General features: G+C 37.9%; 1 protein-coding gene across 1 annotated transcript; it reads right to left on the reverse strand.

The window, feature by feature from the left end:
• Positions 1 to 16847: 16847 nt before the first annotated feature.
• On the reverse strand, positions 16848 to 41432 carry LOC116529901 (guanylate-binding protein 6-like). Its single transcript, XM_032247811.1, has 11 exons — positions 41276 to 41432; positions 37219 to 37434; positions 29805 to 29932; positions 25105 to 25214; positions 24708 to 24904; positions 22158 to 22403; positions 21094 to 21374; positions 20179 to 20391; positions 19018 to 19120; positions 18481 to 18674; positions 16848 to 17547 (listed from the first exon to the last, which is right to left on the reverse strand). The coding sequence occupies exons 2-11, from the start codon at positions 37406 to 37408 to the stop codon at positions 17311 to 17313; spliced, it is 1899 nt and encodes a 632-aa protein (XP_032103702.1). The 5' UTR covers positions 37409 to 37434; positions 41276 to 41432; the 3' UTR covers positions 16848 to 17310.
• Between the last annotated feature and the right edge of the window lie 30657 nt (positions 41433 to 72089).

The following is a 72089-nucleotide window of genomic DNA, read 5'->3' on the forward strand; positions in this document are numbered from 1 at the left end:
ATTTGTACTCCTAACTCTATACAAATAGCATTTAATAAATAAAAACAAACAAAAAAACCAACTAAAATTCTAACTATTGTAAAAATTAATTAGTATTAAAACTAAAAATAAAGATATTTTCAGACAAAAAAATAGGAAAGCCCAAACACTGAAATTAGAACAGTCAGATAATTTTATGCCCGGTGTTAGGTTCTCAGGTGTATTGAAAACCACTTGTAAAAATTTGAAAATTCCATTGGCCTCATATCTTCTTACATCCTCTGTTGATATCATCATTTCAGCAGCTTTGCACAGGCATCACTGGCTTTATATTTTTGATGCTTCTGCAATTAGCATGCCAGCAAGAACTCGTGCAACACCTTTTCATATACAACACAGAATTGTGAGAAAGTTATTATGCATAACAGGAGCCAATGAGGAAATGCTTTTCCTTTTTGTTTTCTGTGTGTTCCATTCTGATGTGCCTCTCATAACATGTTTTAGAAATCTGTGGTGAAATGGAATAGCAGTCACCCCCAGTGGTGACCAAATCAATAACATTATTTTGTTGGTCTATCCTCCTTCCTTGTTTTACTTCCGTGATCCTCTATCCTGTTCCTTTATATTTTCTTTTAGGATCATTTTTCTAATGAAAACTCTTTTTAGTCAGGCCTTTCTCTCAGGTTCTGAATTTGGGAGAACACAGAAAAAGAAAGGTGGTAATGGAGATACTGGCAAACAACTTCACACCCCTTTTTTCCTGCTCTAGAAAGTAGACTATCTGAATACAAAATGTGAACTAACAGAAAGGGGGATTTTAAAAAATTCTCTGTAGGAAACCGAAGCCGAAAATGAAATTGACTAGGATAGATAACAATGGGACTTTCCCAGCTGTTGCCTAGTGTGGATAGGCTGGTTGTATTTGATCTGACTTCCTAGAAACTGCATGTTGGTATTTTAGAGTGGATCACTAATTGGCCAAAGACCCATAAAGTCTATACCGGCAACAATAAGTGGAAATGTGATAACTTCCTACATGCCGGTGAACTGGAATGAGATGAAGTGGAAAATGAAGCATGGGTTATGCTGTGGGACTTAAACAGCATGGGTCTTTGATAATTATAAGGATGTTAGAGTCAGCTGACATTTGTTAATTGCCTGAAAAGCCATGGAAAAAGATAATAATAAGCTAAGAATGTTCCTTGGGGTCCCTAATCTGCCATGTAAGAAGTCCAATTACCCTAAGACTATCATGCTGAAGAGACAAGACCAAAGGTATGCACTTTAGTTGACATTCACAAATGGGCTCAAGCCCCTAACCATTGTCAACAAGGCCACAGACATGTAAGTGAGGCAATCCTGGCCCCTCCACATCAGTGCATCTGTTAACTAAACACCACAGTGTCTGCAGCTGGAACCATTTGGAGCTAAAGCATCACCCAGTCAAGCCTAACCCAAGTTTCTGACTGACACAGTAATGAAATCACTGTATGTATAACACTATATTATATAACTACAATAAAATAATTTTTATTTCAAGTCACTAAATTTTGATGTATTTATAAGTAGCAATATGTAACTAGAGCACAGGCAAGTATAATTTACCTTGACCACGATACAAAACTAGAGCTGATTTTAACCTTTTCGAGCACAGGGCATCGCTTGCTTTTTCAAGTGATGAAACCGCAGTAGCAGCAACCACCAGGCAACCTAACCTCTTCTGCACCTCACCTCCCGCTGCATGTTGCTGCCTTCTTGCTATTCCTTCACAGGACAAAGATGCTCCCAGTCCAAGATGTTGTACATGCTATTTGTAGTACTTACAAAGCTCTTCCTTCAGATATACACTGTCACTCACTCTCTTCTTTCAAACTTTTCTCCAAACATCAATGGTGTGTAGTATTGTGTATGAACACTCAAATTCATAAACTTCTGTCTTCCTCGGACCCAAATTTTTATTTCTTCCTTCTTCTTTCCATAGCACTTATCATCAGCTGATGTATTTTACTGATTTATTTATTCATTTATTTCCTCTGTAACTCCTTTAGAAAGTTTCACGTGATGGGTCTTTGTACCTGCCCGGTTCATCACTATTATCTCTAGCACTTCAAATGCTACACAGCATAAAACAGATACTTAATAAATACTGTTTAAATGAATTAACAACCTGTGGGCTATTCAATATTTGTAAAATACAACACAAAGTCAAGATGGAGACTTAATTCAGTTACTAACTCTAACAGATCATCTCCCTACTGACCACAGTTCACTGGTACAATGGCATGCACCTAAACCAAGCTGCTCAAAACTGATTAACGTTAAGAAAATGAGATCAAGAAATTCTCCTCAAAAGCATAGCAAATGAATATAGACACACCACGAAAGAAAACACACAGAGAATAAATCCAGCAGGTGCATTATCTGCCTTATAGGAGTTCCAGATGGAGGAATAGAAGCAAATGGATTCTAAAAAATAATTAAAGAATACTATAAGAACATTATCTTAAAAGATTAATATTTATATCTATCTTGGTACAGCTTCAAAGTCCAAAAATAATTAATAGTTTTTCAGTGGACTACTATTTACTTATAGTGTAAGGAGTATCAAACTTCTCATCCCTAACACTATAGAAAACAATGTTATAGAAATGATCTGGTGATGTAGAAAGTTATTGTATTTTATTATTATTATTTTGAGATGGAGCCTTGCTCTGTCACCCAGGCTGGTGTGCAGTGGTGCTATCTCGGCTCACCGCAGCCGCTGCCTCCCAGGTTCAAGCAATTCTCCTGCCTCAGCCTCCCTAGTAGCTGGGATTACAGGTGCACAGCACCATGCCTGGATAATTTTTGTATTTTTGGTAGAGACAGGGTTTTGCCATGTTGACCACGTTGGTCTCAAACTCCCGAGTTCAGGTGATCTGCCCACTTGACCTCCCAAAGTGCTGTGATTACAAGCATGAGCCACCACACCTGGCTGAATTTTACATAAAGAAAAATTGCCATTTGTAGATACATGCAAAATAAAGACTTTTCCTAATAATGAAGAACTCACAAAGCTTATGATATATGACACTCTTGACAGAGAAATACAAAAACATATGATCACTATTGATGGCAGTAAAAGTATGATAAAACCTAAGTAAATCCTGATAATGTGTTTGGAAATATGTTACAAATGCTAAAAATATTTTTTTTCTTAGAAAATGTCTATTTAGTGTTTAAGTTTCCTTGTCTGCAAAAAGGGATATTGAAGAAGGTGGTCTCACTGAGAAGCCCTGCTCTGCTGATTCACTGTGTTCCCTTCCACAACTGAACTTTCTCTAGCTGGATCAGTTGGCCCCAATCTCCTTCTCAGGCCACCATCTGTTCTCAAAGTACACTGTGACTTGTAGACAACACTTCAGCCTCTGAAGGCCAACACACTATAGTTCTGAAAGATCGACAAGTTGACTCCTACCTCATTCCTGAACTCCTATAACCCAGTGAGTAGCCACATCTTATGACTTGGCTTCCATGTTCCCCATTTCTGAGTCCATATACTGGTAATGGCATCTCGGCTTCTCACCACATATTTGTACTTGGCCCTAGTTTGGTTAGTTTCATGCTAGCCCATCTCTGAAGGACTGGAGCCCTGACCATGAATTCTTCTCTGAACACAATGCTATGATTGCTGTACCAAGTTTGGAACTTCATAGCAACTTGTTGAATGGCTTTGCTCAAAATGCTGATGGCAATATGGACGATGAAATCCATGCTGAGGTGGTCTCAGATGGCGATGAGGATCTTGTTGGGAACTGGAGCAAAGGTGATTCTGGTTATGTTTTAGCAAAGAGATGGGTGGCATTTTGCTCCTGCCCTAGAGATTTGTGGAACTTTGGACTTGAGAGAGAAGATTTAGGGTACCTGGTGGAAGAAATTTCTAAGTAGCAAAGTATTCAAGAGGTGACTTGGGTGCTACTAAAGACATTCAATTTTACAGGGGATGAAGAGCATAAAAGTTCAGAAAAAGTTTGCAGCCTGACAATATGATAGAAAAGAAAATCCCATATTCTGAGGAGAAATTTAAGCCAGCTGCATAAATTTGCATAAATAATGTGGAGCTGAATGTTAATCCCTAAGACAGTGGGGAAAATGTCTCCAGGGCATGCCAGAGGTCTTCACGGAAGCCCCTCCCATCACAGACCCTGAGGTCTAGGAGGAAAAAGTGGGTTCCTGGGCCAGGCCTGGGGTGCCCATGCTGTGTGTAGCCTAGGGACTTGGTGCCCTGCCTCCCAGCTGCTCCAGCTATAGCTGAAAGGGGCCAATGTGGAGCTTGGGCTGTGGCTTCAGAGGATGCAAGCCTTAAGCCTTGGCTGCTTCTGTGTACTGTTGAGCCTGTCAGTGCACAGAGGTCAAGAATTGGGTTTTGGGAACCTTTGCCTAGATTTCAGAGGATATAAAGAAATGCCTGGATGTCCAGGCAGAAGTTTGCTGCAAGGGTGGGGCTTTCATGGAGAACCCCTGCTAGGGCAATGTGGAATGGAAATCTGGGGTCGGAGCCCCCACACAGAGTCCCTACTAGGGCACTACCTAGTGGAGCTGTAAGAAGAGGGCCACCATCCTCCAGCCCCCAGAATGGTAGATACACTGACAGCTTGCATCATATGCCTGGAAAAGCTTCAGATACTCAATGCCAGCCCATGAAGGCAGCTGGCAGGGAGGCTGTACTCTGCAAAGCCACAGGGGTAGAGTTGCCCAAGACCATGGAAACCCACTTCTTTCATCAGCATGACCTGGATGTGAGTCAAAGGTTATCATTTTGGAAATTTAAGATTTGATTGCCCTGCTGGATTTTGGACTTGTATGGGGCCTGTAGCCCCTTTGTTTTGGCCAATTTCTCCCACTTGTTATGGTTGTATTTACCCAATGCCTGCACCCCCATGTTATCTAGGAAGTAACTAATTTGCTTTGGATTTTACAGGGTCATAGGTAGAAGGGACTTGCTTTGTCTTAGATGAGACTTTGGACTATGGATTTTGAGTTAATGCTGGAATGAGTTAAGACTTTGTGGGGATTACTGGGGAGGCGTAACTGGTGTTGAATGTGAGGACATGAGATTTGGGAGGGGCCAGAGGTGGAATTATATGGTTTGGCTGTGTCCCCCACCCAAATCTCATCTTGAATTCCCACATGTTGTGGGAGGGACCCTGGTGGAAGATAACTGAATCGTAGGGGTAGGTCTTTCCCGTGCTATTCTCATGATAGTTGAATGGGTCTCACAAGATCTGAGGGGTTTAAAAACGGGAGTTTCTCTGCACAAGCTCTCTCTTTGCCTGCTACCATCCACATAAGATGTGGCTTGCTCCTCCTTGCCTTCTGCCATGACTGTGAGGCTTTCGCAGCCTTAGTGACTAAGATGTAGCCACTGTCTTAGTCTGTTTGTGTTGCTGTAGCAAAATACCTGTTTTATTAACAAACAATAGAGAGATGTTTATTTGGCTAAGGATTCTGGTGTCTGGAAAGGCCAGGATTGGAAAGATGTATCTAGTGAGAGCCTCATGTTAATTCCATTCATGGAAGAAAGAAGAAGGAGGGGTGAGTATGTGCAAAGAGATCACAGAGGGAGGGAGAAAGCAAGAGAGAAGCATCAAGGAAGCCAGACTCTTATTAACAACCTGTGTCCTTGGGAACTAATCCACTCCTTCAAGAATGAAAATCTACTGGCCCCAATGGGAGGTCACTAATCTATTTATGAAGGATCCGCCCCCATGACCTAAATACCTCCCCCTAGCCTCACTTCCAAACACTACCAAAATGGGGATCAAATTTTAACATGCGTTTTGATGGAGAGAAACCACATCCAAACCATAGCAGTCACCTACTGAAACAAAACATATTTTCTACCTCAAGAATACCATCTCAAATTACATACCCTCCCAAAGGAAATAAAGCAAACTGAGGACTGTTTCTCTTTATTTTCCTGTAATATTTGGGTGCTCTCAAGGGCGGGCTGAGAACATGCTGGGCCATTGCTGATCCTTGCTGTATGACTTCTGCAGTAATGATGAAGGTGACCTCATCTTATGATGGTTGGAGTAATTATTTAATCTGAGAAAGCAGGATATAGCACCTTTTGTAGCCACACTCCCAAGCAGAAGACAATCAAAAAAGCACATATGGGTGTAATAGATTTTACTGAAGATATGGATATGGGAAGCCATGTTTTTCCTATGATTTCTTTGCCCATCTCTTCTATTCCTCATTCTATCTTCTTTCCTCCTACTCACTACTTTGCTTTTAGGAGGAAGTAAACATTCTCTGACAAAGCAATCTGGTATAATTTGTTATTATGTTTATTCTAGTACTTTCATCCTTATATTCTCTCTGTCTGCTCCAATAGATGTGTCATGAGGTTTTACAAAGATGAGCATTTCCCGCTCTAAGAATGTTGGGGTCAAATGCTCCAATAATAAAACTCAGCTTTGCCTTTTATAGAATGTTATCTCAGTAGCTACTTTGCTACAGGACAGGAGAAGACTGCATGCCAGAACAATGACAGTTGCAAACAGTGCAGACACTGGGCTTTGGAAACTCTGTGGAAAACTGTACCACATGAGGACGGAAGCATAGGGTTTAAATTGAATAGACATTTTGAAGACTCTAGGAAAGTTCCCATCTAAGCAGCAGCTATACATGCCATAAAATTTTCTGGACCTTGAAACACAGGTGGCCCCAATGGAAGAATGTGATATATAAAGATCACCTAAAACAGCTCTTTTAGCAGAAGCACCTAACAGAACAGTGATTTAGTTATGCTTGCATGATTTTTCATGCAGTGTGCTGCAAGTTTAGATGTTTTTAAAAATCATGTTTTTGTTTTTCTAGAACAGAAAAGCAACTGATTTCCTAGAACTGAGCCTAGTATGTAAGTAGTTCTTTGTTGCTTTCAGTTTCCATCTGAATTATATTCCAGGAAACGTTGTTTAAAGTAGACTTGAATTGGCCCAAGATGCTGCATTTCTGGCTGCAAAACCTTTATAAAGGTAATTTTAAAACAATAAGTCTGAAAGCACATACGGTTTGGAGGAAATAAGGGAGAAACATCATGATTTTAGACTTCCAGCATCTCCTTGTTTGCTGCTGTTGTTGCCAGGCACTCAGCTGTTAAAAAAATATTTGTGCAAACAGGTTTATCATTGTAAGAAGCTGAAGACAGGCCTTTTCCCAGGGCTGATGTAATAACTTTGTTAACATTTTTGGTGGTCTTCAATGCATTCTCCATGCACTAGACTCAGTGATTTAAAACACACACACATAAATTGAATTATGTCACTTTTTTTGCACAAAAGTCTAAAAATATTCCTATGGAGCTTAGGCTGAAGTCCTGTCTCCACACTATGGCCTGTAAGATTCTATACAATCTGGTTCCTGCCTGTCCGTCTCTAAACCCAGTCTAACTTAGCTTCACCTCATGAATCTTCATTCTGGATCAAACATGCCAAGATATTCCCCAATCGGGAATTTTGCACAAAATCCCTCTGCCTGGCACGCATTTTCCTTTCCTGACTAAACCATACTCACTAAAAACTCAACCCTGGTTTCCTCAGGGAAATATTTCTGACCTGCTTAGAATCTAAATTAGGTCACTTTTCTGCATTTACTCATAACACTCTGTACTATTCCTTTACGGTGCTGATCAGAAATTAAAATATTATATTTGTTGACCCAACAACTTGTTAATGTCTGTCTTCTGGACTAAAAACATGTAAGAACCATGGCTATTTTGCTGATGACATTAATGTTCCCTAGTGTCCAGCACATGGTCAGTGGTCAATGTACATTTATTGAATGATTGAATGTGATCCATGTTTAAAAGTGCTTACTTTGTTGTCATTCAGCACATGTGAGTTTGGCTCTTTGCATCCTGGCCTTTTGATCTTATAGATAAACTATGGAAATCCCAACCCAAAAATGCTCAAAACATGATTTAGTGAATATGAGCCCATGTTACTCTTGTATTTGTCACTTTTGTCGTCATCATCATCATCGCCATTCTATCATGTTAGGTTTCACTTTGATGGTTCTGTGACCTGAAAGAAATCCTTGTCTCTATAAGATAAATGTGTTGTATAAAGAGACAGTAAGCTTAGGTGTTTCACTTGGACTTGTTTTATAATTTTAGCGATGGTGCTGGATTTTATTCTAATATCAATTATTTACTTATTATTATTCTGAATAGAAAATAAAAATAATTACAAGAGACTTCTGATTCTGGCAGCATTTCGAACTAGATTACATTAAAACTTATAAAACAATGAAAAATTAATAAAACATCCTTGCCCATTGTTTTCCAGGGTTGCCATAGTAAATACCACTTTCCTTCCTCAGGCCCCTCAAAGTTCATGTCCTTCTCATATAAGAAATACATTCATTCCAACCCAACATCCTCAAAAGTATTAACCCCTTCTAGCATCAACTTGAAATCCAAATCTCAACTAAATCAGGAATGGGTAAGACTGCAGGTATGAATCATGTTGGGGAGATGTTCCTCTCCAGCTGTAAAACTGGGAAACCAGACAAGTTATCTCCTTCCAAAATAGAATGGTGACAGGTAAAGGATAGACATTCCCATTCCAGAAGAGAGAAATTAGAAGGAAGAAGGGGATCTTGTGTTCTAAGCTAATCAGAAACATAGCATGACAAATTTCATTAGATTTTGAAGCTTGAGAATTATCCTCTTTGGCACCATGCTCTGTTCTCTGGGCCCACTGGGGTGGTGGACTTATCCTACAGGCCCACCAAGGCAGCAGCCCCACCTCCTCAGGCCAGGCCTGGGTGGTACCTCCACTTTCTGGAGCCAAGGAGAAGAGAAGATAGCTCTACCCCCTGGGCCTGTGTTCTTCGGGCCCATGTTGGCAGCAGCTGCCTAACTGGCCTCTACATTCATGGCTCTGCAAAGTTATTCTTCCTTCATTTCATCCTCTCTCTGTCTCTTTTTCTCAACTAGCCTAAAGACTAGCAGTGTTTCTACTTGGATAAAATTCTCAAAAATCTTGTTGACCTCCAGTGCAATTTACAGGGGTTCACACTGTCCGAGAAAGTCTTCTATGGATTATTTCTGAATAATTACATCTCTATTCCTAACTTCTACTGAGAATGGTTGATTGGATTCATGAGTCACATGCCTAATATCTTTAGCAAATGATTGTCCAGCCACCCCCTCTTCACTGTATCTACAGCATGCTACCTGGATAGGATGGGAACCATCTAAATAATTAAGTGCTACTTTTTAAAAATTGGCTTAGTTGTTTCTTCTTCCATTTATCTGTCTCCTTTCATTTTACCACAACAGCAAGGAGAAACTGGCTTTACCTTCAAACGTTGCTTAGAAATTCCCTCAGCTAAATATCCAAGTTCATCATAAGTTCTAATTTCCACAAAACACTAGAACACAATTTGGCCAAGTTCTCTACCACTTTTGTTGATTTATTTTTAAGTTTTTATTTTTATCTGAAATGGGGGGACTATGTTGCCCAGGCTGGTTTCAAACTCCTGACATCAAGCTATCCTCCCTCCTCAGCCTCCCAAAGTGCTGGGATTACAGGCATAAACCCCATGCCCAACCTCTATCACTTTATAATAAGAATTGCCTTCCTTCAAGTTTCCGGATTACAGATGTCCAACTAATTCCTGGAGATATTTCAGGTTTATCTTTTATTTTCATCAGCATAGAGAATGCTCAAAATCCTTGCCTTTTCCATGACGCAGTTGCCCAAATTCTTTGATAATTACGGCATATTTATTAGTCAGTGTTCTCCAGAGGCATATGTGTGTATGCAGGCATGTGTGTATGTGTGTGTGTAAGAGTGTGTGTGAGTGAGGAGGTACAGAGAGAAAAAAAAGAGAAAAAGACAGAGACAGAGTTTTGTTTTAAGGAATTGGATCAGCTGTGGGGCTGGCAAGTCTGACATCCAGAGGGCAGGCCTGCAGGCTGGACATTCAGGTAAGAGTTGATGTTGCAGGTTTCAGTTCAAAATTCAAAAAACAGTGGGCTAGAAACTCAGGCAGGATTTTTATGTTGCAGTCTTGAAAAGAACACCTTTTCCTTTAGAAAACTTTTGTCTTTTTGAAGATCATTAACTGATGAATTGAGTCCCACTCACATTATCGAGGGTAACTTGCCTTACTCAATGTCTGCTTTGAGTTTAAATATTAATTACATCTGAAAACTACTTATATAGTGAAATCTAGATGGTGTTTTACCAAATAAATAGGCACATTAGGCTAGCCAAGTTGGCACATAAAATTAATGTCAAGAAAGTGACACCAGTTACCACCTCCAGGGGAGGAGTCCCACTAAGTGAAAGATAGAAAAGAGCATAACAGTGCCCACCACCAGGAGCAGCAGTCCCCAGATATCTACCCACTGCATGGTTTGCCAAGGGACACACGACTCACACAGGTATTAGATGGAAAAACTCTTTACTCACATAGAAATAGAGCAAGATCAGTTTTAATAGTGCCTATGGGCAGTGGGTTTGTTCCACAGCCAATACAGGGAGATGGGGTGTGCACACAGTCCTCTTGTGCTACAGGTAAAGCACCCCATTCTGTCCCTATTGGGAATAGATGTAGCAGTGAGAGTGGCCAGGTGTTATATGGCATGTACACTTTAAGTAGAACAAAGGAGTATCCATCAAGACCAGAATATAGAGAGACACCCCCAAACATGGTAAAATGCCCATCAAAAGACCATTAGGGTTCCTTACCACTCTATAAGGAAGTTTCCCAGACCCAAAGCCACTCTTATGTGGTCATGCAGGGGTTGAAAGACTGTGCACATAAGACCACCTTTCTCAATAGTCCACCCCTCGCCTGACCTCTGCTGGGAGACTGAAATGACAGATAAATCCTATAAGTCTTTGCTGTCATAAACAGCACCACAATGAACATACATGTACATGTGTCTTTATAATAGAATGATTTATAATTCTTTGGGTATATACCCAGTAACAGGATTACAGGGACAAATGGTATTTCTATTTCTGGATCCTTGAGGAATTGCCACACTGTCTTCCACAATGGTTGAACTAATTTACACTCCCACCAACAGTGTAAAAGTGCTCTTATTTCTCCACATCCTCTCCAGCATCTGTTGTCTCCAGATTTTTTTAATGGTCACCATTTTAACTGGTGTCAGATGGTATCTCAATGTAGTTTTTATTTGCATTTCTCTAATGACCAGTGATGAGCTTTTTTTCATATATTTGTTGGCTGCATAAATGTCTTCTTTTGAAAAGTGTCTATTCATATCCCTCAGCCACTTTTAGATGGGATTGTTTGTTTTTTTCTTGTAAATTTGTTTAAGTTCTTTGTAGATTCTGGATATTAGCCCTTTGTCAGATGGGTAGATTGCAAAAGTTTTTTTCCCATTCTGTTGGTTGGTGGTGCGCTCTAACGATAGTTTCTTTTGCTATGCAGAAGCTTTTAAGTTCAACTAGATCCTGTCTATTTTGGTTTTTGCTGCCATTGTTTTTGCTTGGAACCAACCCAAATGCCCATCAATGATGGAATGGATAAAGAAAATGTGGCACATATACACCATGGAATACTATGCGGCCATAAAAAGGATGAATTCATGTCCTTTCTGGGGACTTGGATTAATCTGGAAACCATCATTCTCAGCAAACTGACACAAGAACAGAAAATCAAACACCGCATGTTCTCACTCATAGGTGGGTGTTGAACAATGAGAACACGTGGACAAAGGGAGTGGAGCATCACACATTGTGGTCAGTTGGTGGGGGCTAGGGGAGGAACAGTGACGGGTGGGGAGGGTGAAGAGGGATAATGTGGGGAGAATTGCCAAATATAGATGATGGGGAATGGAGGCAGCAAACCACCTTGCCATGTATGTACCTATGCAATAACCCTGCATAATATGCACATGTATCACAGAACATAAAGTAAAATAAAAAAAAAAGAAGGAAACATAAAATAAAATGTCTAAATTTAGCTGGAAAAAAAAGAATGTACAGAAATAAAAGTAATGGTATCTGTTTTATATGGTGTGGCTGTGTCCCCACCCAAATCTTATCTTGAATTGTAGTTTCTATAATCCTCATGTGTCATAGGAAAGACCTGGCGGGAGGTAATTGATTCATGGGGGTGGTTACTCCTATGCTGCTGTTCTTATGCTAGTGAGTTTTCATGAGATTTTATGGTTTTATAAGGGGCTTTTCCCCCTTTGCTTGGTACTTTTCTCTCCTGCTGTCATGTGAGGAAGGATGTGTTGTTTCCCCTTCTGCCATGATTGTGAGTTTCCTGAGGCCTCTCCAGCCATGTGGAACTATGAGTCAATTAAATCTCTTTTCTTTATAAATTACCCAGTCATGGGCAGTTCTTTATAGCAGTGTGAGAATGGACTACTAAAGTAAACTGGTACTGCAGAGAGTGGAGTGTTGCTGTAAAGATGCCTGAAAATATGGAAGTGACATTGTAACTGGGTAACAGGCAGAGATTGAAAGAGTTTGGAGGGCTCAGAAGAAGACAGGAAGATGTGGGGAAGGTTGTAACTTTCCATAGACTTGCAGGACTCAGAAGACAAGAAGATAAGGGAAAGGTTGGAACTTTCTAGAGATTCACTGAGTGGCTTTGACCAAAATGTTGATAGTGATATCAGTAATGAAGTCCAGGATGGGTGGTCTCAGAGGGTGATATGGGTTGGCTCTGTCCCCACCCAAATCTTATCTTGAATTGTGGCTCCCATAATTCCTATGTGTTGTTGGAGGGACCCAGTCAAAGATAATTGAATCATGGGGCTGGTTTCCCCCATACTGTTCTCATAATAGTCAATCAGTCTCATGAGATCTGATGGTTTTATAAGGACAAGCTCCTTTCACTTGGCTCTCACTTCTGTCTTGTCTGCCACCATGTAAGATATGCCTTTTGCCTTCCACCATGATTGTGAGTCCTCCCCAGCCACATGGATCTGTGAATTCATTAAACTTCTTTTTATTTATAAATTACCCAGTCTCAGGTATATATTTATCAGCAGCATGAAAATGGACTAATATAGATAGAGACGAGAAACTTGGGAACTGGAATAATGGTGATTTTTGCTATGGTTTAGCAAAGAGACTGATGACATTTTGCCTCTGCCCTAGAAATTTGTGGAACTTTGAACTTGAGAGACATAGTTTAAGATATCTGGTGGAAGAAATTTCTAAGTGGTAAAACATTCAAGAGGAATCAGAGCATAAAAGTTTAGAAAGTTTGCAGCCTGGTGATGTGATAGAAAAGAAAAACCTATTTTCTGGGGAGAAATTCAAGCTGGCTATAGAAATATGTATAAGTAATGAGAAACCAAATGTTAATCACCAAGACAATGGGGAAAATGTCTTCAGGGCATGTCAGAGACCTTCACAGCAGCCCTCTCATCACAGGTCCAGAGGCCTAGGAGGGAAATATGGTTTCATGTGCTGGGCCCAGGGCCCCCCTGCTCTGTGCAACCTTGGGACATGGTGCCCTGAGTCTCAGCTGCTTCAGCTTCAGCCATAGTTAAAAGGGGCCAAGGTACAGCTCAGGCTATTATTTCACAAGGTACAAACCCCAAGCCTTGGTGGGGCTTACATGAAGTGTTGAGCCTGGGGGTGCAAAAAAGTCAAGAATTGAAGTTTGGGAACCTCTGCCTAGATTTCAAAGAATATATGGAAACAGCTGGATGTCCAGGCAGAAGTTTGCTGCAGGTGTTGAGTCCTCATAAAGAACCTCTGCTAGGGCAGTGAGGGAGGGATATACAGGATTGGAGTCCCCACACAGAGTCCCTGCTGGGGCACTACCTAGTGGAGCTGTGAAAGGATGGCCACTGACCTTCAGACCCCAGAATGTAGATCTACCAACAGCTTGCACCATGCACTTGGAAAGGCTGCAGACACTCAATGCCAGGTTGTAAAAGCAGCCAGGAGGGTGGTTGCACCCTGCAAAGCCACAAAGGCAGAGCTGCCACAGGCTGTAGGTGCCCACCTCTTGCATCAGCATGACCTGAATGTAACACATGGTGTCAAAGGACATCATTTTGAAACTTTAAGGTTTGGCAACTGCCCTGTTGGATTTCAGACTTGTGTACATCCTATAGCCCTCCATTTTGGCCAATTTCTCCCTTTTGGAATGGATGTATTTTCCCAATGCTTGTATCCCCATTGTATCTGAGAAGTAACTAACTTGCTTTTGATTTTGTAGGTTCATAGATGGAAAGGACTTACATTGTCTCAGATGATACCTTAGACTTGGACTTTTGGGTTAATGCTGGAATGAGTTAAGACTTTGGAGGACTGTTAGGCATGACTGTGTTCTGAAATGTGAGAACATTATATTTTGGAGGAATCGGGTGGAATGACATATTTTGTCTGTGTCCCCACCCAAATCTCACCTTGACTTGTAGTTACTATTATCTCCATGTGTCATGGGAGGGACCCAGTAGGAGGCAATTGAATCATGGGGGCAGTTACTCCTATGATGCTGTTCTTGTGGTAGTGACTTCTCATAAGATCTGATGGTTTTATAAGGGACTTTTCCCCCTTTGCTCGGCACTTCTCTCTCCTGCTGCCTTGTGAGGAAGAACATGCTTGCTTCCCCTTCTGCCATGATTGTAAGTTTCTGGATGCTTCCCAAGTCACACAGAACTGTGAGTCAATTAAATCTCTTTCCTACATAAATAACCCAGTCCCTTACAGTTCTTTATAGCAGCATGAGAACAGACTAATACACTGTTTGTAAATCAACTTTATTCTTTAAAACAAATACAATATTCCAGTAGGTTGCACCTGGGCCACAACTGTATTTATTGCTTGTATGCCCTTTCTTTCTATTTTAACATGTACTTTATGATGACCTTCAGTACCATGAGTAATTTGGATTCCAAGAGTCCTTAAACATTTTAGGCATTCTTATTTCCCTAGTACACAGGTAGCTAAAAAATGGCCACAGGGATTTCCTAGGAGTAGAACTGGGGAAAAATTACCATTTATTCATATCCTGGAATTGCAGTATTCTTTTCCTGTGGTCCTGCCCTCCACTGCAGCTGATAAGTTCAGGGTCTGAAATTAGCTCAGATCAAGGCTATGGATGTGATTTGTTATGAGGGCTACCTCTTAACCTCTTGTTAAACAGCACTGATTTCACTTCTTTTCTCTCAATTTCATTTGACCCTATGGATGCCCCATCCTACTGACCATCTTCAGAATTCTCCCTGGTCAGGCCTAGCGGTCTGCCACTGTTTACTATAACTGAATCTACTTAGATTCTAATGATTAAGGGCCAACATCAGGCCTCTATGTGTCTGGGTCTATCATCCCCTATCAGAGTGTTGAGTTCTGGAAAGGCACATTGTCCTTTTTATCTGAGTCTACCACAAAGATACCACCATTGAATGTACAAGGATGGCACAATCCCTCTCACCAGTGCTTAATCTTAATGTTTGGTAATTTGTGCTTCTAACACCTTATAACTTTAATTCAGAGATAGGCAGTAGAAGCTACTCTTGTTGAGAGTTTAAAGATCACAGAAAAGTGCATGCATTTGTCTCAAAACAAATTTAAGGGATTGAAAAATAAGACCAAAATGAAAGAAAGCATAGGATGTAAATTTTATGCACTCTAGTACTCAGATCTGAGACTCCTCATTGAGCTGGATGATGTAATTCCTAGAATCAATGAGCAATTTCATTATCTGACAGCCAAATTCATATTCCTTTAATTATTATCACTATTAATATTCTACCTTACATTTTCTTTTTCATTTCTTAACAGATAAAATAAGCTTTCTTCACTTAGAATAATAGTCTCTAATCTCATCCAGGTCACTGCAAATGCTGTTAGTTCATTCCTTTTTATGGCTGAGTAATATTCCATTGTATACATATACCACAGTTTCTTTACATATTGATTGATGGGCATTTGGGTTGGCTCCACGATTTTGCAATTGTGAATTGTGCTGCTATAAACATCCATGTGCAAGTATATTTTTCGAATAATGACTTCTTTTCCTCTGGGTAGATATCCAGTAGTGGGATTGCTGGATTAAATGGTAGTTCTGCTTTTTGTTCTTTAAGGAATCTCCAAACTATTTTCCATAGTGGCTGTAATAGTTTACATTCCCACCAGCAGTGTAGAAGTGTTCCCTGATCACTGCATCCACACCAACATCTACTGTTTTTGATTTTTTGATTACAGCCATTCTTGCAAGAGTAAGGTTTTGATTTGCATTTCCCTGATTTTTAGTGATATTGAGCATTATTTCACATGATTGTTGGTTATTTGTATATCTTCTTTTGAGAACTGTCTATTCATATCCTTAGCCCACTTTGTGATAGGATTGTTATTTTAAGTGAAGTAATTTAGGAATGGAAAACCAAACATTGCATGTTCTCACTGATATGTGGGAGCTAAGCTATGAAGATGCAAAGGCATAAGAATGATATAATGGACTTTGGGGACTTAGGGGAAAGAGTGAGAGGAGGGCAATGGATAAAAGACTACAAATACGCTGCAGTGTATGCTTCTCAGATAATGGGTATACCAATATCTCACAAATCTCCACTAAGAAACTTATGTAACCAAATACCACCTGAACCCCAATAACTTATGGAAAAATAAAATAAAATAATAAATGCATTTATTTTTTAAATTTTCTTATTTTACAAGATAATGTTGTACAGGTAAAATATTATTGAAAAATAAGCTTGCCTTACAAAATTCAAAAGATAGAATGCACAATGAAAAGTATGTGTCCCTTCAGTCCCTAATTCCATCTGATTTGTCCCAGAAGGAGCCAATAATAGCAGATTTTCAGTAATCCTTCTAGAGATATTTTATGTGTATATTTGCATGTTTGCATGTAATAATTGCATTTTACCTTGGTGATAAGATAACACACACTGCTTTGCATCTTGCTTCCTTTTTCACTTTATAATGTATCTTCCAGACTATTCTGTAGTAGTCAAAATAGAACTCCACTGACAATTTTTATACTGGTTATATAATATCCCAGTATTTGTACAAACTAAAATTTATATTACCAATCTTACATGAAGAACATTCACATATTTTCCAATATTTTGCCATTAAAAACAATGCCTTAGTGGACCCACTATTTGTAAATGGTTTTGCAAATTTATATTTCCTAAAAGTGAACATGGTTATTCAAAGTGTGCATGCATCCATTCTATCTCACGTGGGCCAGGCAATAATATCCTTCAGTAAGTACTTTTTATATTTAAAATGTTGCTGAATGAAAATGGAAAACATACAGACCAAAAATATGTCAAAGTATGTATCCACAATCTACAATATTTTATTTAGAATTCTTTTTAAATAGTGAACTTACACCTTTGACAATCTGATTAAATAATTTACCATCCTCAGAGAATACTGAAGAAACTATCGCGTTGCCAAGTCTGTCCAAGGCTTGTGCAATCCAGGGTCTATTATCACTTTTTGTAGTATCAATCTTATTTTTTAATTGATTTATCTCTGCATTCATCTCCTCAGATTTCTTCTTAAATCCTTCTTCAAGCAAATTCTTTTGGGCCTAAAAATATGTAAGGAGGAAAGTAAAAATTTTAAAATCCCTATTCTTTTAGGAATTGCATTTTGTATTTAAAAATTTTGTTGAACAGTCTTAATTTTACTCCTAAAAACTATTTCTCAACTATCAGAGAAGAATTTGGACCTAGACATTGTGAGGAACCATAGTTTACAACTTTATTAATACTCATCTACTATTATGATTTTGTTATGGTCCTAACACAGGTATGAGGACAAATGCTATATATTCCTGCCCCAAAAGTGCCATTTGAGAGGTAATCATTGGTTTGATTGCATAAATTCAGTCTTACTTGGGTAGCATGGTCACCCATATCAAAAATAACAGGAATTTATAAGCTGATCTAAAATCTCTTATGAGGGAACTTTCAGATGGACAATGCAAGAATTTCCCCTACACTGTGTGCTAACATGGGCAAGTTATCTATACAGGGAAACAACTGCAGCATGTTTAGAGATTGTTCCTTCTGTGTCTATTTAAGTCTAGAAATTTGAGAGAGTTGCGTATCAGAATGGATCTACCTCATGGTGTTTGGGAGGTAGTAGAGCTGATAATATGTGTTACCGATAAAGCAAACCAGTTTCTGCTCATATCGAATACACGTGAGTGGACTACCTGTTTAAGTAGGACTCCTGAGATTATTTTTAAAATCTCCCAAAATGGCAACTTGAACCCTATTTACATTCTCCAAGGACTTGTAGGGGCCATAGTCAACCTGCATTCTTCAGGATCTAAGTATAGAGCAGAAATCAAAGCCATCTTTAAAAAATTTTAAAGGATTCATCAGGACTTTTAATAACTCCCAAGAAGCAAATGGTGATGCGCTTCCTTGCACGATCCTGCTGTAACCTTCACCAGCCCTTCCTGAGGTACCTGGGCAATGATCATGTGGCCTGCTGAGGGCATGGACAGACTTACCTCCAGTTTATGGTCCAACATCATATTCTGCTCTCTCAGTATGTGTTCTCTTTCCTTCTCCAGCTTCTCTTTCAGTTGGGCTATATTTTCCTTAAGAGTCTTCTCTTGAGCCTCCATCTGTTGCTGCTGCTCCTGTAATTTCTGTTTTAAAAGTTCCTGTTCCTTCTCAGCTGCTTCCTTCTTGGCCTTCTCCACTACCCCATGAAAGTTTTAGAAAGAGAAGAAAATAATAGATGAAGACTCATCTCTACCCTTCTGAGCTCAGAGATCAAACCAACTTTGAAAGCTGGGGGGACAGGAAATCACAGAATTCACTCTGGCTCACATTATCAAGAACACATTTCAGAATGTGATGGGAAAGGCCCTGCCTGGCTGGCTGATGTACAACCATAACCACAGCTCCCTTGGAAGATTAAGCAGAGTGTATGTTCCACAGAAGAAAAAACTCTTTATTTTGGGAAAGTCTTCTTGGTGGATCTGTCAGAAAGCATTGCAGGAATCTACCCATCTTGCTATAAGCTGAGACCTGCCCCATACCTGCTACTGCCTTTTCCCGATCAGTAAGGGCTTTATCTGCCTGCAGGATGGATTTCTCTATTGCTGCCTGAGACTGCAAAAATATCTGGAAGATCTCTCTTGCCTGTGGAACAAAGAAAAAGTCAAAAACTTAGATTTCTTTAAAAGACTAAGTTCTTGAAAATCTAGGTTCTGAAGATTAATGTTACATAAATATGTCCATATAATTTTTATGTTTCAAATTCTGCAGTGGCTCCCTATAAAGTGTGCAAGCTCCTTAGTGACCAGAGGCCCTCCTCATCTCCTGCTTCCTGTCTCCCTCCGGGTCCTCTTCCAGTGCTACCTCCCTGTAGCTGTTCTTGGTTACAGCCATTCATAACTAGGTACAGTTCTACAATCCCACAATCTCTAATGCTTTTATATATTTGCCTTCCAGTGTGAAATGCTGCTGATATGTGCTGTTACTTTTTCCTGTTACTCGCTAACTGGAACTTTAGGCAAGTTATTTAATTGTCTTTGGGCACTAAGTTCCAACCTATAAAATTTCCAAATTAAGGATGCTTCTTAAAGTCATTTGGAAGATTACATTAAAAGGTCTAAGAAAATAGTTTAACAGTATGCCTGAGGTTACAACCGTTGAATATAAGTTAATTGTATTATTACTAATACTACGCTTATTACCACCACCTATGCATCCCATTTTCATAGGTCCATAAGTGTTATTGCTCTCTATGTAATTGTCTATTTCTTTCAACAGATGAATATAAGTTAATGGTATTATTACTACTATTACGTTTATTACAGCCACCTATGTATCCCATTTTCATAGGTCTATAAGTGTTATTACTGTGTATGCAATTGTCTATTTCACTCTCTTATTTTGATCAGATTGGAGCACAGACTCTGATTTAACCTTGTAAATAGCCAGCCCTTTCCACACGAATAATTTTTGTTCTGTCTCTCCCAGATTTCTAAGAGTGTTATTCTTTCTTTGGGAATAAACATTTCGTTTTTTTTAAATATATATTTTCTGGGAATAAACATTTCTATTCTAATAAATGATAAAGAGTGGACATCAAAAACTAAGATGTTATGCTGTCCCACTGCTCTCTCATTATGGCTGGTGCTGAAGATTCCATTTACTCCATCCTATCAGCTTCCCATGCTCTCCTTATTCCTCACCTTTACTCCTTTCCTGGGCACTTGCCAATAGTCCTGTTCAATCTTTTCCTTTGTTTCCATGTAGAGCTTGTACCCTCCAGGAACAGAGAAACTTCCTGCTGAAATACTTTCCATTAGGGCCTTTGAGAGCTCATTGAGTTTGGCCTGGCAGTATTGAACAGATGACTCTTCATTCTGCAGCAAGAAATCCCCCTTCTTATTCACTATGATTCTCTGCAAGGGAAATGTAGGGAGATGTCACCAGGAAAAATAAAAAGAGGACACGAAATTCTACAAAATCTTGTAGAGATGGCAATCTAACTGAGGTCTACATGAGAAAAACATTCTAGTGGAGTAATTGTGGACTAAATCAGAAACACAAAACTTGAAATATTCACCACTGTGAAAACTCTTGGTAAGTTTATGGGTTTTTCTCAGGTTTCTCATCTGTGACATGATGGGATTGAATTCTATAATCTCTGGTTTTTTACAGCTGTAGCATCTTGTGCTCCTTGTCATTAGTGGTACAATGATATAATAAGGAGAACTATAATTTGAACAACGCCCTAGAATGAGGGTCTGGTAAGATACGTGTTGGTTCCTGGGAAAGGCAGACTGTGTTCAGAAAAAGCGCACCACTCAGGGGTAACTTGTGGGTGTTTAGGGCAGCTTTAGAATCCTTAGAAGTGTCCACTTAAGGAGGATCTTAGGAGTTTGTACTGATTTTACCTCAGTTATCCGAAAGTTTTTAGGATAAGTGCCCAAGTCTTGAGGAGATAAAAGAGGGATACGTAGTCTTTTGAAACCCTATTCTTCATGAGAATCCAAGGTAAGTTATTTCTCAGTAAGAGATGAGCCTTGAGATCAATAAAGGCAACTATAAGCGACATTCTTCAAAGGGAAAGATCATGAACAGCAATGACTGAGACAGATTACCACAAGCATCTTCTGGAATTCTTGGTTTTCATCCTTGAAGGAGTGCTCCATGAAGACTGCAATGGCTTCCCTCTCACAGGCCGTGTGCACATCCAGCAGCTCCTGGAGTGTGTCTGTGGGGAACCTCACCCGCTGGGCCATCTGCTGGCTGTAGTGGTCGGCTGCCCTCTGCACAGCAGCTGAGTTCTCCCGCTGGGCCAGAGTTGTCACCGCATTCTCCAAACAAGGCACTGCGCCACTGTTGATGGTGTCTACATAGGTCAGCACCAAAATCCCTAGCCCTGAATAAACCAGGAAATTCAGATAATAAATATGGAGTTGAAGCTCAATGGGATCCAGGACTCTAAGCACGCACGCACGCACACACATACACACACACACACACACACACACACACACACACACGCACATGTCCCATCTCTTACCCCACATACATACACACACACTCCTACCTGCTTCTGCTATTATCACTTTCAGTTTCTTATTGGCTTTTCATTATTATAGTTCTTCAGACCGCAGTGATAAAAAATTGGAATATCTACTTTCATCTAACATACTAGAGGACATTGGAAATATAATTTCTCATTTAGAAAATTATAAGGAAGATTTTTACACAGGTAAATGATAAGGCAGGGTAAATCTTATTACATTTACTCCTAATTCTGAAGCTACCAATGGATTTTCATGGACATATGGGCTAATATTTATTCCCAGACTTTTTTAAACTTCCAAAATATCTTTGGTATTCTCTTTGCAAAGAATACTAAACACATAGGACTTCCCCAAAGAAAAAAAAAGTATATATCTGTTTTATACCCAGTTAGTTATTTCATTATAGGTGGAGGTATATTTTAGATATCTGGAATCCACAGATATCAGTAACAAGATTTGCAATGTCAGAGAGGGTAAATCGCAATAAGTCAGATAAAATACATGTTTCTTCATGAAGTATGAATACCTGTATACACATAGTACTATATAGAATCAAACAAAAATGCTGAAAAACACATTATGCAACATATTCAACACATTAGGCCCCACTAAAATGTAAAAAGGAGACTCACGATTCCCTGTGATCATGATTCCCTCTTTGAGGGTCTTGGTCCTTGCATGTGTAAAGATGTAAGAACAGAAAATGTTTGTTTGCTCCAGGAATTTAGGATCCAGTTGCTTTTCAGACACCTTCTCAATATTGGCTAGAAGGTCTTTGTCATTTGTTGGCCGGTCAAAGACAAAACACTTCCGTCTTGGAAAGAAATGCCTGATGCATTCCCTGGGCAAATTGGACATTTGGGCTTTGGGATTCCCACCTTAGGGATAAGAAAAACAGAGAATATAGTGAAAACAGTCTTGGTATATGAGACCTAAAGATATTTTTGACAGAGTTTGTTGTATCTTTATGGTCTTCTACATTTATAGAACTCCTTTAACACAAATGTTCAATACTTCTTTGCACATCAAACTTGTAACATTGCTATAACTTTGGTAAGAAAATTCGGGAGACTTCAAATTATACTGCTTTGGTTACAAGGCTACAGTAAGCAAAACACCGTGGTACTAGTACAAAAATAGACACAGTGACCAACGGAACAGGTGAGAGAACCCAGAAATAAAGCCACACAATTACAACTATCTGATCTTTGACAAAGTCTACCACAAGCAAGCAATGAGGAAAGGAATCCCATGTTCAACAAATGGTGCTGGGATAAATGGCTTAGCCATATGCAGAAAAGTGAAACTGGATCCCTATCTTATTCCATATCCAAAAATTAAGTCAAGATATATTAAAGCCTTAAATGTACAACCTAAAACTATAGAAATCCTTAAATACCATTTCGGAAATTCTGGACATAGGCCCTACAAAGATTTTACAATGAAGATGACCAAGAGGAATTGCAACAAAAACAACAATTGACAAATGGAATGTGATTAAACTAAAGAGCTTCTGCACAGCAAAAGAACTACCACAGAGTAAACAGACAAGCCACAGAATGGAAGATAATATTTGTAAAGTATACATCTGTCAAAGATCTAATATCCAGAATTTGTAAGGATCTTAAATGACTTACCAAGCAAAAAATGAACAATCCCATTAAAAAGTGGGCAAAGGACATAAACAGATACTTTACCAAAGAAGACATACATGTACCCCACAAACATACAAAAAAAATGCTGAACATCACTAATCATTAGAAAGATGCAGGTCAAAACCACAATGAGATATCATCTCACAAAAATCTGAATAGCTATTCCTAAGAAGTTAAAAAAATAACAGTTGCTGGCAAGGTTGCAGGGAAAAGGGAATACTTATACACTGCTGGTGAGAATGTAAATTATTTAAGCCACTGTGGAAAGCAAGTTGGCAATTTTTCAAAGAACTTAAAACAGAACTAACATTTGACAAAGCAATCCCATTATTGGGTGTATACGCTAAGGAACAGAAATCATTCTACTGTAAAGACACATGCACGTGTAGGTTCACAGCAGCACTATTCACAATAGCAAATACATGAAATCAACCTAAATGTCCATCAATGGTGGACTGGATGAAGGTAATTTGGTACATATACAACATGTAATACTACATAGCCATAAAAAATGAATGAAATCATGTCCTTCACTTCAACATAGATGAAGCTGGAGGGAATTCTTCTCAGAGAATTAATACAGAAACAGAAAACCAAACACAGCATGTTCTCACTTATAAAGTGTGAGCTAAACATTGATTGTACATGGTCACAAAGAGAGGAACAATAGACATTGGGGACAATGTGAGGGTGGAGGGTAGGAAAAGGGTGAGGATTGAAAAACTACCTATCAGGTTCTCTGCTCATTACTTGTGTGATGAAATGATCTATACACCATACTCCACAACATGCAATTTACTCAGGTAATAACTTGTACATATAGTCTCTGAACATAAAATACAACTGGTAAGAAAAAAAGAGAGAGAGAGAGAAGAGTCTGAGACCTAATCTCTCTGTCTGTCTGTCTGTCTCTCTCTCTCTCTCTTGCTCCCTCTCTTGCCATGTGACATTCCTGGAACCCTTTCTCCTTCCACCATGTGTAAAAGCTTCCTGAGGTCCTGACCAGAAGCAGATGCTGGTGCCATGCTTGTGCAGCCTGCAGAACTGTAAGCCAAATGAACATCTTTGCTTTAAAAACACCCAGTCTCAAGTATTCCTTTACAGCATTGTAAAACGAACTAACATACACATACATTTTTATTTGCAGGCATTTCATTGTAATTTCATGGCTAACAATCATCTAGTCAATTGTTTTCCTAAACACAGAAAAGCAGTGGGCAAAATAAGGATCACAAGTATCTGTTCTTTAGAAAGTCTTAGCACCCACTATGGACCATTTATAATTTGAATGCTAAAGAACAAATTATATAAAGAACACATTTGTCTTGAATAATTTCTCTCTACTTTAGGCTCTACTTTTCTTAACTAAACTCAGCTCTAGTCCCAAGAGCTTTTCAACATACCCCTCACTGCCCATTTTTACAGACCTCAATCTAAAACACAAAGGCAACCCTAGAGATGATTGACAATGTTTAGCAGACCCCATACCCAACTGGACCACCCACAACCCAGATCATGCACTGATACCTTGAATCAGCTTTAAGGCATTCTCCAGGTACTGATCTTCTGTGATAGGGTAACCGTTCAACTTTAGCTCCAGGGTGAAATCCCGTACAGTCCAAATAAAGTCTGGGAAGAAACTCACAAACTCTGTGGAATTTTCTGCTTTATCTGAACTTGGGGATGACTTCGACTTAATTAGTTCTGTGAGCTCTGTCACATAACTAGGACTTGGTTAAGGAAAAGAAACCCCCTGTCCACAATTGCCACATTTCCTTTATAAAAATGTTATAAACACTTTCTTTTCTTCTGTACCTCCTATGCTGTACCAATGGTAACTAAATGAAAGGAAAGGAGGAAATGACTTGATCTTTATTCCCATAAAGTCAAGCAAAACATGGTGGTTCATTTCCTGGAAGGATACTGCAGCTGCTCCAGGGCCTGGTGATTGATGGTGCTCATGCTATTATACACAAAAGTGCTGCACAGGAGAACAGCCAGGGCAAAAATCCAGGAGTCATTCTTAGGGTCACCCTAAAAAGCACATTAGAGTAAGGGACTTAGGAGTGCAGTCTTTAGAAATTCGTGGAGACATTTAGTTTATGAGTCTTTCTTTTATGATTTCAGCTAACGTTCATGCTGTACAAATAGAACAGACATAAATGTAAATAATAGCTTTGATAATTACAATATGTATTCTCATCACAATTTCTTTATATGTAAAAGGGTTCTAATCTTTATAGGGTTTTCTTTTTCCTCAATTGCATGGAATTGTACGTATAGAAAAACTAGTACTGCATCTGCTTCTAACTTGGGTATTCATGATGGATATCAGCACTTCTTCAGTCTACACATATTTGTGGGCCATGAGCCATACAAAATTTACCATAGTAGACATAGCTGGGATTCTAATTATATCTAATTAAATTCAACAAATATTTATAAGCACTGCAAATGTTTCCCACTGTTCCTATGTTTAGAAAAACAAATTTAATAATCACACTTTTACTCTCAAGATGGCTGTTTCAAAGCAATGACAAACATTCAAAACAATAAATTCAATAAAAATAACAATATTTATAAAAAGATTACATCTTAGTAATGTATATGGGTGGAATTTACAGCTATAATATTAAATTTTAAAATATGTCTATCAAGGAAGATTCGTGCAATTAAAGTTGGAAAAAGTGTGTGTGACATGAAAGTTTCCTGGAAGTCATGAGCTGATTATGAATTGGTAGAATGTGGATTTGAAGAAATGAAAGTGATTCTGCATGTAGAAAGACTCAGAGAAACAAAACTAGAAATTATAGACTGCAGGGGTCTTTGCAATAAGAATAGAGTTTGACTGAACAAAGGATAAGTAGTCAAGATTGGATAGTGAGCTCAGGTACACAGTTGATGAAGGGCAGGACAAGGTTAATTTCTTTATATAAATTATAGTGTTCTAAATTATAGAATAACCCAGAAGTTATTTCTACTCCAAACAGTGTATATAGCTGGTTCTTAGAGCAAATGTAAAAACTGAGATGTAGAAATTTTCACATGGTTCCAGAAGATTCTATGGGAGTCTAGAGGTAGAAAACACTATTCATTTCCTTATTTCTTCCAAACCCTGGTTTTTAAAAAGTAACCAGAATTCTTCTTGGATGTGGAACTCATGACAAACAATAAACTATTTAGACAGAAGTATATCACTGATATGTGGCTTTATAATAATTATAAAAATTACAATGATATATTATTTATTTATTTGTTTATAGAAATAGGGTTTCACTATGTTGCCCAAGTTGGTCTTGAACTTCTCTGGCCTCAAGTGATCTCCCTGCCTCAAATTCCCAAGGCACTAGGATTACAGGCATAAACCACCATGTCCAGGCCCCAGTGACATTCTTTAAGAAATATAAAAAACGATCCTAAAATTAACATGGGACCACAAAATATCCTGAATAATCAAAGCAATATTGAAAAGGTATCACACTTCCTGATTTCAAAACATGTTGCAAAGCTACAGTAACAAAAATAGTATGGTGCTTGGATAAAAACAGGTGTACAGACCAATGGAGAACTCAGAAATAAACCTCTGCATTAATAGTCAGTTGATCTTTGATAAGGGTACCAAGGACACACAATGGGAAAAGACTGTCTCTTCAACAAATGGTACTGGGAGCACTGGATATCTACATGCATGCAGAAGAGTGAAATTTGATCCTATTGCACATCATATATAAAAACAACTGAAAATGGATTAGTGACTTAAATGTAAAACCAAAAACTGGATCCAGAAATCCCAATACTGTGTATCTATCCAAGGAAAATGAAATGAGGATGTTGAGACATCTACACTTCCATATTTATTGCAGTGTTACTCACAATCGCCAAGGCATGGAGTCAACTTAAGTTTCCATCAACACGTGAATGAATTTTTTTAAATGTGTCATGTAAACATAAAACGATTTAGTCTTTAAAAAGAAGGAAAGCCCATCATTTGCAATAACTTGGATGAACTTGGAGGACATTAAGCTAAGTGAAATACGCCAGACACTGAAAGACAAATACGACATGACCTCACTTATATGTGGAGTCTGAAAAATTGAGCTTATAGTAGTAGAAAGTTGAATGGTGGTTACCAGGGAATAGTGGGGAGAGGAAAGAGAAGGCTGGGAGATGCTGGTCAAATATACAAAGTTTTAGTTAGATAGTAGTTGGGAAAAGATATGAAACCATAAATCTACCAAGAAAATATAGAGAAAAAGCTTCTTGGCATTGGTTTGGGGAATGATGTTTTTGGATATGACATCAAAAGCACAGGGAAAAAAAGCAAAATTAGGCAAGCAGGATTTCATCGAACTAAAAGGTTTCAGCACAGCAAAGGAAATAATCAACTTAGTGAAAATGCTACCTACAGAATGGGAGGAAAATATTTGTAAACAGTAAATTTGATAAAGGGTTAGTAGCAAAAATATATAAAGAACTCATGCCAACTCAATAACAAAAAATAAATGACCTCATTGAAAATGAGCAAAGACCTGAATATACATTTCTTAGCAAAAAACCTACAAATGAAAAGCAGGTATGTAAAAAGATGCACAAATCATGAATCAGAGTAGAACGGTGTGCTTGCCAGGGCCTGGAGGTGGAAGAAATGCAGAGATGTTGGTTAAAGAGTACAAAAATTCAGTTATGCAAGGTATACTCTGGAGATCTACTGTATAGCAGAGTGACTATAATTAACAATATTATATTAATTGTAACCTGGAATTTTGCTAAGAGGATACATCTTAAGTGTTCTCACCCCCACCTCCAAAAAAAAGAGAATGGAAAAAACAAAAACCGTACCCATGTGAGGTGATGGCTATATTATTGGCTTAACTGTGGTGATCATTTCACAATGTATATACATATTAAAACATCAAGCTGCATACATTAAGTATATATAATTTTATTTGTCAATTTTACCTCACTAAAGCTGAAAAATAAACAGAATTTCTAACTCCTGTTTGGACACAAAGACTAGAGAAATTTAGAAACTATTTTCAAATAAGTTTCAAACTAACACAAAAAAATATATAAATTGTTCATTTTATATATTAATCGGAAGCTAAATACCAAATATTCATCTTAAAATGTTTGCTGTGGGAAAAACACATACTTTCATAGAACCAGTACAGTTGGAATTGTCTCAAAGCCTTCTGGAATACTATGTGGATAGTTGATTAGCTTCACCATATAAAATATATAAACCTAACTCTCCTAATTTCTACCCTCAAATGCATCCTTCACGTGGTAGCTCAGAAAGTAGATGAGATGCCCTTCCTCATCACCTGGGATTGGGTCAATACTTCTCCTCTTTCCCATCAAGGCACTCTTACAAGCAACTGCACATGGTGAAAGCTGTGATGTGCTGCCTGAATCACAGGTGTCAGCTCTCTTAATGGGAAAGCCTTACAGGGGAGACTTCCAATGAGTAATCAGCATGAGGGATGGAGGCCTGACACCCTTGTTCCAAAAGAGGAAAACTCAAAGAAGCCATTCCAGCTACAGAGCTCCTTGTGGAATTGACAGAGGGCAGGGACTGCATTGCAGTTCAAACTCCTCCATCTCGACAACTTGCTTCTTTCCCAGTCACACAACATTAAATCTGAGTGCATATTATCTGGTCTCCTCTATGACACTGAGTGCCTTTACTTTCTTCACCAATATCTATGCTACTCAGCCCAGCAGCCTGGAGCTGAGCTGCTTAACTAGTTTTTATCAAATTGAATCAAATCATTCACCACAGGGCCAAGAAATAAAAGAATGTTTTACCTAATATACTGAGGCAGAAATTAAAGAAAGAAAATAAAATCATACAAAGGACAGAGATAGGCCCTCTGTGTTGGATTAGAGACAGTCAACTGGCTCAGGCTCTGGGAGGAACCTTGATAAAGTATCTCAGAAGCCAGAGCTAAAGAGAATGTGCTCTGAGAACTTTCCCAACACTCCCTCACTGCCTGGAGGAAAACATAAATTTTCTCCCTAATCCTTGCCTTTGTAGTATAAGTAAACCTAAGAATTTATAGATATCTGTTTCCCATGTATTGCTTGCCTGTTTTGTATCTAAATAACACAGTGAAGGTCATGAGAAATACCCAAACAGGATAGCAGCTGCAAACATCAAAGAAGGAGGTTAATGCAGAGCCCTGCAGGACTGGTCTGCACCAGCCTGGACTCAAGGCCACTGGGCCCACATACCAAGAGTCACGAGTAAGCCTGTCACTGTATTGATTAACTGCTTTTTTTCTCGCTTCTGTAAACTGGCTTCTTTTTGCACCCTAAGATACATAAAAAGCCCTCACTTTGTTTGTCCAGGGCTCAGTCCTTTGCATGTGAATCCACTGAGCTGGTGTACACCTTAAATAAATCTTCCTGTAACCTCATCCAGTTTCCTGATTTCCTGCAACAATACCATGATATCTAATCTTATAGAAAAGTCTCATTCAAACAGGCCAAACTTTGTCTCACTCACTATAGTTGGATTTCTAGGTTTCAGAAACAGATCACAGCAGTTAAACTACAAGGTTCATAAAGAGTTTAGGAGAATATCCAGAAAGAAAAGAATGTGTCTGTGACTATTTTCCTTACCTTTTCCACATCGCCCAGACCCTCAGTGTCCAGAAGGACCAGGGTGTGATTTGGCTTGAAGGGGTGGGGCACACACCACATCCAGATGCCCTTAGTTTCAGACTGCACCGTGGATCCCAGAGGGAAGCCTGCAGGGAAGAGGAGGAAGCTAAGCACAGGGACAGCAGAGCAGCCAAGCAGTCCTGGGGCCACAGTGTCAGACTGGTGGATTGTAACTATCCCAGCATAGAAAATGGTACTTTCTGTATTTCCTTGAGAATGGCTCTTTCTGTGAGTCATCTACTTCAAAAAGCAAGAGACATTAAATGGGATAATGATCCAAGCAAGGGCTCAAAATAGAGATGAAGAAGAATCCATAAATCAGACAAAATTGAGGTCACTGATAGCAAGAACATCTTAAAAAGTGGTGAGGTTTGGATATAGTTTGGAAGCAGACCCGAGATGGCTGAATAGGAGCAGCTCTGGAGTGCAGTTCCCAGTGAGAACAACACAGAGGGTGAGTGAACACTGCATTTCCAAATGAGTTATTATTGCCCATAGACCAGGAGATTCCTGGGCTGAAAAGTGACACGAGTTTTCAGCATGGCTGTTTCAGCAAGCACAGTGGGTCTCCACACAAAAACTCACACAAATCTGGGCGGCTGTTTCAACTGGCACCTGGAACACCTGAGAGACAGAGCTGCCCATTCAACGGAAAAAAAGGGGGCTGAAACAGGGAGCCAGGTGATCTGGCTTGATGTGTCCCACCCCCACGAAGACCAGCAATCTGAACCACTCTGAATTGAGACTTTCGCAGCAAGCGCAGCTGGACCTGGGACATTCCAGCTCTGTTAGGGGAAGGGCATCTGCCATTACCAAGGCAGTGGGCCACTACCAAGGCAGTCCGCCATTACCGAGGCAGTCCGCCATTACCGACACAGTCCGCCATTACTGAGGTAGTTCTAACTATACCTCTATAAACAAAACCACAAGGAAGTTCACATAGAAGCTGGGCAGAGCCCATGACAGCTCAGCAACACCTCTGCGGGCAGACTGTGACTAGGCTACCTCCTTGCTAGGCAGGGCAGCTCTGAAAAAAGGCAGCAGCATGTCAGGAATGTATAAATAAAGCCCCACCTTCCCAGGACAGAGCACCTGGGGAAAAAGGTGGTTATGAGTTCTGCTGCAGCAGACTTAAATGTGCCTGCTGAGCAGCTCTGAACAGAACAATGGAGCTCACAGCTCAGCACTTGAGCTCCCATATGGGACAGACTGACTCCTCAAGCAGCTCCCCAACCACCGTATATACAAAGAGTCAACTCATAAAGGAGAGCTCAGGCTGACATCTGGCGGGTATCCTTCTGGGACGAAGATAACAGAAAAAGAAACTGGTAGCAACCCTTACTGTTCTGCATCTGCAGCACGTGACCCCCAGGCCAGCAGGGTCTGGAGTGGACCTCCAGCAGTCCTACAGCAGAGGGGCCTGACTGCTAGAAGGAAAACTAAAAAACAGAAAGAAATAACTTCATCATCAACAACAAGGACGTCCACTCAGGGACCCCGTCTGAAAGTCAAGAACTACAAAGACCACAGGTATATAAATCCACAAAGATGGGAAGAAACCAGTGGAAAAGGGATGAAAACACCCAAAAGCAGAATGCCTCTCCTCCTCCAAGGGATCACAACTCATCACCAGCAAAGGAACAAAGCTGGATGGAGAATGAGTCTGATGAATTGACAGAAACAGTCTTCAGAAGGTGAACAAACTTCTAACAAACTTCTCTGAGCTAAAAGAACATGTTCTTCCCCAATGTTAAGAAACTAAGACTCTTGAAAAGGGGTTTGATGAAATGGTGATGAGAATAAACAGCTTAGAAAGGAATATAAATGAATTGACATAGCTGAAAAACACAACATGAGAACTTTGCGAAGCACACACAAGTTTCAATAGCCGAATTGACCAAGCAGAAGAAAGGATATCAGAGATTGAAGATCAACTCAATGAAATAAAATGAGAAAGCAAGATTAGAGAAAAAAGAGTGAAAAGAAATGAACAAAGTCTCCAAGAAACATGGGATTATGTGAAAAGACCTAATCTATGTTTGATAGCTGTACCTGAATGTAATGGAGAGAATGAATCCAAGCTAGAAAACACTCTTCAGGATATGAAGGAGAATTTCCCCAACCTAGCAAGGCAGGCCAATATTCAAGTCCAGGAAATATAGAGAACGCCACGTGATGGAGAGAATGAATCCAAGCTGGAAAACACACTTCAGGACATTATCTAGGAGAAATTCCCCAAACTAGCAAGGCAGGCCAATATTCAAGTCCAGTAAATACAGAGAACTCCACAAAGATATTCCTCAAGAAGAGCAACCCCAAAGCACATAATCATCAGATTCACCAGGGTTGAAATGAAGGAAAAAGTGCTAAGGGCAGCCAGAGAGAAAGGTCGGGTTACCGACAAAGGGAAGCCCATCATACTCACAGTGGATCACTTGGCAGTAACCCTACAAGCCAGAAGACAGTGGGGGCCAATATTCAACATCCTTAAAGAAAAGAACTTTGAACCTAGAATTTCATATCCAGCCAAACTAACCTTCATGAGCAATGAAGAAATAAAATCCTTTATGAACAAGCAATTGCTGAGAGATTCGTCACCACCAGGCCTGCCTTACAAGAGCTCCTGAAAGAAGCACAAAACACGGAAAGGAACAACCAGTACCAGTCACTCCAAAAATGTACCAAATGATAAAAAGCATCAACAAAATGGATAAACTGTGTCAACAAATTGGCAAAACAACCAGCTAGCATCAAAATGGCAGCATCAAATTCACACATAACAATATTAGCCTTAAATGTAAATGGGCTAAATGTCCCAATAAAAAGGCAAATGGATCGAAAGCAAAACCCCATCAGTGTGCTATATCCAGGAAACCCATTTCATGTTCAAGGATATACATAGGCTCAAAATAAAGGGATGGAGGAAGAGTTACCAAACAAATGGAGAGCAAAAAAAAAAAAAAAGAAAAAAAAAAAGCCGGAGTTGCAATCCTAGTCTCTGATAAAATAGACTTTAAACCAACAAAGATCAAAAGAGACAAAGAAGGGCACTACATAATGGTAAAAGGATCAATGCAACAAGAAGAGCTAACAACCCTAAATATATACGCACTCAATACCACAGCACCCAGATACATAAAGCAAGTTCTTAATGACCTACGAAGAGACTTAGACTCCCACACAATAATAATGGGAGACTTTAACACTCCACTGTCAATATTAGCAATGAGACAGAAAATTAACAAGGATATCCAGGATTTGAACTCAGATCTGGACCAAGCAACCTAATACACATGTACAGAACCATCCACCCCAAATTCACAGAATATACATTCTTCTCAGCACCACATCACCTCTACTCTAAAACTGACCACATAATTGGAAGTAAATCACTCCTCAGCAAATGCAAAAGAATGGAAATCATAACAAACAGTCTCTCAGACCACAGTGCAATCAAATTAGAACTTGGGATTAAAAAACTAACTCAGAACCACACAACTTCATGGAAACTGAACAATGGGCTCTTGAATGTTGACTGGATAAACAATGAAATGAAGGCAGAAATAAAGATGTTCTTCGAAACCAATGAGAACGAAGACATAATGTACCAGAATCTCTGGGAGACATTTAAACCAGTGACTAGAGGGAAATTTACAGCAATAAATGCCCATATGAGAAGCAAGGAAAGATCTAAAATCAACACCCTATTGTCAAAATTGAAAGAGCTAGAGGAGCAAGATCAAAAAAACCCAAAAGCCAGCATAAGACAAGAAATAACTAAGATCAGAGCAGAACTGAAGGAGATAGAGACACACAAAAACCTTCAAAAAAATCAATAAATCCAGGAGCTGGTTTTTCAAAAAGATCAACAAAATAGACAGACCACTAGCCAGATTAAGAAAAAAGAAAAGAGAGGAAAAGAATCAAATAGATGCAATAAAAAATGATAAAGGAGATCACCACCGATTCCACAGAAATACAAACTGCCATCAGAGATTACTACAAACAGCTCTATGCACATGAACCACTAAACCTGGAAGAAATGGATAAATTCCTGGAAACTTGCACCCTCCCAAGCCTAAACCAGGAAGGAGTCAAAACCCTGAATAACCAATAACAAGGGCTGAAGTTGAGACACCAATTAATAGCCCACCAACTAAAAAGAGCCCAGGACCAGATGGGTTCACAGCCGAATTCTACCAGACATACAAAGAGGAGCTGGTCCCACTCCTTCTGAAACTATTCCAAACAATCCAAAAAGAGGGAATCCTTCCCAAATCATTTTATGAAACCAACATCATCTTGATACCAAAATCTGGCAGAGACTCAACAAAAAAAGAAAACTTCAGGCCAATATCCATGATGAACATAGATGCAAAAATCTTGAATAAAATACTGGCAAACCGATTGCAACAGCACATCAAAAAGCTTATCCACCATGATCAAGTAGGCTTCACCAAGGGATGCAAGGCTGGTTCAATATATGCAAGTCTATAAACGTAATCCACCACATAAACAGAACCAAAGACAAAAACTACATCATTATCTCAATAGATGCAGAGAAGGCCTTTGACAAAATTCAACAGCCCTTTATGCTAAAAAGGCTCAATAAAATAGGTATCAACAGAATGTATCTCAAATTAATAAAAGCTATTCACGACAAACCCACAGCCAATGTCATACTGAATAGGCAAAAACTGGAAGCATTCCCTTTGAAATCTGGCACTAGACAAGGATGCCTTCTCTCACCACTCCTATTCAATATAATATTGGAAGTTCTAGCCAGAGAAATCAGGCAAGAAAAAGAAATAAAGCGTATTCAATTTAAAAAGGAAGAAGTCAAATTGTCTCTATTTGCAGACAACATGATTGTATATTTACAAGACCCCATTGTCTCAGCTCAAAATCTCCTTAAGCTGATAAGCAACTTCAGCAAAGTCTCAGGAGACAAAATCGATGTGCAGAAATCACAAGTATTCCTACATAGCAATAACAGACAAACAGAGAACCAAATCAAGAGTGAACTACCATTCACAATTGCTACAAAGAGAATAAAATACCTAGGAATACAACTAACAAAGGACGTGAAGGACCTCTTCAAGGAGAACTACAAACCACTGCTCAAGGAAATAAGAGAGGACACAAACAGATGGGAAAATATTCCATGCTCATGATTAGGAAGACTGAATATTGTGAAAATGGCCATACTGCCCAAAGTAATTTATAGATTCAATGCTATCCCCATCAAGCTACCTATGACCCTCTTCACAGAACTGGAAAAAAAAACACCTTAAACTTCATATGGAACCAAAAGAGAGCCCGCATAGCCAAGACAATTCTAAGCCAAAGGAACAAAGCTAGAGGCATCACACTACCTGACTTCAAACTATACTACAAGGTAACAGTAATCAAAACAGCATGGTACTGGTACCAAAACAGAGATACAGACCAAGGGAATAGAACAGAGGCCTCAGAGGCAATGCCACACATCTACAACCATCTGATCTTCAACAAACCTGACAAAAACAAGCAATGGGGAAAGGAGTGTCTGTTTAATAAATGGTGTTGGGATAACTGGCTAGCCATGTGCAGAAAGCTGAAGCTGGACCCTTTCCTCACACCTTACACTAAAATTAACTCCAGATAGATTAAAGACTTAAACATAAGACCTAACACCATAAAAACCCTAGAAGAAAACCTAGGCAAAACCATTCAGGACATAGGCATAGGCAAGGACTTCATGACTAAAACACCAAAAGCAATGGCAACAAAAGGTAAAATAGACAAATTGGATCTCATTAAACTCCAGAGCTTCTGTACAGTAAAAGAAACAATCGTTAGAGTGAACTGGATACCAACAGAATGGGAAAAATTTTTTGCCATCTATTCATCAAACAAAGGGCTAATATCCAGAATCTACAAAGAACTAAAACAGATTTACAAGAAAACAAACAAACAAACCCATTCAAAAGTGGGCGAAGGACATGTACAGACACTTTTCAAAAGAAGACATTTATGAGGTCAACAAATGTTTGGAAACACGCACATCATCACTGGTCATTAGAGAAATGCAAAGCAAAACCACATTGAGATACCATCTCATGCCAGTTAGAATGATGATCATTAAAAAATCTGGAGATGACAGATGCTGGAAAGGATGTAGAGAAATAGGAACACTTTTACAATGTTGGTGGGATTATAAATTAGTTCAACCATTGCGGAAAACAGTGTGGCAATTCCTCAAGGACCTAGAAATAGAAATTCCATTTGACCCAGCAATCCCATTACTGGGTATATATCCAAAGGATAATAAATCATTCTATTATAAAGACACACGCACACATATGTTCACTACAGCACTGTTTACAATAGCAAAGACCTTGGAGCCAACCCAAATCCCCATCAATGGTAGACTGGACAAGAAAAATGTGGCACATATACACCATGGAATACTATGCAGCCATAAAAAACAATAAGTTCGTGTTCTTTGTAGAGACATAGATGAATCTGGAAACCATCATTCTCAGCAAACTGACACAAGAATAGAAAAACAAACACTACATGTTCTCACTCATAGGCAGGTGTTGAACAATGAGAACACATGGACACAGGGAGGGGAGCAACACACTCTGGGGTCTGTTTGGGGAGGGAATAGGGGATGGACAGCGGGGAGTAATGAGGTTGGGGAGGGATAACAGGGGGCGAAATGCCAGATATAGGCGAGGGGGGGATAGAGGCAGCAAACCACATTGCCATGTATGTACCTATGCAACAATCCTGCATGTTTTACACACGTACCCAGAACCTAAAGTGCAATTAAAAAAAAAAAGCAGTGGGGTTCAAAGTCAGAGAGGAGTGGGTTGAAGAAAGATGCGAGAAGGAAAAAACTCAAAAAAGGAGATTGAGAGAATGTTTTTTGCACTGAAAAGTGATTAAAGACAAAAATAAAACACACACACACACACACACACACACACACACACACACACACACACAACAGGAGTTGCTTGCCACAATGGGATATGAAATTCAGGAAGGGTTTTTAAGATGATACAGGTTCAAACATCTTTGTATGTTGATGGGAACATTATGTAAAGAAAGCAAAATATGTTATAAGAAAAAGGAGACACAATTACAGGAGCCCAGGACTTGATTACACAAGACATGGTAGGATTCTGAGTACTAGTAGAGGATATTTTCCTTAAAGGAAAGAATATGGGGACAGGCTACAGTAAGGTAGTGACTTGGTGGTGAGAATTAGAATGAGAAGTTGGTTTATTGAAAGGAATTGGGTTTCCCCTTTACATGCCTAGGTTAGAGCATTAAAATGCTGGAATCAAGCAATTGGCCTGTGTCCCAGGATACCACTCACCATAATTCTGTCCTGCCAAACGGTTCATCAAGTAGGATTTGCCTGTACGGTACAGTCCAACAATGGCCACCACCACCACTGGCTGAGAAATCTGGTCAAGAATCTGTATAGCTTGCTGGTTCACCGACAGCTTCTCTTCGTTGTTTTCCACCAGGCAAATGGGAGCCAACATGTTGGGTCCAGATTCCATGGCAACGGCCAACCTAGAAGAGCCTCCTAGTAGAAATAAGGTTGCAGTCTCTGCCTCAGTTATCCAAGCACCCATAAATTTAGGATTGATGAGACTTTTGCGTTTCTATGAGACAACATGTAACCCAGCAATGGTGAACTACAAAAGGCTTCCTCCATCATTCCCCCAAATCTGTAATGGTGTTAGTGATGAAGCATATTATCTTATCATCTCCATCATTTTTCTTGGTAAAAATAAAATTCAAGAAATTGTTATCATAATAGTGGGCCGACAGTATTCCAAGACCTGTGATACCTGCCTTAAATATCTGATCTCACTGAGAGCTTGCAAGTTAGAGGTTATAGTACCCAAATATATGCAAATGAGATAAATGAGTCTCACAAAGGCTGAGTGCATAAGTCATAGAGCCAGAATTACAAATCTAGACAATTGCGCAAAATGGCACACTATGAAGTTCTAAGTCCTTCTTCTCTCTTAGGAGACATTAAAAAATGGAAAAACTGGCTAAAATTATCTTATAGAAGCTCTAGAAAATAGTCAAAGGTCTATAGCAACCAAGCAAACGCCCAGTAGAAAAAAAATAAGGCACATTCAAAATGGTGAGAGATTCCATAGTGTTTTAATTGCCCTTTCCCTACCCATTTGCCTCAAAAACATAGTCTTGGTCTGGAGGAGGTGGCAGTCCAGTTTCCACTACCCTTCCCTGAATTGGAGGGAGTAGAACAGACTTTATTTAAAACCTGATATTCTGTCCAGGGGCTATCTTTTCTGTTGTATGTTCTGCCAACTTGGATCTCCAGTATCAATGATTTCTTGTGTATGATGCCGAAACCACCGAAGACTGAAAAAAATAGATACATCACACTTAATCAAAAGTAAAAACTTTTGTGCATCAAAGAGCACAGTCAACATAGTAAAAAGGCAATCCACAGAATGGGAGAAAATATTTGTAAATCACATATCTGATAGACTACATAAAGAACTCCTACAACTTAACAGTGACAAAGTTTCAATTGAAAATGCCCTGGGATGAACATTTCTCCAAAGAGGACCTATAAATGGCCTTAATATGCACTTGAAAACATGCGCAACATCAGTTATCACAGGGGCAATGCAAATCAAAACTACAGTGAGGTATTACTCCACACCCACCCATTAACATAGCTATTATTTTCAAAAAATAAATAAAGCAGAAAACAAGTATTAGCTGGGATGTGGAAAAACTGGGACCTTTGTGTATTGCTAGTAGAAATATGAATAGTACTGCCACTGTGAATAAAAGTATGGTGGTTCCTAAAAAAAAAGAAACAGAGAATTGACATCAAAATATTTCATTTCTGTGTATATACACCAAAAAAAAAAAAAAAAAAAAAAAAAAACTGAAGGCAGGGACTCAAACGCATATCGGCACACCAATGTTTATGGAAGCATTACAATAGCCAAAAGATGAAAACAACCCTAATGTCCATCAAGAGATGTTATCAACAAAATGTAGTAAATACCTACAATGGGAATATTATTCAATCATAAAAGTGTCTGAAATTATGACACATGCTACAACATAGACCAATCTTGAAGACATTATGCCAAGTGAAATAAGCCAGATACAAAAGAACAAATGTTAAATGATTCCACTTGTATGACATACTAGAATAGTCAAATACATTGAGATGGAAAGCAGAAGCATAATTACTTACCATGGGCTGAGGGAAGAGGGAAGGAAGAATCATTGTTTAAAGGTAAAGAGATTCAATTTACAATATTGAATAGATTCTGGAGATGATTGTACAACAATGCAAACATATTAGTGTCACTGAAGTATACTCTTAAAAGTGTTAAAATAATAAATTTCATCATGCATATTTCACCACAAAACAAAAATGTAAATATGAAAGCTTTGATAAACTGACAATCAAAGACAGTGGTTATCTTACAAGTTTTTTGATAAGTAACCTGCAGTAGTAACTTTTTAATGATGATCATACACTAAAACATGCTCTTTAATTTATCAATGTGACTTTATGTGCTCATTTTTTATCTACAGGTTTAGAAAAGTAATGGAAATTGGAGGGAGAAGGGGAAGAAGCCATGTGGGATGAGAAACTTTTAGAGAATACAGCCTATCTTTTTCAAAAGGGAAGTAGGAGAATGTCTAGAATCTAAGGAATTAAAGTACAGGCTGAAGGACTTAGCCTAGAAGGGTCAGGTTCTTGGTGCGAGATACTCCCACAAATAAGAATAAAAAAAGAATTGGAATAACAATACATATAACACTGCATATTATATAGAGAGATAAATTAGAGATATATCGAGAGAGAGATTTATCTCTCTAGACTATATATAGATAAGTTAGAGAGATTTCCTTTTGAGAGATAATGTCACTGTCACTGTTGGGTGAATGAAGGTGAAAGGCATATGAGATTTTATTGTAATTTTTTTAAGGTGAAGTTTAATTCCATAAATTTAGTACTGAAAGTACAATTGTTCTGTAGGTCTCCTGGCACACTTTTTATTGCCATAAAATTAAAATTGTTTTCTATGATATTTATTTTTTATAATCAGAATATGTAAACATAATATTGTCTTCAAATGTCTCAAATACTCACTTTTGTATTTACATGTCAAATATTCAAGATGCATCTAATGCCATAAAAAATACCACTTCTATCATTCACTACGTATGTGGCCTCGACCAAGGACTATCACCTAGCTGAGCCTGTTAATTAAAGGGGTCTGTGAGTTAAATTATACATCCAACCCGGAGGGTGTTTTGATAATAAAATGAGACATTACAAGCTTATATCTTAACATGGCATGCAGCACAAAATAGGATTTCAGGAAAAGTTGAGTTAAACGGAGGTTAAGCTACATAATAACAATAACAATTGGTCCATTAGATTATACAGCTCAACAAAATATGCAAACTGTAAATTACTAAGAAGCAAAAACTACAAATAAATTTTTCACCACAGTGAAACAGTAAAGTTCAAGCATGCTGTTGCTGTACAACCTGCTCTTGTCTGATTCTTCACTGAGGGGAGTGAGGAAAATGGAGATGAAACCTGAGGCCCTGACTTACACAAGGAAATGCATTGTAATGTGATGTGTGATGTGTTCATCGTGTTGCATTGACTGCAACTGTACAGTCCCTTCTTGAAAGTGAATAAAGGAAGCTGTAGGAAGATGCAACTGTAAACTTTATATAAACCAGCTCTATGATTTCTTAGCTGTGAGGAAACCAGAGAACTTTTAAATTCTATTAAATGAAATACAGCTGTTCAATTCTATTCAGGACTGGTTTTCAAACTCTGATGTACGTTAAGAATCACCTGAGGGGGTTGTTCGAACCCAGACTCCCAGGCCTAAGTATCTATCTGTTTAGCAAGAGCTGCAAGTGACTCTGATTTTCCTATGATGAACAAACAGCACGTGTGCACGCCCGCATGCGTGCGCACGCGCGCGCACACACACACACACACACACACACACACACACACACACACACAGAGTTTGGACTATGTAATTATTTTTAAGTAATAAAGGCCAGCAATGTAGGGACTAAATTTTATTTCTACATAGTTATAGAGCTCTTACTCTGAACCTTTCCTAAGTGTGACCATTAGAAAGGCAGAAAAGAAACTCTCCCTTCAGATTATAATTGCCTGGAATCTCCTTGTTTTCTGCATTTCCGGGCCTGCCACAGGGCCTGATAGAGGTAGCCAGGCAGGCGCCCACCAGGGCTCTTTCCAGGCCATTCACTGCCGTCCTGAGTTGATGTTCAGGGAGCAGTATATCCAGGGGGACGCAGCGTGCCTGGATGCTTAAGTTGGACTAAGTTGCATGTACTGTAAACGAAAGCAAACATACCTGCTCTACAGCACCACAGGTCCAAGTTTTCAGTTTTCAGTTGCCTTTCACAATCTCCTTGCACTCTTTCTTCCTTCTACCTTCTTTTGTGTCCCTCCTTTATAAAGGGAAAAAGGAGCTGAGGAAGCTAGTCATTTCCGTAAAAGGGATGGGGCGGTAAAACTGAAATTGAAAGTAAAAGCAATTCATGCAGCTGTTAGGAATTAGCAGAGGCCTGTCTGAATCATCTGACCTGAATTTGAAGAGGGTGTTGGGGGCAGGGGTGAGAGGAGGTCAGAAAAAGCTACGGATTCTGCACACTCACACCTTTGCAAGCACAGTCCTGCCAGCTTTCTTTCGTCCTCCTCATCCTGGAAGGCTCCATGGGCTTTCTTGATACCTCTCCCAGTTAGCTCCCGTTTCCTTAGCACACAAGAAAAGTAGAAAACCATGTTAGAAACGTAAACAAAGCTTTAGGAACCAAGAATATTTTAAGCACTTTTCTCTTAGTGGGGATTCTTGGGTTTCTTTTGTTAATGAATAGCTTTTGATATTTTAAATAAGTTCTCTCTCTCTCTCTCTCTCTCTCTCACACACACACACACACACACACACGCACACACACACAGGTATACTTCAAAGATATTGCAGATTTGGTTCCAGACCTCTGCAATAAAGTAAATGTTGCAATAAAGTAAGTCACACAAAATTTTGGTTTCCCAGTACATGTAGAACTTATGCTTACATTATTATTCTGTAGTATAAGTCTAGTAAGTGTGCAATAGCATTATGTCTAAAAGTAAAATTACATGCCTTAATTTTAAAGTATTTTATTGCTGAATAATGCTAATGATCATCTGAGCCTTCGGCAAGTTGTAATCTTTGTGCTAGTGTAGAGTTTTGCCTCAATATCGATGGCTGCTGACTGATCAGGTTGATAGTCACTGAAGGTTAGGGTGGCTGTTGGCAATTTCTTGACATAAGATGACAATGAAGTTTGATGCATTGATTGACTCTTCCTTTCACAGAAGATTCATCTGTACCATGAGATGCTATTTGATCTCATTCTACCCAGTTCTTTCAAAATAGGAGTTGGTCCTCTCAAATCCTGTCACTGCTTTATCAATTAAGTTGATAAATATTCCAAATCCTTTGTTGTCATTTCAACAATGTTCACAGCATCTTCACCAGGAGTAGATTCCATCTCAAGGAACCATTTCTTTGCTCATCCCTATGAAGCAACTCCTCATCCATTCAAGTTGTTTCATGAGATAACAGCAATTCAATCCCATCTTCAGGCTCCGCTTCCAATTTTAGTTATCTTGCTATTGCCACCACATCTCTAGTTACTTTCTCTGTTGATGTCTTGAGTCCCTTTAAGTCATCTATGGGGGCTGGAATCAACTTTTTCCCAATTCCAGTTAACGTTGATATTTTGACATCCTCCCAGGAATCATGAATGTTCTTAATGACATTTAGAATAGTAATGTTTTTTTCAGAAGATTTTCAATTAACTTTGCTGAGATCTGTCAGATGAATCATTATCTATGGCAATTATAGCCTTACAAAATGTATTTCTTAAATAATAATAATTGTAATTTGAAATTATTCCTTCATCTATGAGCTACAGAATGGATGTTGTGTTAGCATATATGAAAACAATGTTAATTGCCTTATATATGTCCCTCAGAACTCAAGAATTATCAGGTGTATCTATGCAGCCATAAAAAAAGGATGAGTTCATGTCCTTTGCAGGGACATGGATGAATCTGGAAACCATCATTCTCAGCAAGCTGGCACAAGAACAGAAAACCAAACACTGCATGTTCTCACTCATAAGTGGGAGTTGAACAATGAGAACACAAGGACACAGGAAGAACATCACACATCGGAAACTGTTGGGGGGTGGGGGGCTAGGGGAGGGATAGCAGGGGGTGGGGGTATTGGGGAGGGATAGCATTAGGAGAAATACCTAATGTTGATGACGGGGTGATGGATGCAGCAAATCACATGGCACGTGTGTACCTATATAACAAACCTGCACGTTGTGCACATGTACCCCAGAACTTAAAGTATAATAAATAAATTTTTTAAAAAGAAAGTAAAAGAAATATAGATTGGAAATCAATAAATGCATTACTATTTTCAAAAAAAAGAACAGTGATATTTTGAAAGTGTTTTTCTGAACAGTAGGTCTTAGTAGTAGGCTTATACGATTCATTACGCCATGCTATACACAAATGTGCTGTCATCTGGGCTTTGTTGTTTCATTTACAGAGCACAAGCAGAGTATGCTTACATATTTTTTAAGGGCTCTAGGTTTTCAAAATAGTAAGTGAACATTGCATTCAACTTAAAGTTACAAACTACATTAGTGCCTAACAAGAGAGCCAGTTTGACCTTAGAAGCTTTGAAGTCAGGCATTGACTTCTCTTTCCTAGCCATGGAAGCCCTGGATGGCATCTTCTTCCAATAAAAGGCTATTTGTGTCATCTACATTGAAAATCTGCTGTTTAGGGTAGCCATCTTCATTAATTATCTTAGGTAGATCTTCTGGATAACTTGCTGCAGTTTCTGCATTAGCACTTGCTGCTCACCTTGTACTTTTATGTTATTGGAGACCGCTTTTCTTTAACCTCATGAACCAAACCCTGCTAGTTTCCAACTTTTCTTCTGCATCTTTGTCACCTCTCTCAGCCTTCATAGAATTGAAGAAAGCTATGATCTTGCTCTGGATTAGAGTTTGGCTTAAGAGAATGTTGTGGCTGGTTTGATCTGGTTTTACTGATCCAGACCACTAAAATGCTCTCCTTATTAGCAGTTATGCTATTTCACTTTCTCGTTATTCCTGTGATCATTGAAGTTGCACTTTTAATTTCCTTCAAGAATTTTTCTTTTGCATTCATAACTTGGCTAAGTGGCACATGAGGCATATGTCAGCTTTCAGTATGCTTTCCTCAGTAAGTGTAATTATTTGTAGATTTTGGTTTAAAGTAAGAGATTTATGACCTTTCCTTTCACTTGAACACAGGGTAATTGTAGGATTACTAATTGTGCTAATTTCAATATTTTTGTATCTAAGGGACTATAGAGGCCTAAGGAGAGGGAGAACCGGTGGGAAGAACAGTCAGAATGCACACATTTTTAAAGTTTGCTCTCTTATAGAGATGCAGTTCATATAAGGTACAGTATTAAGAAATAGTATTTGTAAAGTGCAATAAAACGAAGTGTAATAAAATGAGGAATGTATGTATGTATTCTTATGCACATATACATGCATGTAGATGTACATTCACATATATGTGTATATATAAATCTGGGGTATACTTCATTTTTGAAGATTTTATTTGAGGATGAAAAAATTCATGAATTGGGAAGTACTGGACCGAAAGAGGTTTAGTGTAACAATGACAAAGTGTCATTTTGTCACTTTTGTATTTGTAGGGCAATTATGGAAGCAAAATAAAGAAATTAGTATTTACAAAATTGTGTTTTTTGGTTTATCTTGTTGGGGATTCCCTACAGTCATATTTTAGGTTGCTGCTTGTGATTGAGTAGGGGCAGAAAACCTCCATGTCTATCCTCTTAGATTCCAGCTCAGTGCAGGAATTAAATTAATGTAAGATAGAGTAACAGGAGAAAAGCATAATATGAGTTTTACATGACATGAGAGCCCTCATAAAGAAAGCAAGACTCAAAGAAGCCCCTATAGTTAGTTACTTATATAGTGGGTTGGGCAAAACAGTTAGCTGTGAAGAAGTAGCTAACTTATTAATATTTGGGAGGCTTAAAAGATAAAAACTATTTTGACAAGTTCTGTACAGAATTCCCTTTGTTTCAACCTCTCAACCATGAGGCTATATATGTTGCCTTTCCTTCTAGTATACAGAGAATGTCCTTCACATGGGAGTTTCATCTTCTGCTTTTAACAAACAGCATGAAGATCAAAACCAGCTGTTTTTTTAAGTATCTTTGACTTAAACATTCAGTATGCCAGAAGAGCATGTTGTAATGCCTTCAATTGGCTGAGCTTAACCTTTGTTTCTAACATAAGCATTAACAGAAATGACCTGTTATTTTTTTACTTATGTTTCTAGTAGAAGCAAGGTTAAGGCTAATTTTAAGACCCAAGTGGTTTTGTTTGCTCAGGGATTTTACAGGCCTAGTCTCTATTCTAATATTATGTACATTTTAGAAAATAAAAACAAGTAAAGATAAAAATGATTAATCTTTAATTGCATTATCTAAACATGCTCATCATTAGCATTTTGCTCAAACTCTTGCACATCCCTAGCACACAGACAGACTTTTAACATAGATATCTCTCTTCTATAGAAATCAGCAAACCGGCCCAGTTTCAAAGGAATTTACTTAGTCAGATACTAAAGTGACTGCATGTACCTGTTTGTGGAGGAAAGAAACGAATAAAGTGTGTAATAGAAAAATAATTAGGTGAAGTAGGGAAATGTCAGAGGAAGCTGGACTTTGTGAGTACAGAGGGAGTTCTTCTTCCTTCCATTCTCCACTTGCCTGCCATAGTCCTTATCTATGCAAACCTTTTGCATAAAAGGCAAAATAAGCCAGGAGTATTGAGTGCACATCTGTAGTTGCAGCGACTCCTAAGGGTGAGGCGGGAGGATCCTTTGAGGCCTGGAAATTGAAGCTACAGTGTGCTATAATTGCACCCGTGGTTAGCCACTGCACTCCAGCATGAACAATGTAGTGAGACTTTATATTAAAAAAAAAAAATCAAATAGTAGTATTTTAAGATTTGGATGCCATAGGTTTCTGTCATAACTAGAGCATTCATAGACAATATGTAACAAATGAATATGGTTGTGTTTTGAATAAAACTTTATTCACTAAAGTAGCAATTGGGAACAATTTGGCCTATGCACCATAGTTTACTGACCTCTGGATTAGGTAAATATAATGCAACATGAAAGGGATTATCACCATCCGAAGTACCATTGTCTTACAAGTTGGTGGATCAGTTTCAGACTCTCCATATGAGTGTCTACTTCTAAGGTGATTTGCAAAAGAAAAGATGTAAAAATCCTCACTGGAGCAGAGATACCAAAAAAGACTGTGTTTACTACATCTATCTGAGTATCAGAGAAATCAATTTCTATCTGGGTTCCTAGGCAATGCATTGACATGTCTGCTCAACTAATTGTCTGTCTCCCAAAACATAGCACTACCCATAGCTCCTCCTACACAAGCCAGAGAGAAAAAAGTGGTGGCGATGTAACATAATCAGCGGTAATGAGGAAGAACCTGGTTTAGCTAGGGGGACACCTGCCCATATCTGCAGGCCACTTTGGGTGAATAAGGAAGCCTAACATGTAATGTATGTCGTGATGACTAAAGCTAGTTGGGTAGGCAATGATGAAGGTTGTAAATACAGACGTTGCAGGGATATTTCTGCTTGCATTTTCTAGAGTTGGCCTGTTCCTCCCAAGCTTAGATTAAGGAACAGCACAAATATCATGGGTGTATCACATGTGTATACCAAAAAGATAAGAGCTTACAGGCACTGCCAACCTGTGGTAAGATTTGGTAATTTATTTGGTAGTATGTGAATGATTGAATTTTCCCTGGGCAAAGTGATTTGTGGATATCAATGTAGAATTTATAGAAATGTATTGATGTTAATATAGAGTTTATAGAAATTCATAATAATTTGTTATAATTAAATACACGCATTGTCCAATGTAAACAGTGTTTTGATGGAGGTTTTTTAAAGGTTTGATTGAAATGATGGGAGAAATGGCAAGGTCTTAAGTTCCCATGGGGATAATGTGTTTCTATTTGGCTTCTCCCTCCAAGGAAAAGAGTCTTGGATGTATATAGTTTATTTGGGAAATAATGACAGGAAACTAGGGAAAGGGAGAGTAAGACAGGAATGATGAAAAAGCCAAAGGGGTGGATTAATGAGTTGGTCACCCCTGTGGGCAACTGGAGATAAATCCCAAAGTGGACATTCTGAAGAGTTATATAGAGCACATTTCCTAGTTGTCTCTTTGAGGGGCAATGTGGAGTATTTACTCAGCAGCCCATAGTTTCCATTGGTTGAGAATTGCCCCAGGGACTTTGGCTTTTTTAAATTTACTGTGCTTGGGCAAAACAGGCAGTCTTTTGCAGCTGGAAGTGAAAATCTGAATAGGAAAAGGAGAAAGACCCTTGACAGAGAACATAGCAGTGTACTGGGACTGTGTGCAGTTCCTGTACTGCTAAGAACAGAGTGAGAGGCAGAATGCAGAGACAGGAGTCCTGTCAGTAACTCGGGCTGAGAATTTGGGGAATGTGTTAGACTACTCTGAATAATCTAGTCAAAGAAAGACGTGATGAACACAATTTAAAATTCTGAAGAAATGTTTAATATTTTTAAAGCAATGTTAAAAAATTGACTGATTTGTAACCAATAATCTTAAGGGCCAAATTTCCAAACAAGGAGTGAGCCCAAAGAGTTAAGTGGAGTATTAAAGCTGTTTTTTTCTAATAGCACTTGCCAAACAAGGGAATGCAACGTTCATTTAGGAAGGCATTTATGAAGTAAGGGGACAGAGGTCAAAGACCAGAGCTTGCCTATAATCTAGTGGAAGACCTCCTTTATATGTTAGAAGGCTAAATCAGTGATTCTTAATACTTGCTGCACATAAACATCAATTGGGTTGCTCTTTAAAAATCCTCATACTTGAACTCTGATCCATGACCAGAGACTCTGATTTAGTAAATCTAGAGTTGAGACAGGATGAATGTTTTTTAAAGCCTCTTCCCACCTCCAAGTGGTTCTACTTGCAGTTACGGATGCAAAGAACTAGAGTAAACGTTCAGAGCAAGTGTGAACTAGAACTAGCAGGACAAGCAGTTCAGCTTTGGCTAGTTTGAGTAATTTCAATGGGCTCTAGGGCAGAAGAATTGTTCTTACTTTCTGGTTCCTGGCCTAGTAGTGCTTCAGGCCAGTGGAAGGTGTCCCATGTGGGCTCTAAATTGGTTGGCTTGCATTTTACTTGCAGGAGGCTCTCTTGGTATCTCTAAGAACCGGCTAGCCCTGGGAGGGCCAGTCTCTCCAGGGTCAGCAAAGCCCACAGATGTCAAAGCTTTAAATACAGGAACTAAAAAATGTGGTTATCGCGGGGTTGCATCTCATGAATGCTCCACAAACTCAAGCCAAGAGCCTAGCGCAAAACACTGAAAATAGTCAAGGTAATCTGAGAAAGAAGAACTAAGATGGAGGCATCACGCTTCATGATTTCAAAATATTTATTACAAATCTGCAGTAATTAAAGCAGTGTGGAATTAGCATAAAAATATACATATAGACAAAATAAACAGCATAATATACATATAGACAAAATAAACAGCATAAACAGTCTAAAAACAAACTCACAAATATGCAGACAGTTGATCTTCCACACAGGTGTCAAGAATACACAATAGAAAAAGCATAGGTTCTTCAACAAATGATGCTGGAAGAAAATGGACATTCACATGCAAAAGAAGGAAATTGGACCTGTATCTTACACCATAAAGAGAAATCCATTTGAAATGAATTAAAGACTTAAATGTAAGACCTAAAACTACAGAACTTCTAAAAAAAGAAACCATAGGGTAAAACCTTCTTGACATTGGTCTTGGCAATTAGTTTTGAATATGACATTAAAAGCACAAGAAACAAAAGCAAAAATACAGAACTGAAACTAGATCAAGCTGAATAGCTTCTGCCCAGCAAAATAATAATAATAATAATAAACAAAATGGAAAGGAAATCTGGAATTGTAGAAATATTTGCAGACCATATATTAGATAACAGGCTAATATACAGAATATATAAGAAATTCCTACAACCCAATAGCAAAAGAACAAAAAGAAACCTAATTTTAAAAAAGTGCATAAATTCATTTCTTCAAAAAAAAACATACTAAAGGCTTACAGGTATATATCACATTTTTAGTTTGATGTAATTCCAGTTGTCTATGTCCAATTTTTCCAACACCATTTGTGAAGAGGTAGACTTTTTTCCAATTCCGTATTTTTTATATCCTTTTAGAAGATCAGATTACTGTGTATGACCAAATTTATTTCTGTGCTCTTTATTCTGCTCCATTGTCTATAGGTTTGTCTTTACACCAGTATCAAACTATTTTAATTACTGTGACTTTTTAATATTTTGAAAATATGCTGAAACGTGCTAAACATCACCAACAATCAGAGAAATACAAAACCACAATGGCATAACATCTCACTCCTGTTATTTTTAAAGGTAATAAACGTGATAAGAATGTGGAGAAATTAGAATCCTGTACACTGTTGATGAGAATGTAAAATGGTGTGGCTGCTAGAAAACAGTATGGAGATTACTCAAAGATTAAAAATATAACTACCATGTAATCCAGCAATACCACTTCTATTACCTTGATTGTGGTGTTTATTTCATGGGTGAACGTATATGCTGAAATCCATCAAATTGTATACAATAAAAATGTGCAGTTTTCAACATGTCAGTTACACCTCAAGAAAGTTATTTTTAAAACAAACATATGAATAATTTGGTTGGCAGCTGGTCAAGTTGGGGAAATTAACAGTTGAAATAAAAACCACAACTTGACTTCCACCAAATGGCTGAACAGGAACAGGTGCAGAGCTCAGATCCCAGTGAGAGAGACGCAGAAAAGGAGTGATCTCCACATTTCCAACTGAGATACCAGGTTCATTTCAATGGGACTGCTTGGACAGTGGGTGTAGCCCAGGAAGACGCTGTCCCACCTGGGAAGTGCAACCGACCAGAGGATCAGGGTCTTTATCCCCTCAGCACTCTGGTTCAGATACTCCACTTCCCCCATGCCCTTTGCAACCCACAGTACGGGAGAATGCCTCGGGGCTGAGAAGCCCCTGGAGTTGTCAGCGCAGATCTCAGCAACAACTCTGGTCGGCCCAGCACCACAAGTTGTCAGCACAGAACTGGGTGGAGGTTTTGGCTAGCACCGAGAGTGCCCACAGGGGAACTAGGGGAGGGACAGCAGGGGGTGGGGAGTTGGGGAGGGATAACATGGCGAGAAATGCTAGATATAGGTGATGGGGAGGACGGCAGCAAACCACATTGCCATGTATATACCTATGCAACTGCAACAATCTTGAATGTTCCAAATGCAATTTTATATATATATATATATATATATATATATATATATATATATATATTAATTGGAAGTAAATCACTCCTCAGCAAATGCAAAAGAATGGAAATCATAACAAACAGTCTCTCAGACCACAGTGCAATCAAATTAGAACTCAGGATTAAGAAACTCCCTCAAAACTGCACAACAACATGGAAATTGAACAACCAGCATCTGAATGACAACTGGATAAACAATGAAATGAAGGAAGAAATAAAGATGGTCTTCAAAACCAATGAGAACGAAGGCACAATATACCAGAATCTCTGGGACACATTTAAAGCAGTGTCTAGAGGGGAATTTATACCAATAAATGCCCACATGAGAAGTGAGGAAAGATTGAAAATTGACATCCTATCATCAAAATTGAAAGAGCTAGAGGAGCAAGATCAAAAAAACTCATAAGCTAACAGAAGACAAGAAGTAACTAGGATCAGAGCAGAACTGAAGGAGCTAGAGATACAAAAAAAACCTTCAAAAAATCAATAAATCCAGGAGCTGGTTTTTTGAAAAGATCAACAAAATAGGCAGACCACTAGCCAGACTAATAAAAAAGAAAAGAGAGAAGAATTGAATAGATGCAATAAAAAACGATAAACGGGATATCACCACTGATTCCACAGAAATACAAACTACCATCAGAGATTACTACAAACAACTCTATGCACATAAAGCAGTAAATCTGGAAGAAATGAATAAATTCCTGGACACTTGCACCCTCCCAAGGCTAAACCAGGAAGAAGTTGAAACTCAGAATAGACCAATAACAAGGGTTGAAGTAGAGGCAGGAATTAAGCCTAACAACCAAAAGAAGTCCAGGTCCAGATGGGTTCACAGCTGAATTCTACCAGACGTACAAAGAGGACCTGGTACCGTTTCTTCTGAAACTATTCCAAACAATACAAAAAGAGGGAATCCTCCCTAACTCATTTTATGAGACCAACATCATCCTGATACCAAAACCCAGCAGAGACTGAGATGTATATATATATAGAGGTTGACAGAATGCAATTTTTTTTTTTTAACAGAGTCTTGCTGTATCACGCAGACTAGAATTCAGTGGCTGGATCTCAGCTCACTGCAACTTTTGCTTCCCGATTCTTATGTCTCAGCCTCGCCACAGTATGACAGTGTGTTGAGTTTCACAGGTGATTTTTATTGTCTTTTCTTTCACTATCTGCTTTTCCGAAATTATGTACAAATAAACATCTGTTACTTTAATAACTTTAAAAATTGTTTATGCCCAGCCCTGGAGAAAATTGAAGCAGCAGCAGAAAGAGCCCACGGAAACCCTCTGGTGCCTAGAATGAAGGTCAATCTGAACACTAGAGAAGGACCATCATATCCCACCTAGAAACAATCCGACAGGGGCAGCCTTTCTCGTTCCAAAGAAAGACCTCAACTCTCAATGAAGAAATTGCTTTTGCTTTCTCCCTTGACACCAAACCTTAGTACTAAGACAAGAAAATAAGGAAAACTACTCCTATACAAACAGCACCAGGAAACGAGGTGAGTCTATCAGAATTACCAAAGACCTGGTAAAGCTGTGACTTTGAGTCAAAGTTCTGGCTGCAGCCTGAGATGGAGGCAACTCACAAGGAGCCCATTGGTGGTAGCCAGGTGATAATTCCACCAATTCCTTATTAACCATTTGGCCATCAGATTTAAGGGGCATCCAGCTTCTCAGTAGATGTCCACATGAAGGCAGTAGAGGGATTTTAAAAGAACTGATCCTTATAGAACTGACAAACACAGGCTAAGAGAGAAACACAGAGATAAAGAGGGAGACAGAGACAGAGGGGGTGAGGAGGAGGAAGACAAAGAGAAGGGATTAATAAAGTTATGTTTACATACTTCTCTTTTGTGGGACAAAACTGGATTTCCAAGAAACAACACACTGTGCTTCTAGAGGTGAAATGTCTTGCCTGGAGAAAAGCATTTATAAGGTGAAAATGTATAGGAAGAAATTTAGGGAAGATAAGCCAAAGGTGGTAGAAGAAAGAGGTAAGGAAATCTGAATCCACCAAAACCTGCATACTAAGTAAAATATATCAATTTGAGAAGGCTGGGTATATGTGATTTCAGCTATATGACATTGTGGAAAGGGCAAAACCATGGAGACACTAAAAGAATAATGATTTCCAGGAGTTGAAAGGAGGACAGCATGAATAAGCAGAGTACAGAGGATTATTAGGGCAGTGAGACTATTCAGTATGAGACAATAATGGTGAACACCTGACATTATGCATTTGCCTCCAGAGAATGCACAATACCAAGAATGGCCCCCTGTAAACTAAACTGTGCACTTTGTGTGATAATGACTTGTTAATGGGGGTCCATAAATTGTTACACAACTTCCACTCCAGAGCAGGATGTCAATAGTTGGGAAGGTCGTACTTGCATGAGAGCAGTGGGTAAACTGGAAATCTCTGTACCTTCTGCTTAGTGTTGCTTTAAACCTAAATACACTGTTTTCAAATACACTGTTCTATAAATACAGTGTATTTAAAAACAAAATAAAACAATTACCCAGTCTCGGATAATCCTTTATAGCATGGTGAAATGGACTAACAAAACATATATATCTTTATTTGTAGGGTTTTTCATTGTAATTTCATGGCTAACGATCATCTGGTCAGTCATTTTCCTAAACAGAGAAAAGCAGAGGGCAAAATAGGGATGACAAACATCTCATCCTTAGGAAGTCTTAGCACCTATTGTAATATGAAATCATCTATTCATATTTTCCCCATTTTAAATTGGATTATTAGATGTTTTCCTATAGAACTGCTTATGCTCCTCATTCTGGCTATTAATCCCATGTCAGATCCCATGTCGTTCAATATGGTACTAGCTGTGGGTCTGTCATATGTGGCTTTTATTATGTTTGTATATGTTACTTCTATACTTAGTTGTTTTAAGGCATTATTGAATTTGGTTTGCTAGTATGTTGTTGAAGATTTTTGCATCAATATATATCAGAGATATTAGCCTATATTTTTTGTTTTTATTGTTGTTGTTGTTGTTTTGGTGTGTCTTTGGTTTTAGTATCTGGTAACACTGGCCTCAGAATGAATTTGGAAGTACGCTCTCATCCTCTATATTTTGGAACAGTCTGAGTAGAATTGTATTACTTCATCTTTAAATGTTTTGTAGAATTTAGCAGTGTAGCCATCCAGTCCTGGACTTTCCTTACCTGGGAGACATTTTATTATGGCTTTGGTGTTGTTGTTATTGGTCTGTTCAGATATTGGATTGCTTCATGGTTCAATCTTGGTAGGTTGTATGTGTCCTGGAGTTTATCTATTTCCTGTAGATTTTCCAATTTATTGGTATATATTTGTCATAGTAGCTACTTATGATCTTTTGAGTTTCTGAGGTATCAGTTGTAATGTCTTCTTTCTCATCTCTGATTTTATTTATTTGGCTCTTCTTTTTTTTTTCATAATCTGACTAAAAGTTTGTCAATTTTTCTTTTCAAAAAAACAATTTTTGTTCATTTTATATTTTGTATTGTTTTCTTCATTTCAAATACAAGTATTTCTTCTCTGATTTTTATTATTTCTTTTATTCTATTAAATTTGGGTTTGGTTTGCTTTACTTGTTAAGATGCATCATTGTTAGATTATTTATTTGAAGTTCTTCTTTCTTGATGAAGGCATTTATGGCTATAAATATTCCTCTTTGTACTGCTTTCATTGTATTACATGGGTTATGGCATGTCGTATTTCCACTAGAATTTGTTTCAAGAAATTATTCAATTTTCTTTGTAATTTCTGCATTGACTGACACATTTTTCAGGAGTGTATTGTTTAATTTTCATGTGTTTATAGATTTTCAAAAATTTCTCTTAGTGTTGATTTCTAGTTTTATTTTGATCAGATAAGATTCTTGATATTATTTCAAATTTTTGAATGTTTTAAGTCCTGTTTTGTTATCTAACATGTGGTCTATCCCTCAGAATGATCCAAGTGCTGAGGAAAAGAGTGTGTATTCTTCTTCCTTTGGATGAAATGTCTTGTAAGTATCTATTGGGTCCATTTTTTTGTAGTGCACATCAAATTCAATCGTTCTCTTTGAGATTCTGTCATTGGAAGACATTGTGTTTTTTTCCAATGAGCTTAAGTCTGCACTACCTTCAAGACTGAGGGGGCCCACAGCATAATCACATGATGAAGCTACTCCCTGTACTAGTATACTGCTGTTATCACATTATTTAACAAATGTTAACTAAGCATTATTTACTCTGTGCGAGGCATTGTGCTCCATGTTAGGGAGTCAAACAAGAAATACATTATGTCTACCTTTAGAAATATTTTGGAAAACTAGGAAAGAACAGAGTCAAAGCTTGTAAAGTCCACAAATAACTTTCTGGGTCTTTTGCCATAAGCAAGCAGTGAGCAGTGTGTGTCTAATATCTGCTGCAAAATATGATCATTTACCTCTTGATCCATGGTTGACACATGTGTTTGTGTCACCATTAAAACATTTTCAAAATAGCTGAGTTTTTCCCCAAGATATACTTTTACAGTTTTGTTAATCATTTTGCCCCAATGATTCTGTGTGCATCGTGGGACAGCAAGGTTTGGTAAAGCATGCCCCAAATCCTGAGCTGAAATCAGCATGACCTTTGCTTCATTTCTCCCATCAGCTCTTTCCAACTCAAATATGTAATTTGGAAGCTCGGTCTACACTTGGCAGAAACTATGTGCTGACTGATTGTTGGCCGAAGATTTTTTTTTCAAATCTTAAGTTGAATCACTAGGAGTAAAATTCAAGCAAAACAACAATCACATTCTTTAGAGTTGAGCTGCTATAGTAAGTAACCAAGTGATGTGACTTCTATATTTACTGATTTAGCTGGAATGAGACTTTTCTGCAACTGGTTACTTTTCAGGAAGGCAAAATAAGATCACATAGGAGAGCATCTTTTTTATTTTGGGGTGGAAGAGATATTTCTAGTAAGACTCCAAAAAAAGCACACGTGATAGAAGAAAATTTGTTGAAATAATAAATTTATTTTCATCAAGGGAACTTCCACCCAATCTGTAAAATATGGGTGATTTAACAAAGATAGTTACAGCACCTAAATTGACACAATGTCTACACCTGGATATATCTACAAAATCTAACACACACACACACACACACACACACACACACACACACACACGATAATGTTCACAAAAAGATGACAGAGTTGGACAGGAAATTTTAAATGTCTTAACCCAACAAGAAATAATATCTACAACATTCAGAGGACACCAACAAATTAACAAACAACAAAAATAAAAATCAGGTTAAACCAATAATAGGCAAAGGGTTTAAAACCATATATATATACATATATATGTATGCTTATATATTTTAAATGGTGTGTGTGTGTGTGTGTGTGTGTGTGTGTGTGTGTGTGTGTGTGTATGGCATCCATAGAATGGAAAAACCTGAAAACTAGTAAATACATAAACCTCAAGTCTACTAGTGGTAAATCATAAAAAAAAAAAAAATGACACAACTTTGTACCACTGCATGTAAAAGCAGAGTCAGAAAACACTAAGTGTCAACAAAAAAAGATGCTTAATATTTTTTCTTCTTGTAGAAGAAGAGGCAGTATAGTCTTTCTGGAGAGCAATTTGACAATACTTACCTCGTAACTCCAAATACGTTCCCAGTAGTGGATATATATCCCAGAGCAACCCTTCCCTAGTTCTCTATGAGGACATGCAAATGCAGGGTACACTGAAACACCCTAGAGGCCCCTCACTTCAGAGTGGCAAACTAACATGCTGGATGGACACATCTTGAGCATTACAATAATAAATGGAAAAAAACAAGAAGCCTTAAATGTATTACACAACCTATTTAATTAAAAATACATACATGTATAAAATAATGCTGCATATTTTTAAATAATATGTTTATATCTAAAGATACATAGGAAATACACTAGAAAGGATTTATTGAGAATGCAGTGGAAGAAATAGGATGAGAACTGGCAGGGAAGAAATAAGAATATTAAAATTAAATTAGCATTAAACAAAACTGAAGCCTTGGAAAGACTAATACTGAGAAGTACAATGAACTTATGTCTATGCAGTCAAGACTATTTTTAAAATAAAAGGTGGAGGGGAGATGCCAGAGGTTACACACTGAATTAGAAGCAAGACCCAAGCTTTAGTAGTATTAATAGACTCATTTACTGAGAGCTTGATCTGTCCGAGTTATTGCAATAATAGCTTCACATATGTTATCTCCTTTAATCCTCACACACAGTCTCACACACACACACACACACACACACACACACACACAACCCATATTATTCTTCCCATTTTACAAGTGAGGAACAGAGACTCAGAGAGGTTATATTATTTGCCTAAGGTCAACCAGCTAGTAAGTGGTATAGCTGGGATTTGATTCCAAGTCTATATGACACTGAATCTCATAGAGTATATTTCCTGCTATCTGTTTGCATATTGAAGAAATAAGTGAAGTTACTGAAAATGAGTTCATTGTTTCTGACCCCATTCTCCAGTCCTCTATCATTGACCACTTTGGTTACTGTGGTAAGTTGAATAATGGCTGCCAGATATGTTCACATTCTAATCCCTAAAATTTCTGAATGTTTTCTTGAATGGCAAAAGAAACTTTGCATGTGTGACTCAATCGAAGATCTTGAGATGATTCTCCGGTATTATCCAGGTGGGCCCAATGTAATCACAGTGGCATTTATATGAAGGACATAGGAGAAGTCAGGGAGGAGTAGGAGCTGCAATGATAAGAGCAACAGGTGGGAGTGATACCATGAAGGTGCCATGAGCTAAAGAGTGCAAGGGGCCTCTAACAGCTGAAAACAGTGAGGAAGTGAATTTTTCCCTAAAGTATCCAGACACCTTGATTTGCAGCCCCATAAGACCCATTTTGGACTTCCGACCTACCTCCAGAACTATAAGAGATTACATTTGTGTTCTATTAAGCCACTAAGCCTATGGTAATATTTTACAGCACAGATAGGAAACTAATACACTTAGAAATAATTCCAGCTCACTTCAAGATATTTCAAGCTGTTACTGGAGTAGTAGTTACGCTTTCAACATTGTCCAACAGTTAGGTAATGTGCCAAATCTGGAGCTAGAATCTGGATTTTTGACTGCCTCAGTGCTAGGCTCTTTCTACTGTCTCTTGCAGTCAACACCTGTAATTCTCTGAAGTAATAGCTAAAGGGAATTTTAATTCAAGTAACATGTACACAAGTAAAAGTGTATAACTTGTTTCCAAGGGAACACAGGCTGGAACACCAGGCAAAGGGAACAAGTAATTCCTATGGTTCTCTTACTGAGAGTAGTCCAAGATATAAAAAGAAACCTTTCTGTATCTAAACACTCCTATACCCAGCTATTTATGATGTAGGACAATTCAGGTTTGATTCAATTGCTCCAGCAATGCTATCAACTTATACTAAGGTGCTTTTAATACAAATCACTTCTACAGGGCAAGGACAGGTAAAAAAAAATGCTATTACTGAGAGTACTGAAATATTGTGCAAAAAGTACTGGATTTGAAAACAGAATTGAGTTCAGCTCCCAACTCTGCCATTTGCTCTGTCACCTGAGAAAGTCAATTCCCTACTCTGAGTCAGATTCCTCATCCATGGAATGACCTGCATAGTTCCCCACAGCTCTCTTGTGCTAAACTAAATCAGCTTGTACCTGCCTAAGAAAATAGTACAGTCCTAACACAGACACTGGGCTGAAGCTAGAAAGAGGAACCTTGACATTCACCAAGAGCCTCCTGTGAGCCATGCTCCACACTTCACGTCTGTCACTTTTGTTCTATATTCAGAATAGGCGAGGTTGCATTATAATACATATTTTACAACTGAGGAGACAGATACCAAGAGAGTTCAAGTAACAAACTCAAATTCATGCAGGATATATTTGTTAAAAGTTCTGTCTGACTTGAAATGTGGTCTATGACACATTTCAAATGTGATGACAGCATTTGAAATGCTGTGATGACCTACCTAAAAGTTTGATAATGATGACTAATACTCTGACAACACTTTCCAGGTTACAGACACTTCCACACTCATTAGTTAACTTAAACCCATCAAATCCTGTGTCAAGGCCAAGGCACATAAGAAACAGGCTTAGACATATGTCAAAAACCTGTCCAAGGTAGCACAGGAAATAAAGGAGACGGTAGAAATTGTATCCAGGTCTCTCTGATGCCCTACCCTTTCCACTATGCTGCAGCAACCTACTCTACCACCACTACAGAAACCTCGGGCAAATCTTTTAACATCTTCAAGCTCACTCCCTCTACTAGAAGCTCTTCATTATAGTACTTGCCTCTGAAGTCATCCTGAGGATGAGAGAAGCCTTAGAAAGTGTTTTGCAAGTGTTTATAAACATATAAATCACAGGAATGTTTCAGCTTCTCTTGAGCAATGACCATCTGTGTCATCCAATTTAGCTCCTTTCTTAAAAGTTTAGATAGAAGTATAAAAACAAACTGGGGACTAAATACCTCTATTAAATACAGTTTTACAATGCCTGGCACAGGATTAGGGCTCAATAAACATGTGCTTTCTATTGTTGGTAAGAAATGAGTCTTTAATCAATAGCTGTTCAGAAAGACGACCTTAGCAAGTTCTGATCATGGATTAATGGCATCTAGAACAATAGACAATCCATCATTTGGTTTGAAACCATAATACCGCAATACCGTATTCCTGCATTTCTGTGCTAGGGAAGAATCGTTTTGTCCTGAATGATGTTCAGTGTGATATTAAACCTGCTGTGTGAAGATAAGCCCAGGCCAAATAAACAGAAACATTGCTGTGTTAGGACAGGCCATACAAAGCAGTTTCTCCTGTGATACTGGTGAATAAAGAGGTATGATTAGTGGACATATCCTCCGCCACAAAGAAGGAGCGGTGTGTCAATACCAGTGATACCAGTAAGTTCCCACTACCTGAATGTACCCAATATGTTGAGTCATATGAAATATAACTTGCTTTTTAAATGCGATTGGCTTGGTTTTTGTAAATCATTACATTTTCCTTCCTAGCAATTGGATTACCTTTTTTTATAAGTAAAAAGTCAAGTTATTTTCCTCTGTCTGGAGTAATGTCTGTACAGCATGTAGAAGGAGAATAAGAGGGGAGAAAAAGATAAGCAGGAGAGGAAGAAGATAAGCAGGATAAATAAAGGGAGATAGAGTCATTGCCCAATAATAAATGTTTCAATTCAAGTGGAAGACAAAATATTTCTAACTTCTACGTATGTAGTAACAGAACATCAAAATATATTCTCAACAAATTTCACAAGGCTGAAATCATATAGAGTATACCTTTGGCCACAATAAATTAAGCTACAAATGGGTAATGAAATACTTTGAGGGCTATATTAGAATACAAATGGATATATTCTTCTTTAATTTACGCAACAATCTCTAGGTTTGTTTTTTATTCTCTAAAATACAGGATATACTGCTGCTCAATTGAAATAGTCCAGCATGGTACTTTCACAATGAGGGCAGTTCTCTGCTTTGTAGAAACACATTCTGAGACTCAGAGTTGGAGCTCCATTGGCTTGACATTAATAACCTCCTACTGTGATTCAAGTTACTTCTTGTTGGCTACAAGCCAGGTTTATATTTTAGAATAATAGTGGAAGAAATCTTTGTATTGTGCTTATCAATTGTAGAAGTGGAAAAAAATTCTCTTAATGTGATTTTCCATATGCCAACATAAAAGCTTATGAGTAAAACTAATGATGTAATCAAAATAGTTTCTCTACCTGATATATTACTGTGTCAGCTTCCTAGAATTTAAATAACTTCATTTTCAAGATCTTATTAATAACCAGTCAAAAGAGTAATTTTTTAAATCTTTTCTTTTATGATAGACTTATCTCTTGGCAATTTTTAAAACTAGCATGGCCGTTTGCTTTGATTATGAATTAATAATCTATGTATTTAAATAAACCATGATCAATCATAAAAAGTTGCTGAAGAATCACAGATGGTGCATTTTGGCAAAATAAAGACATTGCCAAAATGTTTTAGTTAAAAATTTTGAAATATGTAGGGTCATTTCAAATTATTCAGGGAAATAGGAATAATTTAAATTCATTTAATTTAAATCTAAAGTTGATTTTTCTATCCAGCCTTTATTATGCATTGATTGTAGAGTTGGAAAACATGAGTTTGAGTCCTAGCTTTTAGCCAAGCACTAGCTATGTATTTAAACTCTGAGCATGCTCTATTACTACTCATATGGGCATAATAATGCCTCAATGATTCATTTCTATCAAATTCTGTCATGACTAGGAAAATGTTTTATGAATACTAATAAATAATAAAACAGATTTGTTTGTTCAAATTCTAATAGAAGTTATTGGCCTCAGACGACAAAGAGAATATTCATATTGTTTTCCCCTGTTCTGTTACCATATTGAGAAAGCAAAGAATATTTAAAATACTTAGTAAATGAAAGGCATGATTTCACCTGAGATAACTGAATCTGTGAAATAAAAAGGAGCTTTAAAAATTGTCTCCAGATTATTTCTCACCGTAACTCTAGAAGGAATATGTTAGTACAGTGCAATAAAAAAAATTATGAATACCCTGCAACATGGAGTTTATAGTGTTGTGTGTTAGAGAGACTAGAAAGATGAGTAAGGTAAAATTTCTGCTGTCAAGAGCAAAGAGTAATAAATGTCCTAGTTATTTGTTATCAGTTGGGGTAGTTGGTTGAAAAATTATTTAGCCTCTCTCTCTCTCTCTCTCTCTCATTCTTTCTCTCTCTCACCTTCAGTCTGTCTTGCTAGGTATCTGCATACATTTAAATTTATGCATTTGTACTTAGACAATTGAGTGTATGTTTATATATGTAGTTGTTTCAGAAATGTAATAAGAAAGGAAAACTTAGATTTGTAACCTGTAATGTGAAAATGACAAAAAAACTCTTCTATGTATATTGATACTATCAGATAAAAGTTAAAACGTCAGATTCCACAACACAACACATATTAAGAGGATGAACCAATTCCTTTGCAGAAGTGAGGGGATTCATTGAAGAGATATTTTGCAAATCCAGACACATAATCAGAACCTGATATATTCAAAGCTGAGCATCAGTTGCTACAAAGGCCTGTCCATTTCTGGTATTGCCTTCCTTCTTTTGTGGGGCCCTTTGGGATTCTAACAAAAGGCCTCTGAGCTATCAGGACCCTCAACCCTTGGCAGATCCTGAACCTCAATTTTGTCCTATTAACCACAAAATCTGTCTATGTCTTGCTTAGCCTCTCAGTTCCTCACTTGTCTCTCCTGCAATTGGCAACTGTTTCTAGGGAAAAGCAGCCCCAGGTTCCTGATTAAACTCTCTGGGTTTCTCACAGTATTGTGCCACCTAATATTTCTCTACCTTCTTAGTGCTTTGATGCCATGACACTTATGTGTGCATATTTTCCACCTTTTTAAAGTAATTCTCTTTGTCTGCCATTGTGAGAAGACAAGTCTGCTTTAGTCTTTTACTGAATGTCTAACATATGCTATACTCTATATAAAGCAAACATTCCCTTTTTAGCTAAGTATGTAATTCTGATTTTGAATAAGGGAAGATGATTGAACAAATTAATGAAGTTTGGGGGATTTGCATTTTATTTCTCCGGAAAATGTTATATTTACTTAACTGAAGACCTCTACTATGCTTACAACACTCTTTAAATAAATGTATTTTAGCTTTACAGATATGTTTGAATTATTCTTGTTATATTTGTGGGTCAAGGCTTGACACAAATGTTATTTACTTCATGAACTTTTTTTATTATCTCCAGGCAAAATAGTTGTTTATTCTTTAGGATCTCCATATTAATTTTACAGAAGTAAAATCACTATTATTTATATTACTTATATATATTCTGTTATCTATATATTTTAGTTTCTACTATACAATTTAAGCTTTTGGAAAGAAGTGTGTCTTACCAAAATGTACACAATCCAAAATATATAACATAAGCTTTTGCATATAGAAGGAGCTTAATATATATTTGGAAAATAAATAGATGGATGAATAAATAAATAAGGATGCTGGGGTACAGCGAAAGGAATGTTGATTGCAATAAGAAGAGGTAGATTTATTGTCCTCTCTGTCTTTGGGAAAGTGTTTTAAATGTTTTCTCAGTGCCTCCATTTTTAAAACTGGAATAAATGACTACCTCAAGGAGTTTTGAGACTGGCATAATTGATCTTAATACTCATTTTACAACAATATACAAATATAAAGTAGCCATTTATGTAAAAAATAAAAAACTGTGTTGTTGAGAATGAGGAATATATGCCTGTAGAAGCATAAAATATCTTGAAAAGAATACACAAGAAACTATAGGCAGAGAAGCTGGGTGGTGGGGAAACAGCTTAGAAATATGACTTTTACATTATGCCCGTTTAAATTTTGAACCACATGTGCTTATTAACATCTAAAAATAAAACAAATTAGATCTAAGAAAAATATAGCGTAGTCATATTTTATTTGTGTTACAGATCTTGTTTCAGCAAAATTTAAAACTAATTTTACAAAGATTTATGCAGTTTGTGAATTAACTACTTAGCTTTCCTTTATTTTTTAGAAAATTCTTTACTTTTAACACTTGTTCTCCAGCTCAGAGCCTAGAGAATATGTTGATTATTTCATAAATTCATTATATCATTTAGGTTTGTTATAATCTATCAAAACTATACATAATCTATCAAGCTTGTAATCTAACAAACCTAAACATAACTATATTTGGAAGGGTCAAAAAGCTAGAGATTTTTGGAATGTGAGGTTTCTTTTCACTTAATAGAATCTCAAAATATTTTCTGAATACCCTGTTACAAACAGATTTTTCTTAGGGCAATTACTCATATACACTTGGTGAGGAAAATGTCCTCATTGGTTGCCCTTGCAGCATTGACAAGAATACATGTGACTTAATGAGAGAAGACGGGACCCTCATACACCCTAATCAACTATTACCTCTGAGGATAAATGGAGTCCCATGAGACAGACAGATGGCTTTTATTTCCTGAATTTCTGCACAGGTTTTTTGAATAAACTTTTAGCGCATTTAAAAGATCTCTTAATATTTAGGACTCTTCTTAGACTTTGGTTTTGTCTATATTCTGGCCATTTCCAATTTCACAATTTCACCAAATGACCATGGAAGGGAGGCTGGAATCTGGAATTTAGCCAGGGAGGAAATACCGCTCACTTAAGTAGCCGTTATTGAACTTTAGCGGAGAAGGTAAAAACAAATGCCCAGTATGAGGATAGAGGTCAGCTCTTGAGTTCATTTATTCATCTCTTCCCCAGGTTGGCAGGAATGAAAAAGAAATAACCTCACTCTGTGTCCAGCTATTGTAAAAGAATTTCTGATTTTTGTTTGGCTTTTCTTATTATCCTCAAACTCTCTAAATTTTTTTATGATGTTTTAAACTAAACTGAGAAAGAATTTGAGATGAATCATTTTCTATTTATAATTTGTTTAGATATCACAGTTTCTTAATCATATCTCCCAAAATACTCAGGATTTTTATTGTAACACTTTAAAATCTGTTATATTATCCTTAAGGGATAAATGGGATGTTTGCCCAGAATCCTGCATTTATAAATTTAAACAGCAAAAACAAATCACTACTGGCATTAAATTAACAAAAGATTTATAGTCAACACTAAGCTGCAAGCAATAAGAAGTTGCTATTTAGCTTCAGCTTGATTAAAAAAATAAACAAGTCATTATTTATTCATGGCTTTTGCTTCTGTAGCTCAGTGTGAAATATAGTATGAACCCGTTTTCTAGGTGTTTCAGTTACCTATAGCTTATGGTTTTTGGTGCTTTATTACATAGCAATAGGTAACTGAAAAAAAAAACAGGAAAAAATAACTGGAAGACTATTCATTTTCTAATGATTCTGCAATTTGGGCAGAGTTCAGGTGGGATGGCTTTTCTTTGCTCTGTGTGGTATTGGCTGGGGTGGTTCGACTGGAAATGGAAAAGTGACACACTTCACTTACATGTCTGGTGCTTCTTCTGAGGTGACTGGATCATCTGAAAATTAGCCATGCTTCCCTCTTTTCTTTCAGAGTCTCTCTTCTAATGCACGACTTCTCTTTATACACTTGGTGTCTGTCTGTGTCCCTCGCTTTCTCTCTATCTTAATCTACCCATCCATCCATCCATGTGGCTGCTCTTTCTAATGTGGTAATTGAACTTCTTAGTATGGATGCTGCCTTCCAAGAGAGCAACAAAAAGAACTTCCGTGTTTCCTAAGACAGGACTTGAATGGTCGCAGTCATTTCTGACACATACTCATTGCCAAAGCAAGTCACAAGGACGATCCAGATGCAAAGGGAGAAGAAATGAATTCCATCTCTTCAGGAAGAAATGGCATGGATATCTGGAGATGAGAGGATGGCCCCCATCTTTGGAAACAATTTACTATATTAAGACAGCAAGGCAGCAAGATGAAAATATCTCTTTAATGAAACCCCTCACTCCTACAAAGGAATTGGTTCATCCTCTCACAATGTGTTGTGTTGTGTAATCTGACCTTTTAACTTTTATCTGATTAGCATCAATATACATGGAAGGTTTTTTTGTAATTTTCACATTACAGATTAGAAGTCTAAGTTTGCCTTTCTTATGACATTTCTGAAACAACTACGTATACTTTCATAAGCACCACACATGCAGAGACACAAACATTTAATCCTAAACTTTATCACATACTTGTTGCGTGGTTTTGGGCAAGCTACTGAATCCCTGTGATTCTGCTACCTCATCTGAAATTGCATTGATAGAAGTATCTATTTTATAGCATTGTTCCAAAGCCTAAATGATATGGGCAGTATAAGATACATTAGTCTTTATTAGGAACTATTATTATATCTTCCCTGATAATTTCAAGTGCATGTATAAAATAATGGTTATTTTAACTTTTACTTTCCCAGGCTACCCATAGTTTGAGTGACCAGGTTGAGTGATGCCCTTTACTGAAGTAAGAAGAATGACACGGAAGTATGTAATTTTGTAAGTAAGAAATTATTCTAGAGGCTATTAAGGGTATATGGACATATACTCAATTGTCCATGTGCACATGCATAGATTTAAATGTATACAGACATGTAGCAAGACTGCTACTTCTTTCTGTGTCCAATTCTTTGATTTACCCCTGTTATTTCAGGTTCCTATAAAAGAAAGATCTCCCATACTATTCGTTCCATCTTTTCTAACCTGCTCAGACACTGGGCTCTTACAGTGATCCCTACTCACATATCAAGTTTGCTTTCTCTACTGGATTATTAACGAGCCAACATACTTGAGTCTTAAAACTCTCCCTGGCCACCACATCTTACGAGTGCCACTCCATTTTTTTTTTTACCTCTCTTTGATGCAAAAGTAGATTGTCTCAATATTCTTTTTTCACTTCTTCTCTTCCCACCTCCCTTTTCAGTCAATCCCTCTCTGGTTTTAAACCTCAGCATTCCACTGAACTGCTTTAGTTAAATTGACCAGTAAGGCCTATTTTATCAGATTCACTGGATGGTTCTTTGTAACTGTCTTGGTCTGCTGCTGGGTATCGTTTCCCGTGGTTGACTTATCCCTGCTCCTCTAAATACTTTCCTCCTTTGTTTTCTGTGGCACCACCCTCTTGCAGGTTTCTTCCTCTGTATCTAGTTCCCTTTAGTCTCTTCACCAGCCTCCAGATTTTCTTCCAGTTATCTAAATGGTGGGTCCTGCAGGCCTTGGTCCTGAGATCTTTTCTTTCCTCTCTATATACTCTCTCCTAAAGTAATCTTATCCAATCCCAGGTCTTTAAATGCTGCCCTTATTCTGATACTTCTCAAATTAATATTTCCTGCTTCAGTTATTCTTCTGAAATTCAGACTCATAAATCGATCACATCATTGCTCCTTCTTGAAAGTTGTCACCTTAAAATTATCAGGTTCACATTAGAAGTCTTGATCAACCCCATCTTCTAAACTCAAATGAAAACAATCAAAACAAACCAAAAATAAACAGATACTCTGCTTTCTCCCTTCTCTTCTACTGTATATCCCACCAGCCTCATAGTATCAAGCTCCAAGCCTTACATCCTTCACTTACTCTCCCACACATAATCCATGAATCAGTCCTCTTACTCTATTTAAAAAATTATTTTATTTTTAAATATGTGATAATTCAAATATTTGAACAATAACTGATTTATATATAATTTATATTTTTATAACAAAATTTATGATGAATTTCTGCAAACTATATTAACATCAATAATTCTAAAAATTCTACATCGATATCAATAAATCACTTTCTGCAGGAAACTTCATTCATATATTACCAAATAAATTACCAAACATTACCACATGACAGCAGTGCCTGCAAGCTCTTATCTTTTCGGTATACACTTGTGATGCACCCATGATAATGGTGCTGTTCCTTAATCTGTGCTAGGGGTGAATAGGCCATGTCTAGCAAATGCAAGCAGAAATATCCCTGCAAAGTCTGTATTTATAAACTTCACCATTGCCTGCCCAACTCAGGCAAGCTTTACTCATGACATACAGCCTAGGCTTTCTAACTCACTCACAGGGGCCTGCAGACCTAAGCAGGTGTCCCCCTTGTCAAACCAGTCTCTTCCTCATTACCACTGATTATGTTCCGTCACCAATTCTTTCTCTATGGCTTATCTAGGAGGAGCAATGGAGAGTGCTACGCCGTTGGGAAATAGACAATTAGTTGAGCACACGTGTCAACGCATTGCCCAGGAATCCACGCAGAAATTCACTTGGCTGATACTCAGATAAATGGAGTAAACACACTCTTTGTTGGTATCTCTGCTCCATTGAGGATTTTTATTTGCTATTTGACCCAAATACCTTAAAAGTAGACCATCGGATTGGGATTTGGGAATTGTTTCATAACTTGTATGATAATGATACTTAGGCTGGTGATAATCCCTTACATGTTGTTGCATTACATTTACCTAATCCAGTGTCAGCAAACCTCATCCCACAGGCCCAATTTATCCCACTGCTTACTTTTATAAATAAAATTTCATTGGAACACAGCCACACCCATTTGTTGCACATTGTCTATGGATCCCCTAGAATAGTGGTAACAGAAACTTACAGTATGCAAATTCTAAATTATTACTGTGGACTTGTTTTTTTTCAGAGACAGGGTCATGCTATGTTGCCCAGGCTGGGGTGTAGTGGCCATTCACAGATGAGTTCAGACTGCATTATAGCCTCGAACTCCTGGCCTCAAGTGTGGCTCCTGCCTCAGCCTCTAGGGTAGGTAGGACTACTTGTAAGCACACCAAGCCTGGCTTATTTAGCCTTTTGTGAAAAAAACTGGCATCGGTAAGAACAATGATAAGGTAAGAGCAAAATAGAAGGACTCTGTCTTCACAAAGCCTAGCTTCCTCAGGCATTTCCCTACTTCACATATCATTTTCCTATTATACACTTCATTCATTTCTTTACCCACAAACAAATGTGTATGCAATCACTTTATTATTTAACCGAATAAATTCCTTTGAAACTGGGCCAATTGGCTAAATTTCTGTAGAAGGAGGGTGTCTATGTTACGAGAGTGTCTGTGTGCTGGAGAAGTGCAAGAATTTGAACAAAATGTTAAACAATGTGCATCTGTAGATAATATAATTAAGGATTAGTCATTCTTATCTTTACTTATCTTTATTTTTCTGATCATCCTATTGTAAAAATGATTACTTGTTTAACTAGAGATATATGAATATATATATATATGCATGTGTGTATATATATATGTGTGTGTGTGTATATATATGTGTGTATATATATATATATATATATATATATAGTCTCCATACACACACACACACACACACACACACACACACACACATAATATTAAAATGGAGACTGGGCCTGACAAATCCCCGAGCAAATGAAACCAACTGGGTCTTAAAAATAGACTTAACTTTGCTTAAACTACAAACATGAGCAAAAATTAACCTGGGCTATTTCTGGTAAATGTTATGTTATAAACAAAGCTTACACTCAGCCAATTGAAAGAGTTAAAATAGCTATTCTGGCATATTGAATGTTTAAGCCAAAAGCACTAGAAAAACAGCAGGGTTTGAACATAATGCCGTTTCTTAAAAGCAGAGTATGAAATGCCCATGTAAAAGACACACTCTACACTAGAAGGAAAGGCCACATCCTTCTTTGTAGGATGAGAAGTTGAAATGAAAAGAATTCTGTACAGACCTTGTGAAAATAGTTTTATCTTTCAAGCCCCCTCAAATAATTTAGCTACTTCTTCACAGTCAATAATTTTTTATAATCCACTATATAAGTAACTAATTCTAACCACTTCCTTGGGTCTTCATTTCATTACATGGTTCTCATGCCAAGTGAATCATCTTATGTGTCTCTCCTGTTTACCTTTCTTATGTCAATCTTTGTAGCCAACGAGGACTCTAGGAAAATGGAGGTAAAGGTTTTTCTGACTCAGTCATAAGCAGTGAAATGAAGTATGATTATATGACTAGAGACTTTCCAACAAGATAAACTAAAAAAGGCAATATTGTAACTGCTAATTTATTTATTTTACTTCCATAATTGCCTTATAAATACTTGCCTCTGACGCTTTGTCATCCTAATGCTAAACCTCCTTGGGTTTGGTGCTTCCCAATTTATGAATTTTTTCTTTCTCAAATAAACTCTAAACATTCATTGTGCCACAAATTTATATGTAAATATATATGTGTATGTGCATGTGTGCATGTGTGTGTACATATATATGAGTACATACATACAGGTAGACCTCATTTTATTGTGCTTCACTTTATTGCACTTTACAGACAGTGTGTGCTTACAGATCGAAGGTTTGTGGCAACACTGTGTCGAACAATCTATGTTTCATCTTTCCAACAGCATGTGCCCACTTCAAGTCTCTGTGCCACACTTTGGTAATCATCACAATTTTTCAAACTTTTGATTACTAATTTATCTGTTATGGTGATCTGCGGCCAGTAATCTCTGGTGTTACTATTGGAATTGTTTTCATACATCATAAACTGGTTCCATATAAGACAGAAACTTTAAAAATATGTGTGTTCTGAGCGCTCTAAAACCAGCTAGTCCCCTGCTTCCCTCCCTCTCCTTGGACCTCCCTATTCCTGAGACACAACAATGTTGAAACTAGGGCAGTTATTAAGTCTACAATAGCCTCTAAGTATTGAAGTAAAAGAAAAGTCATGAATCCCTTGCTTTAAATCAAAAGCTAAAAATTATTAAACTTAGTAAGAATGGCATGTAGACAGCGGAGAGAGGCCTCAAGTGGCTGTTCACCAAGTTGCGAATGAAAAAGAAAAGCTATTGAAGGAAATTAGAAGTGCTACTCCAGTGAGCACAAGAATGATGAGAAAGTGAGATTGCTAAGAGCAACCTCTTAGCAATCTCTTAGCCTGATTGCTAAGAGCAAGAAAGTTTTAGCAGTCTTTTATTACTAACATTTCAGTGGAGACAGCTTTAGTAACAGTGGAAAGTTTAGTGATAGATCAAAGCAGCCACAACATTCCCTGAAGCCCAACCGTAATCCAGAGCAAGCCCATAGCTTTCTTCAATTCTATGAAGGCTGAGAGAGGTGAGGAAGCTGCAGAATTTGGTTTATGAGGTTTAAGGAAAGAAACCGTCTTCATAAGATAAAAGTGCAAGATGAAGCAGAAAGTGCTGATATAGAAGCTGCAGCAAGTTATCCAGAAGATCTAACTAAGATAACTGATACAAAATATTTTCAATGTAGATGAAACAGCCTTGTGTTGGAGAAAGATGCCATCTAGGACTTTCATAGGTTTGAGAGGAGAAGTCAATGCCGGGCTTCAAAGCTTCAAAGGACAGGCTGCCTCTCTTGTTCGGAGTTAATGCAGTTGGTAAATTTAATTGGATCCAATGTTCATTTAGTATTTTGAAAATCCCAGGACCCCTCAAAATTATGTTAAACACATTCTATGTGTGCTCTGTAAATGGAGTACTATAAATGACAGCACATCTGTGTAGAGTATGGTTTAGTGAATATTTGAAACCCACTGTCAAGACCTACTATTCAGAAAGAAAATACCTTTCAAAATATTACTGCATACTGACAATATACTTGGTCACCCAAGATCTCTGATGGAGATGTACAAGTAGATTAATGTTTTCATGTCTATTAACACAACATCCATCCTGTAGCTCATGGATCTGGAAATAATTTCAAGTTTTAATTCTCATTAATTAACAAATACATTTTGTAAGTCTATATCTGATAGAGATAGACAGTGATTCCCCTGAGAGATCTGGGAAAACGAAATTGAAAACCTTCTGAAAAAAATTTACCATTCTAGATGCCGTTAAGAACATTCATGACTCATGGGAGAAAGTCAAAATATCAACGTTAACTGTAGCTTAGAAGAAGTTGGTTTCAGCCTCCATAGATGACCTTGAGGTATTCAAGACATAAGTGGAAGAAGTAACTGGAAATGTGGGGTGGCAATAGCAATAGAACTAGAATCATGAGTGGAGCCTGAAGAAGTGACTGAAATGCTGCAATCTTAGAGAATTTGAATGGATGAGGAGTTGGTTCTTACAGATGAGCAAAAACAGTGGTTCCTTAAGATGGAATCTACCCCTGGTGAAGAAGCTGCGAACATTATGGCAATGACGACAAAAGGATTTATAATGTTACGTCAGCTTAGTTGATAAAGCTTGGCAGGGTTTAAAATGATTGACACCAGTTTTGAAAGAACTGGGTAAATTGCTATCAAACAGCATCTCATGGTGCAGATAAATCTTTTGTAGAAGGAAGAGTCATCAATGCATCAAATTTCACTGTCATCTTATTTTAAGAAATTGCCACCCTAACCCTCAGCAACCACCACCCTGATGAGTCAGCAGCCATCAACATTGAGGCAAGACTCTCCACCAGCAAAAAGATTACAACATGCTGAAGGCTCAGATGACTTAGCATTTGTCAGCAATAAAGTACTTCTAAATTAAGGTATGCAATTTGGTTTTCAGACTTAATGCTACAGCACACTTAGTAGACTACAGCATTGTATGACCATAAGTTTTATGTGCACTGGGAAGCTAAAAGGTTGTATGACTTGCTTTATTGCAATATTCACTCTATTGCAGGGGTCTGGAATCTAACCTGCAATACCTTTTTTTTTAATAGTAAAGTCTGGGCTTTTATTGTATCCCTCACCCCAATAATGTACATTGTACCCATTAAGTAATTTTTCATCATTCACCCAGCCCCCTACTCTTCCACTTTTCCAAGTCCCCAATGCCTATCATTCCACCTTCTATATCCATGTGTATACATTACTTAGCTCCCACTTATGAGTGAGAATGTGGTATTTGACTTTCTGAGTCGTTTCACTTAAGATAATGATCTCCAGTTCCATCCATGTTGCTGTAAAAGACATGGTGCATTCTTTCTTTTAAACGTGTAATAGCTTTAGATATGCCTCTCACTCTCTCTCTTTCTCACCTATCCCTCTGTGTGTGTGTGTGTGTGTGTGTGTGTGTGTGTGCGTGCGCGCACATGCATGTGTGAACATATTTAAAATACCAAAAG

The sequence above is a fragment of the Sapajus apella genome, unplaced genomic scaffold, assembly GCF_009761245.1.
Source record: "Sapajus apella isolate SASKATOON/1434 unplaced genomic scaffold, GSC_monkey_1.0 scaffold64, whole genome shotgun sequence".
NCBI classification, from domain to species: domain Eukaryota; kingdom Metazoa; phylum Chordata; class Mammalia; order Primates; family Cebidae; genus Sapajus; species Sapajus apella.

Excerpts from the sequence above, each read along its gene's own strand:
- LOC116529901 (XM_032247811.1), bottom strand. The coding sequence starts at position 37,408 with ATGGAATCTGGACCCAACATGTTGGCTCCCATTTGCCTGGTGGAAAAC. Across the intron at positions 24,905-25,104 it reads CAGGCCCTGGAGCAGCTGCA|TTATGTGACAGAGCTCACAG; the intron begins GTATCCTTCCAG and ends ACCAAGTCCTAG. Across the intron at positions 22,404-24,707 it reads TGCCTTAAAGCTGATTCAAG|GTGGGAATCCCAAAGCCCAA; the intron begins GTATCAGTGCAT and ends CTTATCCCTAAG.